Source organism: Malania oleifera, chromosome 5, assembly GCF_029873635.1.
Source record: "Malania oleifera isolate guangnan ecotype guangnan chromosome 5, ASM2987363v1, whole genome shotgun sequence".
NCBI classification, from domain to species: Eukaryota; Viridiplantae; Streptophyta; class Magnoliopsida; order Santalales; family Ximeniaceae; genus Malania; species Malania oleifera.
In genome coordinates this window covers 36,090,718-36,153,376 of record NC_080421.1, presented here as the reverse complement: position 1 = coordinate 36,153,376, position 62,659 = coordinate 36,090,718, and the positions used below count along the sequence as shown (strand labels likewise).

The window sequence follows — 62,659 nt, the reverse complement described above, 5'->3', positions numbered from 1 at the left end:
GAATTGTATCATGCTTATTGATAGGGAGAGCCATGAATATTAAAATCTTATTATTTTTGCTCTCGATTTGTCATCATAAAAAAGGGCGAGATTGTTGGCCTAATAAGACTTACAATTCTTATTTTGATGTTAACAAATCAATGATATGTTTTAATATGTTTCAAGTAAAATTTTTTCAGGAAAATGATAAAGCCCAAGTGCATAAAGAAGCCTATGGATTACAAAGAATTCTTGAAGAACACAAGTATAGTTTATGGATTACAAATAATCCTTGAAGAACAAAAAGAAAAGCTTATGGATTACCAAGAGCATGAGGAATAAAATTTGTTGACTTAACTGGAGTTTTCAATCCTATTTTGAAGATAACAAAATGAAGGATGCTTTAACATATGATGTTAAGTGATGTGTTTTAGGTAAAAGAACTCTCAAGGTTGATAAGTTGAAGCTCAATGTTAATCTAGTGAAAGCACATCAGAATATTGAAGGCAATGAATAACAAATGAAGAAGCTTAAGGGCAAACAAACCCAAAGTCAAAAGTAAACCTCAAAAGGTTGAAGGAGGCTGAAGGATTTAAGAAGACCATAATTAGAAGAACTGTTGTAAGTACTTCAAAACCAAATGTCATTTAGATATGTGAAGCTCTTATAAAATCAAAAGAAACTAAGAAACACTTTGTTTTAAAGAGCTTAAAACATGTTTTTGAAATTAAAGTAACAAAAGCCTTAACGGAAGGAAAATGTTCAAAATAAAAAGTGAGTTTCTGATAAGCAGTGCACCTGACAGATGACTGTCTATCTATGGACAGATGACTGGCAAGTTAAAGGGTTTAATAAAAGTATTCTGGGTTTAAATTTTAACTATGATAGATGACTGCCATGTCATGGCAGACGACTGCCACGTGGAGCAAATTTTAAATCTCAAAGGGAAGCTTCTTTTAAATTTTTGAATTTCAAAATTTAATCAACAATTTAATGTTTTTTCAAAGTTTACCTAATTTGATATGGACAACATCTTTCAAAGTTTTGAATTTCAAAATTTAATCAACAATTTAATGTTTTTTCAAAGTTTACCTAATTTGATATGGACAACATCTTTCAAAATTTTGAATTTCAAAATTTAGTCAACAATTTTAATGTGTTTTCAAAGTTGACCTAATTTGATGTGAATATTGATCTTTCAAATTTTTGAAATTCAAAATTAAATGTTTTTTTCAAAGTTTACCTAATTTGATATGGAAGTTGATCTTTTAAATTACCAATAAATACCTCTTTGGGTAATGAAAAAACACAATACTTGAAAACACAAGAAAAGAGAGAAATCAGACAAAATTTGAAATTCATCTTGTGCTGAAATTCTTCTGAAGTTCTTCTTTGCTCACATATTTTGCTGGAGAGGAATTCTACAATTCTGGTAGTTTGAAAATATCAAAGTTCGGTTCCGGGTTGCAATTCCATTTCTCTTTTAAACGAACCATTGGTGACTTCTAAAAACTTTAGAGCTTCATATATTCTATTTTGCTTTGGTTTTTTGAAGTACAATTTACATTTCAATTTGTACAACCTGCTCTAAATTTTGAGAGTATTTTTTGTACGCAAAATTTATATTATATTCTTGTAGATTGTGACGATTCCAGGTTTGCTGGATCGTTGGCTAGGCGAGGGATTATCGCTTAGAGAGGTGTTGCTCTGGCCTTCTGAAGGAGTGTATAAAGGTATTGTTCCATCCGGTAAAGGAACAGGTTTAGTGAATCCTTTGGTGGTTTTGCCAAAGGCGAGGACGTAGGCTGTGTTGAAGCCGAACCTCGTAAAATCCTGTGTCTCACTCTCTCTTTCCCTTACTCTTTATTTTCAGCATATTTATATTGCGTGGATGATTTAAATTTGAAATCGTATACACTACGTTTATTTGGAAATCAAACAAACTTAAAGTTCAATTTTGATTTGGGTTGCGGAAACCAAAAGGGAGTACGTTGGTTAAACCATACTTTGCGGAAACCATACGGGAGTACGTTACTTGGTTAAAACACCTAAAGAAAATTAACTAAGAGTTTATTTGAATTCTGAATTTTGGGAAGAGTATGGATGTGTGATTGTAAATCATATAAAAGAAGCAAATTTATTTTAACAAGCATATCATTCAACTACAAGGCTTGATTCATATTTATAAGGCATACATAAACAAACAACCATCCTAATTTCTTACTACTGTATATCTTAATTTTGGTTTGGTTGTTTGCCTTCAAATTGTGTTTGGTTAGTTTGAATAGTGTGGTTAATTGAAAGGTTGATTGATGATTTAGTTGTTTAAGTGCTTGTGTTGTTGATTGTATAAAAAAAACCAAGTTATTGTGTGTTTGACAAATTAAACAAACAAGTAAAAGAATTAGATAAACAATAAAAGAAGTTAAGTATTCTTAAAAGGAATTAAAAAGAAAGTTTTTAAATTCCCAATTCACCCCCCTCTTGGGAAGCTATCCTAATTTCAATTGGTATCAGAGCCTAATTATAGCAAAACCTAACAAGTAGCTATATAAAGATCTAAATGGCACAAATAGGAGTAGCTCCCTTTGGTGAGGGTCAATCCTCAACTAGGCCACCAATTTTTTGTGGAATAAATTACACCTTCTAGAAGCAACGAATGAGAATCTATCTTCAAACAATGGACTGGAAGGCATGGAACGTTGTAACAAATGGAAATATAATCCCCACTAAACTACTTGATGGAAAAGAGGTACCTAAAGAAGATAAAGAACTAAACGATTCAGATTATAAAATGTTGCAAATTAACTCAAGTGCAATAAACGCTTTATACTGCGCACTTGATGCAAATGAGTTCAATAGAGTAATGACATGTAAAACAGCCAAAGAGATTTGGGATAAATTAGAAGTAACCTATGAAGGCACAGTAGATGTTAGGGAAAGTAGAATCGATATGTTAACCAGTGAATATGAAGCCTTTAGGATGAACTCCGATGAAAGTATAACAAGCATGTACACTAGGTTCACCCATATCATAAACTCATTAAGTGCCTTAGGAAAAACTTATTCCACCCATGAGATGATTCGTAAAATTCTAAGAGCACTTCCACCTATTTGGGAACCAAAAGCCACAGCCATTACGGAAGGAAGAAATCTTAAAACAACTTCCTTAGATGAACTCATAGGATCTCTTCTAACCTATGAAATGATGTTGAAAGAAAGAAGCACTGAAAATAAAAATAAGAAGTCTATAGCTCTAAAAGCTTTGAAAGAATATTCAAGTGAGGAAGATAATGAATCTAGTGAATTAGAAGATGAGGACTTAGCACTCATAACTAAAAGACTTGGAAAATTCTTAAGGAGAAACAAAAAATTTACTAGAAAATTTAACGGATCAAAAGCTGAAAAAGGAGAAAGTAATAAAAAAGAATACAAAAACAAAAATGATCCTCCCACTTGCTATCATTGTAAAAAGGTAGGGCACATCAAACCGGAATGCCCACAACTCAAGAAGGACAAGAAGAAAAAGAAGCCTGCAATGAAGGCAACTTGGGATGACACTAGTTCGAGTGAATCGGAAAGTGAACCAAGTGATCGAGAAATAGCAAACATGTGCTTCGTGGCGCATAACGAAGAGGTAAACTCTTATGATTCCCTCTCTGAAGATTCGTGTAATGAATCTTGTAGTAATTCGTGTGAAAGTATGTCCTCTTACAAAGAACTTCAAAATGAATTACTTTTTTTACATAACAAGTTTATTAAAGTCTCAAAAAAGAACATTAGCTTGAAACAACAAAACGAGGCACTTAAAAATCAACTTGAATCTACAAAACTTACTGAAGAAGAAAAAGATTTAAAGATTGAAGAACTTGAGAAGAAAGTAGATAACTTATCTAAAAAATTAGCTGAGTCTCAAGTGAATGAAGATAGCAAGATTATGCAAGAAATAAATAATCTCAAAAATCAAATTCAAGAGAAAGAAAAGGTCATCTATAACTTTACCAAAGGTAAGGATGACTTTGAAAAGATGGTAGGACAACAAAGGATGACAAACAACAAAGAAGAAATTGGTTATAATGGAGCCTCAAACAAAAGAAAGAAAAACTTGTATATGGGATATTTGGTAAATCAATCTAAATATTATGCAAGTACTTCATCAACAAATATTCATGAGCACACCACATGCTACATGTGCAAAAAGAAAGGACACATAATGTTTAATTGTCCACTTAAGAAAAAGTATACAAAAGTAAAAGATGAGTGGAAGATAAATGCTAAAAATAGACAAAATTTAAAGAAAATTAAGAAGGTTTGGGTTCCAAAAGTAACAACTTGAATCATTTCTTGTAGGTTTGCTTTAGGACCACTCCATCTAAGGATAAATGGTACTTGGACAGCGGATGTTCAAGGCATATGACGGGCGATAATTCTAAGTTTACCTCTTTCACTCCAAAGGATGGAGGATTTGTAACCTTCGGTGACAATGCAAAAGGCAAGATCATCGGAATAGGTAAAATAGGTAAAGACTCTTCATTTTCTATAGATGATGTTTTGTTAGTAGATGGTCTAAAGCATAATTTACTAAGTATTAGTCAACTTAGCGACAAAGGATGTGAAATAATGTTTAAGAGAGAAAAATGCATAATATGAGATTCTAAGAATCAAAAAACGTTATTCACTACACTTAGAATGAACAATGTTTATTGCATAAATTTTGATAGTTTAATCTCTCAAGACATAACTTGCCTAGCAGCCATGAGTGAAAATAGTTGGCTTTGGCATAGGAGGTTAGGACATGCTAGCATGGATCTTATATCCAAACTCTCCAAAAAGAATTTAGTTAAAGGCTTACCTAAAACAAAATTTGTCAAAGATAAAGTGTGTAATGCTTGTCAATTAGGAAAACAAACCAAGAAAAGTTTCAAAAAGAAGAAACATATATCAACTAGTAGACCCCTAGAACTCATACACTTAGACTTGTTTGGTCCTACTAGAACCCAAAGTTTAGGAGGAAAACAATACGCCTTTGTAATTGTTGATGATTACTCAAGATACACATGGGTGTTATTCCTAGCTAACAAAGAAGAAGCTTGCAACTCATTAATCACTTTATGTAAGAAGCTTCAAAATGAGAAAGGGTATTATGTCTCAAATATTAGAAGTGACCAAGGAAGAGAATTTAAGAATCAAAATGTTGAAAATATTTGTAATGAATATGGCATAAATCACAACTTTTCGGCACCTAGAACCCCACAACAAAATGGAGTTGTGGAAAGAAAAAATAGAACCCTCCAAGAAATGGCAAGGACCATGCTTAATGAAAATGACCTACCAAAATATTTTTGGGCCGAAGCTGTAAATACAGCTAGCTATATAATTAATAGGGTTTCCATTAGATCAAACCTAAACAAAACACCCTATGAATTGTGGAAAGGAAGAAGGCCTAACATAAAGTACTTTCAAGCTTTTGGATGTAAGTGTTTCGTCCTAAATAACAAAGACAACTTAGGAAAATTTGATGCTAAATCGGATGAAGGCATTTTCCTAGGATACTCCACAAATAGTAAATCCTATAGAGTTTACAACAAAAGAACTCTAACCATAGTTGAATCAATTCACGTAGACTTTGATGAATCTAGCCCCCTTTTAAGAGTGGTTAAAAATGAAGAAAAAGATTATGTATTCAAAAAGGAGGATGAGATAGAAATCAAGGAGGAAAATGAAATAATCAAAGAAAAGTCAAAAGATGAACTCATAGAAAATATAGAATTTCCAAAAGAATGGAAATATAAGAAAGATCACCCTCAAGAACAAATTATAGGTGAACCATCTAGAGGTGTGACTACTAGATCTTCACTAAAGAACCTTTGCAATCATTATGCATTCCTATCCCAAAATGAACCTAAAAATATTGAAGAAGCCCTTAAGGATGAATCTTGGATAGTTGCAATGCAAGAAGAATTAAACCAATTTGAAAGAAGTCAAGTATGGAAATTAGTACCCAAACCGGAAAATCATTCGATCATAGGAACTAAATGGGTATTTAGAAATAAAAAGGATGAAAATGGTATAATCACTAGAAACAAAGCTAGACTTGTAGCAAAGGGGTACAATCAAGAAAAAAGAATAGACTATGTTGAAACCTTTGCCCTTGTAGCCAAAATGGAAGCTATTAGAATGTTGTTAGCCTATGCTTCCTACAAAGAGTTTAAGTTATACCAAATGGATGTCAAAAGTGCATTCTTGAATGGATATATCAATGAAGAGGTATATGTTGAACAACCCCCTGGTTTTGAGAATATTGAAAATCCTAACCATGTATTTAAACTAACTAAGGCTTTGTATGGACTTAAACAGGCCCCTAGGGCTTGGTATGAAAGACTTAGTGGATTTCTAATTGAGAAGGGATTTTTAAGAGGAAAAATTGATAGCACCTTGTTCATTAAAAATAAGGAAAATAATATACTTTTAGTTCAAATCTACGTAGATGATATAATATTTGGTGCTACAAATGAACATCTATGTAAAGAATTTGCAAAATGTATGCAAGAAGAATTTGAAATGAGCTTGATGGGGGAATTAAACTATTTTCTTGGACTGCAAATTAAACAAACAAAAAATGGGACTTTTATACGTCAAACAAAATATATAAAAGATATGATACAAAAATGTGGTATGGAAAATAGTAAACCCATAGGCACGCCTATGAGTACCTCCATCAGCCTATACAAAGATGAAAAGGGAAAATCCATAGACACAAAGCACTATAGAGGCATGATTGGAAGTCTATTATATCTAACAGCTAGTAGACCCGATATAATGTTTAGTGTGTGTATGTGTGCACGTTTTCAATCAGCACCTAATGAATCACACCAAATTGCTGTTAAAAGAATCCTAAGATACTTAATAGGCACAATAGACTTCGGACTATGGTATCCTAAAGACACTAGCTTCGAAATGATCAGTTATTCAGATGCGGACTATGCCGGTTGTAAGATAGATAGAAAAAGTACAAGTGGCACATGCCACTTCTTAGGAAGATCTTTAGTTTCTTGGTTTTCTAAGAAACAAAATTCCGTGGCTTTGTCAACTGCTGAGGCCGAATATGTAGCAGCTGGTAGTTGTTGTGCACAAACTCTTTACATGAAACAACAATTAAGAGATTTCAATTTAAACTACACAACTGTACCAATCAAGTGTGATAACACGAGTGCGATTAACATATCTAAAAATCCTATTTCACACTCAAGAACAAAGCACATTGACATAAGACACCACTTCCTAAGAGATCATGTTCAAAAAGAAGACATAAATCTAGAATTCATCAATACAAATGACCAATGGGCTGATATCTTTACTAAACCACTCTCAGAAGATAGATTTATAACTATAAGAAGAGAACTTGGTCTACTACATAGTAGAGAAGTAAACTAAAAGGAACTAGACTTAAAGAAATATCTACAATCTCTAAGATCACTTAGGGTTTGTCTCTTTTAAGTGATCAAAATTTGTTTTGGCATGTACTTCGATGTGTTGTATAATTCAACACTGAGTTTGAATTGCTTTCCTTGTCTTTTAGGCTCATGATATGTGATATGCAGCATGCTACATGTGGATGTTTAAAAAAAAAAAATTTGGTATCTTTAAATTTATATTTTGGAAAATCTAAGCATCAAAATTACTAAGTTGAGCACCATATGCATGATTGAAAATTCAAAAATGTGACAACACATATGAAATAAGAATGCCCAATTTGAAATATGATGTTGAATCTTGGCATGATTAAGGAGTATGTGGTCATATGTACATTTTAATGTTTACCCTTTTTGATTGATGTCAAAAGGGGGAGTAGTATTTGAGCAAAATCTTGGCATGATTCTAAGCTTGATGGGCATGATAAAGATTAAATTGATTAAAAGCATGATATTGATAGTCTGATATTGAAACTTGAGCATGTTGAGTATGATTAGAATGAAAAATAAAAGCGATAAGAAAATTGAGCAATGAGCATGATTGGACTTGAATTTACAAATTGTTAAAGAAATGCTTATCGTAAGGGGGAGTAGAATAAAGCAAGTTGTAAGGGGGAGATTTTTTATGCTTATTCATATTTTTTTTGCTCCTCATTTGTCATCATCAAAAAGGGGGAGATTGTTGACTTAACTGGAGTTTTCAATCCTATTTTGATGATAACAAAATGAAGGATGCTTTAACATATGATGTTAAGTGATGTGTTTTAGGTAAAAGAACTCTCAAGGTTGATAAGTTGAAGCTTAATGTTAATCTAGTGAAAGCACCTCAGAATATTGAAGGCAATGAATAACAAATGAAGAAGCTTAAGGGCAAGCAAACCCAAAGTCAAAAGTAAACCTCAAAAGGTTGAAGGAGGCTGAAGGATTTAAGAAGACCATAATTAGAAGAACTGTTGTAAGTACTTCAAAACCAAATGTCATTTAGATATGTGAAGCTCTTATAAAATCAAAAGAAACTAAGAAACACTTTGTTTTAAAGAGCTTAAAACATGTTTTTGAAATTAAAGTAACAAAAGCCTTAACGGAAGGAAAATGTTCAAAATAAAAAGTGAGTTTCTGATAAGCAGTGCACCTGACAGATGACTGTCTATCTATGGACAGATGACTGGCAAGTTAAAGGGTTTAATAAAAGTATTCTGGGTTTAAATTTTAACTATGACAGATGACTGCCATGTCATGGCAGACGACTGCCACGTGGAGCAAATTTTAAATCTCAAAGGGAAGCTTCTTTTAAATTTTTGAATTTCAAAATTTAATCAACAATTTAATGTTTTTTCAAAGTTTACCTAATTTGATATGGACAACATCTTTCAAAGTTTTGAATTTCAAAATTTAATCAACAATTTAATGTTTTTTCAAAGTTTACCTAATTTGATATGGACAACATCTTTCAAAATTTTGAATTTCAAAATTTAGTCAACAATTTTAATGTTTTTTCAAAGTTTACCTAATTTGATGTGAATGTTGATCTTTCAAATTTTTGAAATTTAAAATTAAATATTTTTTTTCAAAGTTTACCTAATTTGATATGGAAGTTGATCTTTTAAATTACCTATAAATACCTCTTTGGGTAATAAAAAAACACAATACTTGAAAACACAAGAAAAGAGAGAAATCAGACAAAATTTGAAATTCATCTTGTGCTGAAATTCTTCTGAAGTTCTTCTTTGCTCACATATTTTGCTGGAGAGGAATTCTACAATTCTGGTAGTTTGAAAATATCAAAGTTCGGTTCCGGGTTGCAATTCCATTTCTCTTTTAAACGAACCATTGGTGACTTCTAAAAACTTTAGAGCTTCATATATTCTATTTTGCTTTGGTTTTTTGAAGTACAATTTACATTTCAATTTGTACAACCTGCTCTAAATTTTGAGAGTATTTTTTGTACGCAGAATTTATATTATATTCTTGTAGATTGTGACGATTCCAGGTTTGCTGGATCGTTGGCTAGGCGAGGGATTATCGCTTAGAGAGGTGTTGCTCTGGCCTTCTGAAGGAGTGTATAAAGGTATTGTTCCACCCGGTAAAGGAACAGGTTTAGTGAATCCTTTGGTGGTTTTGCCAAAGGCGAGGACGTAGGCTGTGTTGAAGCCGAACCTCGTAAAATCCTGTGTCTCACTCTCTCTTTCCCTTACTCTTTATTTTCAGCATATTTATATTGCTTGGATGATTTAAATTTGAAATCATATACACTACGTTTATTTGGAAATCAAACAAACTTAAAGTTCAATTTTGATTTGGGTTGCGGAAACCGAAAGGGAGTACGTTGGTTAAACCATACTTTGCGGAAACCATACGGGAGTACGTTACTTGGTTAAAACACCTAAAGAAAATTAACTAAGAGTTTATTTGAATTCTGAATTTTGGGAAGAGTATGGATGTGTGGTTGTAAATCATATAAAAGAAGCAAATTTATTTTAACAAGCATATTATTCAACTACAAGGCTTGATTCATATTTATAAGGCATACATAAACAAACAACCATCCTAATTTCTTACTACTGTATATCTTAATTTTGATTTGGTTGTTTGCCTTCAAATTGTGTTTGGTTAGTTTGAATAGTGTGGTTAATTGAAAGGTTGATTGATGATTTAGTTGTTTAAGTGCTTGTGTTGTTGATTGTATAAAAGAAACCAAGTTATTGTGTGTTTGACAAATTAAACAAACAAGTAAAAGAATTAGATAAACAATAAAAGAAGTTAAGTATTCTTAAAAGGAATTAAAAAGAAAGTTTTTAAATTTCCAATTCACCCCCCTCTTGGGAAGCTATCCTAATTTCAAAATTATACTGGTGAAAAGCTCAAATAAAAAATTGAAACAACAAAGATGATGGAAGAACAAGATTGAAGATTAAAGAATTATATTTTAGGATGTTCTTAATGTAAGTACTTCAAAGGTTAGACTCAAATATAGAGTGGTTTCAAGCTCATAGAAAATCAAAAATATATTTTTTAACATATATACTCTAAAAAGTTTTTTTTTTTTTTTAATAAATAAAAAGGGCTTAAGAAGAGAAGATTTTTTAAACCATGTTTTTAAACATATTTATTTCAAAATATTTGGAAAATCAAAAATATATTTTTTAAACATATATACTCTAAAAAGTTTTTTTTTTAATAAATAAAAAGGGCTTAAGAAGAGAAGATTTTTTAAACCATATTTTTAAACATATTTATTTCAAAATATTTGAAAATGAATTTTAGGAATCTTTGGGAGAAATAGATGGCTTCTAAAAGCATCTATAAATAGTCAAAAGCTTCAAAGGTTTAAAATAATGATCATAGAGGCAATATTGAAAGATTTTTGAAATTAAGCAATTCTCAAAAGTTTCAGATCCAGAAATCTTCAAAGTTTCAGATTCGGCAATCTTCAAGGTTTTTAGATCAAGCTACTTTTCAAAGGTTTTTAGATCAAGTGATTTTCAAATATTCAAATTTCTCAAAAGATCTAAAATTTTCTTGTGCTTAAACTTTTTGATCTGATATTGATTTATATTTTTGAAGCAAAGCTTTAAAAAATTAGAATCTTTCATTTTCTTTGAAAAATCATTTGATAATTCATACTAAGCGTTGAGCTTCAAATTTCTTATATTTGAATTATTTTGGAGTATAAGTGAGCTGATTATTGTATTAATCTACTCTATTGTGAGAGTTTTCTTTTGTACACAAATTTCTTTATCATCATTCTTAAACGATTCAGAGTTGTTGAATCGTTGGACCTCTAGCCTGACAGAAGGAGTGGTTGTAAATTGGTATTGTTCCACCAGATAACGGAACTGATATAGTGGAATCATTTGGTATTTTGCCAAAGGCGAGGAGGTAGGCTGTGTTGAAGCCAAACCTCGTAAAAATTCTTGTCTCTTTCTCTCTGATTTACTTTGCATTCTCTACTTGCTATTGTTATATGATTTATAAGTGCAGGTTGCAGGTTCTAAATTGAGAAAGAAGCAAAAGTACTTGATATTTAGAAAGTACGTTTTGATTAATCGTTGGCGGAAACCCAAGAATGGAGTACGTTGATTAATCTGCGGAAATCTTGATCAAGTAAGTGTATACTAAGAGTTTATAGGGAAATCAACAAAAGTTTTTACATTTTGATTGAGTGATTGAATTATCATGATTTCATTGATTGACTTGTAAATTTAAATTTCAGTATTCTTTAGTGTGGTTATCATTCATATATATCTTGCTTTTTTGGTTGTTAAAATCCAAAAGACTAAAAATCATTAAAATATTAAAAAGAATCCAATTCACCTCCCCTTTTGGGAAGCTATTCTTCATTTCAATGTTGGTCCACCAGAAAGATTCCCTTAAATCCCGGTACATTTCATATTACTAGGATGTACAGTATAAAGTGAACGATGTGCCTCCTCTAGAATGACCCATTTAATCATGGCATCATTCGGTACACAAACCCTGCCGCGAAATCTCAATACCTCATCACCAGCGATACTGAAATCTGGCTTTAACCCCTTCTAAACTCCTTCCATAACCTTAACCAACTCGGGATCCTCCTTCTGCGCTACATAGATCCTCTCTTGCAAAGTTAGTTGTACCACCAAGCTAGCAAGAACAGCCTAATGTTTTCCTTCCACTACTCCAAACTCAACCTCTCAAGGTCCATATAGATCTAATGCTAAACCTGCACTGTTGAGACTGTCGCATCAACTAATTTTTGACTCAGAACATCAGCTACCACATTAGCCTTTCCTAGGTGATAGCTAATAACACAGTCGTAGTCTTTTATCAACTCAAGCCACCTTCGTTGTCTCATGTTCAGCTCTTTTTGGGTGAAAAAGTACTTAAGATTTTTATGATCAGTAAAAATCTCGCACCTCTCACCATACAAATAATGCCTCCATATTTTCAATGCAAACACTATCGCTGCTAATTCCATATCATGCGTTGGGTAGTTCTTCTCATATTCTTTAAGTTGACAAGAAGGGTAAGCAATTATTCTGCTCTACTACATTAGAACACAGCCAAGACCCTTCTTAGAGGCATCACTGTATATAACGAATCTGTCATCCCCAAAAGGAATGGTCAGGACTAGAGTAGTAACCAGTCGCCTTTTCAGCTTCTGGAAACTCCACTCGCAATCTTTAGTCCAATCGTACTTCACGTTCTTTCTTGCGAGTCGTGTCAAAGGACTTGCTAAACTGGAGAACCCTTCTACAAAATGACGGTAGTAGCGTGCAAGACCTAGGAAACCTCTGACTTCTTGAACATTTTTTGGCCTCGCCCAGTCCACTACTGCCTCTATCTTACTCGGGTCCACCGATACACCTTCCTTGGACACTACGTGACCAAGAAATGCAATATGCTCTAACTAGAACTCACACTTCTTCAGTTTGGCATATAATCTCTTATCCCTAAGCATTTGCAAAACCAACCTCAAATGAAATTCATGCTCTGCAGCACTCCTAGAATACACTAGGATGTTGTCAATAAATACCACGATGAACCAGTCTAAATATTCGTGAAAGACCCTGTTCATCAGATCCATAAATGCTGAAGGTGCATTAGTCAAACCAAAAGGCATAACCATAAATTCAAAATGGTCATACCGGGTTCGAAATGCAGTTTTCAAGACGTCCTCGGCTTTCACTTTCAACTGGTGATACCCAGATCGTAGGTTAATCTTGGAGAAAACCTGCGTGCCCTGAAGTTGGTCAAACAAATCATCGATCTTGGGTAGCGGATATTTATTCTTTATTGTTACTTTATTCAGTTCTTGGTAGTCGATGCACATCCTCATCGACCCATCCTTCTTCTTCACAAATAACACCGGTGCTCCCTAAGGAGAAACACTAGGTCTAATGTACCCCTTGTCAAGTAGCTTTTGAAGCTGTTCCTTTAGCTCTCTTAGCTCAGCTGGAACCATACGATATAGAGCTTTCAATATTAGCGCCATACCTGGAGCTAATTCTATGGCAAATTCCACCTCACGGTCCGGAGGTAATCCTAATAAGTCCTCTAGAAACACGTCAAGGAATTCACGTACCACAGTAATCATCTCCAATTCCCGTTCTTCTGTTGGCGTGTCTTTCACAAATGTCAGATATCCTTGGCACCCCCTAAGAAGTAGCCTCCTAGCTTGCATAGCAGAAAGGATACGTTGTGTAGAACGCACACACAATCCAAGGAACTGAAATTCCTACTTTCCTGGTGGTCTGAACAACACCTCCCTCATGTGGCAATCAATATTGGCATAACTAGAAAACAACTAGTCCATCCCTAGGATAATATCAAAGCCATACATGTCGTATACCACAAGATTAACTGGTAGTATCCTCCCTTGTATTTCAATTGGGAAGTCCCAAACTACCTTGCTACACCCAACTATAGATCCAGACGGTGTAGCCACCACCAGTTCATAATCTAACAATTGCACTTCTAATCCACAAAATTTAACAAAACCTTGGGAAATAAAATAATGTGTTGCCCCGGAATCAAATAATACTACAGCTTTATGAGAAAGCATGTAAATGATACCTGTGACTACATCACCAGCATTCTCTGCGTCGCCAGGTGTCAGGGAATACACCCTAGCCTTTGCGGTACTCCCTTGTTGACCACCACGCTGCGCCTGAGTATTTCCCTTATATGGCTGTTGCGGGGCTCCACTGTTTCCCTGCATACTACAGTCTCTCGCCTGGTGTCCTTGTTTACCACACTACATACAAGCCCCCATAGCCAACCAACATTGCCCCGAGTGTCTCCTACCGCACAACGAGCAACGTTGGAAACGTACGGTGTTCTGAGACATACCACCACTTTTTTTCTTCCAGTTACCCTGCCTCGTCCCAGACAAAGAACTGGGAGGTGCTGACCTCTTCTTCAAGACCTGAACCTCCGCGTCCTCCAGTAGACTCTCCTTTGCCACAGTGGCTTTATCAACTAGTGTAGCAAAGTCTTGCAACTGCAAAATTGTTGTTTGCTTATGGATCTCGCTCCTCAGACCCCTCTAAAACTTCGAGGCCTTCTTTGCTTCATCAGGAATCATGAATGAAGCTAATCGAGACAGCTCCTAGAATTTAGCAGTGTACTGCTGCACTATCAGCGATCCCTGCGTCAGATTTATGAATTCCTCCATCTTCGTGTTTCTAATTGTGGCCGAAAAATAACGTTCAAAGAAGAGCTCTTTGAATCGGGCCCACATCAACGCTATTGGTATCGGTCAGTGCTCTTCCATCTGCTTTATAAACACCCACCATATTTCAACCTCCCCTGCCAACTTGAATGTGGTGAAGGTGACTTTCTGCCTTTTAGTGCAGTTCAATACATCTAGGATCTTCTCGATCTTTTGGATCCAATTCTTAGCATGAACTGGATCTGTACTGCCTATAAAAGCTGAGGGCTTCAATTTAGTGAACTGCTCAATGGAGCAACCCATCTCAGTCGTAAGACGATCCTGCCCCCTATTTGTCCGCACTACCTTAGCCATAAGCTGCTGTGCAAAGTCACGCAACACACTAGTAGAGACATTACCAGCCTCAGGGCCATGATATCCCTGGATTCCATCTTGAAAATAATTACGAGAACCCATTATAAAGGTAGTAACCTACCCATCAACGACTACTATCACAATATAAGGTCAATTCTCCAAGTTCACATTCTTAACATTGACATGCTCCATAAATTTGACATCCTTATTCTAACTCGAATTTCACCCTTCTACTAGGAAACAAAATCGTCAATGGATTGTTGTGATTTTCTGAACCTTTCGACTGATCCAGAAAAACACAGAAGTCTATCAATGAATTTTCATCTCCAGATATACAAAGCAAAATCCAAAGTCTTATCCTTGTCCTATACTCTGGTATATTCTAGACTATCACAACTAGCAACTTCTTAGTTTAGCACATATCCCTAACTAGGCAGCATGAATCAAATCATACTTCCGACTTGCTACGGGCGCTCTGATACCAACTGTAACGACCCGGTCCTTTACACGGACCTAGGTGGCTACCGAACATACGGAATACCTATATCTGATAAACATGCATGAACAAACCGCCCTCAACAAGGACAAACGAGTGTGACACATACATAATTGGGATATAAATGTTGTGAAAAAACATAAACATCCATTGCGATTTCTATCAGTTTTATACCAGAGTTTACTAATACATCCATAATTACACAAAACCAGACATAGAATAAATCTTGTTATTACAACCCTCCAAAAATAATCTCCCAATGCCCTTTTTCTACTAGGACCAACGTACTGCTGGACCTGAAAATAAAGGTTGTATAATAGGGTGAGACACCTCTCAGTAAGGAAGAAAGAGTTACAACAGTGTGTGACTGCATATATGCACATTTTCATACGAACTCATACATTTGAAACATTTGTTTATAATATTGTATCGTATAACATTTATCTGCACATCAAGTATTTAAATCATGCATATGAATATTAGAATAACTACTAGCTTGTCATAAATGTTTTGCCTATTTACCCCGTGGCACGGGTTGTGCATTGATATCTCCAACAATGCCCTGTTCGTGTAGGCATATGTCAAGTATCTATATATAGTCCGACTGCTGATTTTAAACATGAGTGGTTGCACTGTACCCTTCTAGCTGAGGAATATTCTCTACCATTAGGGGTTATCTGTCAACCCCATAACTAAAGCTTTTTCAACTTCTAACTGGAGTATCTTTCAACTCCTATTATTGGAGTATCTTTCAACTCCTTTAGTAGCAAGCTGTGGTTCCATTTATCATATATATAATTTAGAACAAAATATAGTAACCTGTGCAATTCCAGTATTTTCACAAATTCAAATAATCACATCGAGTTCAAATCGACGCCTATCCACTCAGTTTACCCCTTTTAACAAATACAGCTCAGTGTATCATTGGCCTCTGTTTTCCACATACTCAGTATAACAAATTGGAACTTCATTCCCATAATCTATATCAATAGTATAGAAAATTCATACATTTCCATTTCAATATATACCACACGAGTTTAGTCCAAAAATCCGCTAAATTATATAAATCCAATAAACATCATTTGAAAGGAAAAGTAAAGGATTCAAGCATCTCCTATTACAATATAAATGCAAATAAGTGTTTTTCATAAGATTTGAAGATCATACACCAAAATCCTCGTTTTTACCAAAAATCGTAAAATCGTAAAACTGACATTTCTACTCGGTAAAATTTAGCAACTAAGCAGTTAAATCATACATATAAGTATAAACTAGCTTTTTAGCGGTTTAGTTTTCCAAAAATGACTGTTGTAATCAAATTCCCCTTACCTTAAACTCGAAACGAAACTACGTTCGGAAACGATCCAAATTGACAACCCAGAATCCCGAAAACCTAAAACCACAAAACATAATCTTACTATATTTTCTACTACTATCCAAATATCCAATCAAAACTAAGATCAGATCCCTACCTCAATTTTTGGGAAAGACATGAAATTCTTCGAAACGACGATCCGATCCACTAAAATTGTAGAGTTTCCTTTTCTGATCCACGCAGTACCCTCCGTTTTTGGAAACGGACGACGAATGGAGAAGGATCTTAGAGAGAGAGAGAGAGAGAGAGAGAGAGAGAGAGAGAGAGAGAGAGAGAGAGAGAGAGAATGAGAGAATTTATAGAATAAAACTTAACTTAGCCTTTAAGTAATCTAAATAAATATATCCTCCAAGATATTTATATACAAATATCTCAAAATATCTCCTTTCAAAATATCTTCTCCAAAATATCTCTTTATTTATTTATTTATTTATTTATTATTCATTATTTATTATTTATTATTCATTATTTATTATTTATTATTTATTATTTATTATTATTATTATTATTTTTTTGGGTCGGGTTACTACAAAATGTGTACATCTTTTGGATTGCGCACCGGGTATCCACATGTCCGTTTTATGGTCCACGTGACTAATCCTGCGCCCTTTGAAGTTGACCCTACAACTCCAAAGGGAGGGTAAATTCAGGAGTCCAGGGGTGGAAACGAGCCCGGGAGGGTTTGAACACCTGACCTCATGAGAGGCACTCCCGCAGTCCGCACTACCACCTGAACCACACCCTGGGGGTCAAAATGTGTACATATTTGCTTGTATTTTTAGAAGCATATTATATGTACTAAAATGATTTTTATTGTATCGATTGGGTTCAGCGTGGAATTAAAATAGAGAGTCCCAGCCCCGTAAGTGAGATCGGTTGGATTCAACCCAGAATTGAATTGGGGAGTCTCAACCCTGTAAGTGAGACCGGTTCAGTTCAGCCCAGAAATTAAACTAGGGTTTTTCCTCGCCCTATAAGGAGAGGATATAAATGACTTCTACTCCACCCGTTTAAGTGAGCAGGTTTAGTGGAATCCTTGGGGTATATGCCCAAGGCGGGGATGTAGGCTGGTTTTGTCGAACCTTGATAACAAATCTGTCTGTCACTCACTCTCTATCTTATTTAAATTTCTGCACTTTAATTTCAGCATGTGTATGAATGTTTATTTGATGTCATAATTATTTGCATACACACATTTGATTTAAATAAGATATACTGCACACGTGTATGTCTTCATTTATCGTTTATTATTTTACATACACGCGTGTATATTGGATGGGGTATGATTTTTTGTGAATTGGTGAAATGCTTAATTTAGCCAAAATATTTTAAAACCCTATTCACCCCCCCCCCTCTTGGGATCACATCAATTCCAATAGAAATTAAGTTTACTTTTTTTTGCAATCAAGCCACTCTTTTTCTCTACCTAGGGTATTAATTTTGGAGGAATGAACAAGGTTTTAATTGAAGATAGCATGCAACAATAAAGTAGGAATTGAAGTGGGTTGGGCCTAACTTAAACATGCATGAATAAAGCAAAAGCATGCAGCTAGAGGCATGAGCCCGTGCATAAGTGAAGCAACCCTATGTAGATTGAATGGGCCATGCGGAAACTTTTAGGGAGGCGGCAGCCTTGTAAGGAAAATTAGAAGACTAGGGCTGCAAGGTTGCCTAACCTTGTGACCTCAGGCACCTGAACTTGCCACTTCAGGAGCCTGACCCTATCTTTAGGTGCCTGACCCTGCATTCTAAGTTAAATTTTCAAAGGATTACGGAACTTCGGTCGCCTGGGCCTTTGACCTCAGGCGCCTGAACTTGTGAGAAACTTAAAATTGTGATTTTTATTAAATGAACTCGAGAGCTATTTCTTTGATCCAACGGTTGAGATCAATTCTAAGGGTAAGACATTATATATACTGAATATCTAAACCCTAGAATAAAGCTAAGACACACAACAAGAGAAGAACATATCTCATTGCAAGAATATAGAGAAACTTGTGTTGATTGTTATACAATTGCCTACACTTCATTCTTTATTCATCTTCTTTGGGCAAATCTACTTTAGAAATCAAAGGGCATTCATTCACTCAATTGATTTTCATTTTAGTACCGAGGTTTGATCATTCAAGTTATTATTTTTCAATAACTTCTCATCTCATTCCTTGTTCTTGATTATCATTAGAAAAGTTTTGATCTTGAGTGTGCACATATGTATAAAAATTGGTTTTTGAAAAGATCATTACTTGAGAAAGCTTGTTAGCATTTGGTTGATTGGTTTTTTATTCAAGTATATATATATATATATATATATATATATATATATATATATATATATTGTTCATAGAGCTTATTATTGAAAAATCTATTTTGATTAAAAGGTTGATCTTGAAAGTGCACATACATATACATATTTATTTTAAACAAGATCATTACTTGATTAAAGATTGTGTTGTGATTGAATACTTGAACGAAAACTTTGTATTGTTGATTGACTTAATATTCAAGACAAATTTTTTATTAATAGGTTCAAATCAAATATATTTGGGCATCTTTACAAAGTGAACTAGAACCCTAATATACTCCAAAGTATTTTAAATATATCATTCCGTGGGAGTTTTGGTTAAAAAAAGGTTTTGTGTGTTGAAGCATATCATACATAAAACGATTGTATCATTTTCATACATTCATGAGCTTCAAGTTTAATCATATGTTAATGAATTAGGAATTTGATTTGTACTCACACGCTTTTGTTAGAAGCATTTTTGAGTGTTATTTTTTAGATTCTATTGTATACACAGTTCAGTGTGTGAACCGATGTGAGAGGAGAGAGCTATATCTCTTGTAAGCAATGGAGTAGGAGGGAGCTGTGCCTCTTGTAAGCAGCGGATTGTAAGGGAAGTTCCGTCCTAATTTAAGGAGTAGGAATTTAGTGAAATCCTTGAGTGGTTGCTCAAGGCGAGGACGTATGCCAAGTCGGTTGAATCTCGTGAAAACCGTGTTTGTCTTCTCTCTTCCCTTTACTCTTTATTTTCAGCACGACATTTAAATTGTGTATATTGCATGTATAGGTTGGATAGCCTTACACATAAGTAATTGAGTAACAAGAATTCATTGGTAAATATATAAGAAGGATTTAAGCGGTAAATAAGTGTCAAAGAATTTTTTAAATACCCAATTCACCCCCTCTCTTGGGATTACACCTGATTCAACATACCACACAAGTATATGATCTCAAATGACGTGCCTTACAAACACACCAGGCTGGCGACTCCATTGAAACCTACTACACCAACCTCCAGGGACTGTGACGCTAAATTGATTTTTTTCGGCCGTATCCGATGACATTGCCATAGATATACGAAAATTTGGTTCCCTTCTCCAGGAGGACCGGGTCTATACTTTTCTAGATGGGTTAGATGACCGATTGGACAAGGCTCGAAGTGACGTCCTACGGATGCAGCTGTTTCCCATGGTGGAATAGGCGTATGCATCTGTACGCCGAGAAGACATTCGTTAAGCTGTCACACTTGCAAGAACAAAGACCATGACCAGCATTGTCATGGCCTCCAATAGCACTAAAATGGGGCCACAATAGCCTCCATCTATTCAATTGTCCCTGTTAGACCAAATAGTTAAAGGTCTTTCATTCCTGCTGTGTTTTGATGCTAACAACCCATTAGCTGCTCTTAAGCTCACTAATGTTTCACTAAGACATGTTTTCATGTATACAGAATAGCATTTGAACCAACAAACAGTCAAAGCATCTTATGCCAGAAGCACAAGTGTCTCAATGCATTCTTGGATGATACACAAATAAACAAAGTCATCTGAAGAATGAGTGTGTGAATGAGAGAGATAGCATCTTGTAAACATCTTGTACATAGAGTAAAGCTCAATACTAAGAGCAAGAAAGAGGCGTATCACACACACACAACAAATACTAGTAAAGTCATTTAAAAGAGTATAAAGAAACCCCCAAACAAACAAAAGACCTTCTTAGAACTTAAAGGACAAAATATTAAGAAGAAGGATCTCATCGACGAACACAGGGCTTCGTCGACGAGCGTAGCACAAATTTCGTCGACGAACACAGGGTTCTTGTCGACGAAAAGATACCGAGGGGCATCTAAATTCAGAGCCATAACTCGTCGACGAACACAGGGCGTCGTCGACGAATGGCCCAAGAATTTGTTGACGAACATAGGTTCTCGTCGATGAAAATATACCAAAAGGTACCAGAATTCATAACCAACAACTCATCGACGAACACAGGGCTTCGTCGATGAATTGACTGAAGAGTTCATTGACGAACACAGGGCTTTGTCGACGAACGTCGGGCGGCAGCGAACATTAAATGCTGCAGAACGACTATTTTGAATCTTGTTTTACATTCATAAATGCCCAATGGCTCTCCAACGTTGCACTCACCATTTAGTGTATAAATAGGAGTAAATAGCATTTACTTACTACCAAGAAAATTTATATTGCAAAGAGATCATTCATTGGTATTGTCAACTTTCTAGGGTTTTCTCATACACTCACTTGCCCTCTTCTTGCCACTCTTAGTCTTGCCACTACTCTATTGACAAGAGGACATTGAGTAAGGAATTTATTGTTGTAATCAGCTCAAAGGGAGTTTTCAAGCTTACATTGATTTCTCATCTACTTCTTGTAAAGAAAGGCTCTTTGTGAACTATTGTTGGGTGTCTCTAAGTGAGCACCTTGTTGAAAGTTCTTGGTGAGCTGCTGTGTATTGGCTTCTCTGCCCGAAGGAGGATTATAGTGGATTTTGGGAATCCTTGAGTTGGTCTCAAGGCGTGAACGTAGGCGGGGTGCCGAACCACGTAAATATCTTTGTGTTCAACTTCTCTTCTTTCATATCTCATTTATTATTATTGTGATTTCCTGCATCTTTACACTGCAACTTTATACACTTGTTCTTGGTAAGATTTTTTGTAGTTGTAGAAAGTTAGCACATCCTTGAAGAAAGTCTATTCACCCCCCCTCCAGACATTCAATCGGGCCAACAAGTGGTATCAGAGCACCAATCGCTGAAATTCGGAGTAACATCCAGGCGAAAATATCAACATGGAAGACATGTTTGCCCAAGGCCAATCCGTGGACCGTCCTCCTAAGTTTTGTGGAGCTAACTATCCAGCATGGAAGGATCGAATGTCTATCTTTATCCAGGCTTATGACTATCGTATGTGGAATGTCATCACCGAAGGAGACTACACCTTCAAAAATGAAGACGGCGATGACATACCCATTGGAAAAATTCTCAAGGCAGATGCAAAATTGGTACAGATCAACTTTAAAACGAAGAATTTCCTATATTGTGTCGTAAGTGATGAAGAGTACAACCGGATATGCGGCTGCAACACGGCCAAGGAAATGTGGGAAAAACTTCAGGTAACGTATGATGGCACCACCAAGGTAAAGGGATCTAAAATTTATATGCTTGTAAAAGAATATGAAATGTTCAAAATGGGAGAAGGTGAAATGATTACAGCTATGTTCACACGGTTCACACACATCACTAATGGACTAAAAGCTCTCGGTAGAGAGTACTCTATGGAAGATAATGTGCAGAAAGTTCTTCAATCTCTACTGTCATCTTGGCACGCAAAGTCCACAGCAATTGAAGAAGAAAAAGACCTTTCAAAAGTCACACTTGACGAACTAATTGGATCTCTTATGACCTACGAGATCAAGAAGAAAAATGCTGCTGCTGAAACTGAAGTTCCCAATAAGGCTACCAGAATTGCTCTAAAAGCCGGGAAGCAAAAAGAAATTATAGAAGAATAAGAGAATAATGATGACGATGAAGTTGCCCTACTAACTAGAAGATTCAGAAACTTTCTAATGAACAAAAGAAATGGCAAACAAAAAGAAAAAGGAGAATCGAGCATCAGATGCTATAATTGTAAAAAGATCGGGCACCGCATGGCTGATTGCCCTCTCTTCAAAAACAAAAGCAACGATCAACAAGGAGACAAGAAGAGGTTCAAAGCACTGAATGCAACAGAATGGGATGAACTAAATGGAACATCAACTGATGAAGAAGTCGAAGAAGAAATCACTCATTTCTGCCTTATGGCGGACGAACAAAGTGAGGTAAGTTCTGATGACGAATATCTCCCTTCATATGAAGAGTTAGAGGAAAATTGTAGAAAACTCTATGTTGAGCTAAGAGCATCTAAAAGGAAACTTAAACTTTTAGAAGAAAATTACTCAAAATGCAAACAAAAACAGACTCGCTCGTGTGACACCTTGAAAGCTGAAAATGCATCTTCTCATCTTGAAAAGGAAAAGCTTTCCAAAGAATACTTAAACTACAAAGAGTCCTCTCAAAAATAAATTGAAAGCTTAAAAAATCAAGTAATTGAATTTCTTCAAGAAAACTCTTCATTGAAAAATAAAGTGGAGGATCAAAGCAATACTACATATAAATTTACAAATGGTAAGGAAAATTTCGATAAATTACTTGGAGCTCAAAGATTTGGAATTTTCAAAGAAGGTTTGGGATATGGTCTATCATCTTCAAAATCGATACGATTTGCAAACCTCTATGCCAAAAAAGTTATGCATCAAAGAAAAGTCATGCACCTAAACTAAACCCCTCACACACAAATAAAGTTTGTCTATATTGAGAAAAAAAGGGGTCATGTGCGATTAGTTGCCCCTTTAGGGGACATAGAGGAAAAAATATGAACTACAGATGGGTAATTAAGAACACTAACCCTGTAGAACCCAAGAAAGTATGGATACCAAAACAAATCACTGGATGTTGTGTGCAGGTATGCTTGAAGAGCGACTCCATGAAGAATAAATGGTTTCTTGACAGTGGATGCACAAGGCACATGACGGGAGACGCAAGCAATTTCCTCTCTCTCACCTACAAAAAGGAAGGGCTTGTCACGTTTGGAGATAACGCCAAGGGAAGAATCATCGGTAAAGGTAAAATAGGTAATTCATCATTGGCTATTGATAATGTTGCTCTAGTTGATACTCTCAAACATAATTTGTTAAGCGTTAGTCAACTATGTGATAAAGGGTTGAACATCATTTTCCAATCCTCAAAATGCTTGATAAATGATTTTAATGGAAATACCATTCTCATAGGAAAACGTGAATCCAACATATATACAATTGAGTTTGATGACATCACAAATTGTAACATTAAATGTTTAGCTGTCACCAATGAAAATTGTTGGCTATGGCATAGGAGACTAGGTCATACAAGCATGGACCTTCTTCATAATCTTTCATCCAAGGAACTAGTAAACGGCCTACCTAAAGATAATTACGTGAAAGATAAAATATGTGATGCATGTCAATATGGAAAACAAGTTAAGACCTCTTTCAAAACTAAGAAAGTAATCTCTACATCAAGACCCTTAGAATTAATCCATCTTGATCTTTTTGGACCTAATGACATAGCGAGCATTAGTGGAAAACTGTATGCATTTGTGATTGTTGATGACTTTTCTAGATTTTCCTGGGTAATTTTTCTTGCTAATAAAAGTGACACATGTAATGCATTTATTCATTTTTGTGGAAAAATCCAAAATGAGAAGGGAATGTCAATTATACATATTAGAAGCGATAGAGGAAGAGAATTTAGATATAAAGAACTTGAGGATTTTTGCAATGAAAATGGATATTCACACAACGTCTCTGCACCAAAAACTCCACAACAAAATGGAGTAGTTGAAAGAAAAAATCGAACACTCCAAGAAATGGCTAGAACAATGCTCAATGAACATGATTTGCCAAAATACTTCTGGGCAAAAGTCGTTAGCACAGCATGCTATGTTAGCAACCGAGTCATCATTAGATCCAAGATAGGAAAAACCCCATATGAAATATGGAAGGGTAGAAAACCTAACATCTCGCATTTTAAGGTTTTTGGATGTAAGTGCTTTATACTAAATGATAGGGATCATTTAGCCAAATTTGACTCAAAGTCCGATGAGGGGATCTTCATAGGATATGCCATGAATAGTAAAGCATATAGAGTATTCAGCAAAAGAATTCTGACTGTTCAAGAATCAACCCATGTCGTATTTGATGAAACAAATCCTCACGCATCCAAAACTCTTGTTAAGATAGATGAAGAAAACCAAGTCACAACCTTTAGAATTGAAAGAGAAATAGAACAACTCAAGTTAAATAATGATCAAGACACAAACTATCAAGATACAAATGTAGATCATCTAGGATCTTCTCCTCAAGAATCAAACCAACCAAAAGAGAAAGAAGATCATGGATTATCCAAAGCTTGGAAGTTTGTAAAAAATCATCCAACTGATCTCATCATAGGACGTCCCTCTCAAGCAGTCAGCACCCGATCTCACCTTAGAAGTGGATGTAATCACATTGCTTTCGTATCTCATCTAGAACCAAAAAACTTTGAAGAAGCTGAAAATGATGAAAATTGGATAAATGCTATGCAAGAAAAATTAGATCAATTCGAAAGAAACAAAGTATGGCACTTAGTTCCTAAACTCAAAAATACCACAATAATTGGCACTAAATGGGTATTTAGGAACAAGAAAGATGAAGATGGAAACATTGTTAGAAATAAAGTTAGACTTGTAGCCCAAGGATACAACCAACAAGAGGGTATTGACTACGATGAAACCTATGCTCCTGTAGCTAGACTAGAAGCCATTAGAATGCTCCTTGCTTTTGCTTGTTACAAAAACTTCAAATTATTTCAAATGGATGTTAAAAGTGCCTTCTTAAATGGATACATAAATGAAGAAGTTTTTGTCAAACAACCTCCTGGTTTTGAGAGCCACACTTATCCCGATCATGTATATAAACTCTCAAAAGCCCTTTACGGACTTAAGCAAGCACCAAGAGCTTGGTATGAACGCTTAAGCAAATTTCTTCTTGAAAATGGGTTCACAAGAGGAAAATTCGATACCACTCTTTTCTTAAAACATAAAGAAAATGATATACTAGTTATACAAATCTATGTGGATGATATTATCTTTGGGGCCACAAATGAGACCTTATGTCAAGACTTTGCTCAAACTATGCAGGAAACATTTGAGATGAGCATGATGGGTGAGTTAACCTTCTTCCTAGGATTACAAATCAAGAAAATGAAACATGGAATCTTCATAAATCAGGCCAAATACATTAGGGACATGTTAAAGAAATTCAACCTTGAAATGGGAAAATCTAAGGCAACTCCCATGAGCATCACAACAAAGCTTGATGCCGATGAAAAAGGGAAAAACATTGACCAAAAACTCTACCGAGGCATGATAGGTAGCTTTTTGTATCTCCCCTCTATCATCGTTCAAAACATGGAAGAAGACCTCAAGCGGCAACGCGGCTGTCTCCCATACGGTCGTCTCCTCACAACCTTCTTCGACCACTTCGACCTCATTCGCACCGGCCTGCCTTGTATTTGTCCTGCGCCTGAAGATATTTACACTGAGGCAACTCTTCAACGCATGCACATCGAAAAGGACGAAGCCACTAACATGTGGGTCAAAGCCCACGAGCAGGGCCCTATTCCCGTCGATGAGGTTGAGGCTGCCTTGGAAGCCGAAGCCGATGAAGGTGAGCATGAGGACACCATCTATGGCCACATACTGGAGCACCTGGATGAGCTTCACCACACTATGACGCAGACAGAACTTCGGCAATGCCATCATTTCAGTTCTATCCAGGCGTCTCTAGCTCGGCAAGAAAGCAACAATTGCGCTCGTTTTGACTCTCTCGATGCATCTTTTGCTGCACTATTTGAGTGATTGGGTTGCCCCCACGAGTAGCTCGCTTTCTCCGCCGTCCCCCAATTTTGATTATGGCAAAGGGGGAGAAGTAGATTTAGGTCTCTTCTTTCAGTTATATTCGGATGTAATCTCTAGTTGATAATACTAGCCTTAAATCACTGTTTGTAAGAACGACACATATTCAGTAATGAAACATTAGCAAGCATTGCATTTCTCTTTTATAAATACTCTATCTATGCACTTGAATGATTGATATACTGTACTGTCATGGTTTATGTAGGAGTAAATGGAAAATATCCTACTTGTAAACAACATGTTGCCAAAATTTAAATAAACTACTCTTTCATAAAATGCAAACATTAAGGGGGAGAATTTTATTTAAACTCTAAACCATTCCATTTAGAAAGGGGGAGCATTTATTTTTTTTAAGAGACACTAATGGATTGCCATCATAAAAAAGGGGGAGAATGTTAGACCAAATAGTTAAAGGTCTTTCATTCCTACTGTGTTTTGACGCTAACAACCCATTAGCTGCTCTTAAGGTCACTAACGTTTCACTAAGACATGTTTTCAGGTATGCAGAATAGCATCTGAACCAACAAACAGTCAAAGCATCTTATGCCAGAAGCACAAGTGTCTCAATGCATTCTTGGACGATACACAAATAAATAAAGTCATCTGAAGAATGAGTGTGTGAATGAGAGAGATATCATCTTGTAAACATCTTGTACATAGAGTAAAGATCAATACTAAGAGTAAGAAAGAGGTGTATCACACACACACAAAAAATACTAGTAAAGTCATTTAAAAGAGTATAAAGAAACCCCCAAACAAACAAAAGACCTTCTTAGAACTTAAAGGAAAAAATATTAAGAAGAAGGATCTCGTCGACGAACACAGGGTTTCGTCAACGAGCATAGCACAAATTTTGTCGATGAACACAGGGTTCTCGTCGATGAAAAGATACCGAGGGGCATCTGAATTCAGAGCCATAATTCGTCGACGAACACAGGGCGTCGTCGATGAATGGCCCAAGAATTCGTCAATGAACACAGGTTCTCATCGAAGAAAATATACCGAGAGGTACCAGAATTCAAAACCATCAACTCGTCGACGAACACAGGGCTTTGTTGACGAATTGACTGAAGAGCTCGTCGATGAACACAGGGCTTTGTCGACGAACGTCGGATGGCAGCGAACATTAAATGCTGCAGAACGACTATTTTGAATCTTGTTTTACATTCATAAGTGCCCAACGGCTCTCCAACATTGCACTCGCCATTTAGTGTTTAAATAGGAGTAAATAGAATTTACTTACTACCTAGAAAATTTATATTGCAAAGAGATCATTCATTGGTATTGTCAACTTTCTAAGGTTTTCTCATACACTCACTTGCCCTCTTCTTGCCACTCTTAGTCTTGCCACTACTCTATTGACAAAAGGACATTGAGTAAGGAATTTATTGTTGTAATCAGCTCAAAGGGAGTTTTCAAGCTTACATTGATTTCTCATCTACTTCTTGTAAAGAAAGGCTCTTTGTGAACTATTGTTGGGTGTCTCTAAGTGAGCACCTTGTTGAAAGTTCTTGGTGAGCTGCTGTGTATTGGCTTCTCCGCCCGAAGGAGGATTATAGTGGATTTTGGGAATCCTTGAGTTGGTCTCAAGGCGTGAACGTAGGCGGGGTGCCGAACCACGTAAATATCTTTGTGTTCAGCTTCTCTTCTTTCATATCTCATTTATTATTATTGTGATTTCCTGCATCTTTACACTGCAACTTTATACACTTGTTCTTGGTAAGATTTTTTGTAGTTGTAGAAAGTTAGCACATCCTTGAAGAAATTCTATTCACCCCCTCTAGACATTCAACTAGGCCAACAGTCCCAAAAGATGCCAATGGGCAGTGACAAAGTCTCTCATCTCAACCGGGGAAAGTCCCAGACATAAGGAGGGGGATGTAGCCATTGTGGGAATCTCAAGCACACCTAAGAAACCTATTTCAAACTTCATGGGTATCGAGAGTGGTGGCATGACCTTAAGGTGCAAAAGGCCCATGAGATCGGGGGTGGTTCGGGTCTGGCAACACAGGTTGAGGCAACACCACAACTATCCCTCATCCCGCAAACTATGCCTACTACAACATCTCTACTTATCATGGTAATGAGGGACAAGCATGTTTAATCTTGGCTCATGGTAAATATGATGGTTGGATAGTTGATTCCGGAGCCACTGACCATATGACATTCGACGACTCAGACTTTATTCAAATCACCAAACCTCAATGGACTAGCATAATTAATGCCAATGGTGTTCCTTATCTTGTTACAGGGGCTAGCACAGTGACCCTAGTTATCACCCACCCTCTCCTTATCCAATACTTTGCTTGTCCTATCTCTCTCGAATAAATTAATGTCAGTTATTCAAGCTACTACTAAATTGTATTGTGTTTCGCTAATATATCCTACATTTTGTCTTTTTTAGGATATTCTCACCAAGGAGATCATTGGGCATGGTACTAAGAGGGAGAGGTTGTACAAAGATTTGGTTATGGCATCGTTGGTTAGGCCATTCATCATTTAGTTACATGAAGTACTTGTTTCCAGACTTATTTTCAAATTATTTTCCTTCAGAATTTAAGTGTGATACTTGTGTTTTAGCAAAAAGTCATCAGGTATCATTTCCGATGAGTATGAATAAAAGTTCCAAGCCATTTTCTTTAATTCATTCAGATGTGTGGGGGCCATCTCCTATAACTAGCTACAACAGAACTCGATGGTTTGTTACATTCATTGATGACTACACCCGAATGACCTGGTTGTACCTCTTAAAAAATAAAGATGAAGTGTTTGATATTTTTTGTGTATTTCACTCTGTGATCCAGACTCAATTTTTTGAAAAAATCGATATACTCCGGCCTGACAACAAGAGGGAATACGTCAATCAAAAATTCCAAGCATATTTCCAAACTCATGGATTAATACATGAGACTTCTTGCTTGCAAACCCCTCAACAAAATGGGATTACTAAAAGGAAAAATCGGCATATTTTGGAAACAGCTCATGCACTCCTAATTGGAACATACGTCCCTCGACAATACTGGGATGATGCAACTGCCATTGTGGTGCATCTCTTAAATCGTATGCCATCAAAGATACTCAACTATAAAACGCCGTTGTAAGCCTTATCCAGTTATGTCTCACTACCTTCTATTTTAGTGATTCCTCCAAGGGTGTTTAGGTGCGTGGCCTTCATTCATCTTCATAAAAATCAAATGACTAAATTGGACCCATGTGCCCTACAGTGTATCTTTGTGGGGTATGCTACCCACACAAAGGACTAGAGGTGTTATCATCCACCTACCAAACGGACATACGTCACATTAGATGTCACGTTTTCTGAATCTAAAACCTTTTTCTCTCCCAAGTTAGATTTGCCTATTTAGGGGGAGCGTTCGGATGAAAAGCCAAATTAGTCAGAGCCAAATTGGTCATAGTGGCCTAGTTTTGCAATTAATGGACCTGATGGACCCGCACAGATGGGTGAATCTGATTCATGGAAAACATTACTAATAATAATAAAGTTGAAGACGGAACCAAGGATTGTGTGGATATGGCACAAAAATCGCAGGAAATTGACTATGGGATTGATATGGAAGGGGGTAAGGTAAAAAGGAACGATCATAGGGATGATAAATCAGAGACATCTGAAGCCGAGCCCCTCACCTCCAGAGTACCTCCTGACCCAAATCCTAAGAATATCCAAGAGGTAAGTCCCCTACTGCTTCTTTACTTACTAATGATTTACATGCTTCTAATGGCTATACTTTACCTTTCAAGCATAATCGCGGAAAGCCACCCAATTAGTATTCACCTAACTGTGACAGGAAGAAATCTGAGTACCCCATCACTAATTATGTTTCAACTTAAAATATGTCCGAACCCCTCAAGTCCTTTGTGCACTCAGTATCGTCACATTATGTCCTAGAAAACATTCATGAAGCCTTGGCAAATCCAAGGTGGACAGGCAATAAAGGAAGAAATAGAGGCTCTATAGAAAAATAATACTTGGTCTCTAGTCTGTTTGCCAGAAGGAAAGAAAATTGTTGGATGCAAGTGGATTTTTTCTATTAAATACAAGACAAATGGATCTGTTGAGTAGTACAAGGCAAGGCTCGTAGCAAAGGGTTACACTCAAACTTATGGTATAGATCATTTTGATACCTTCTCACCTGTGGAAAAACTGAACACTATTAGAGTTTTATTATCTCTAGCTGCTAACTTGGACTGGCCATTACATCAATTTGACGTAAAGAACGCATTCCTCCATGGTAGTATTGAGGAAGAAGTGTACATGGAGCTTCCCCTAGGATACACGGTTACTTCAAAGAGTGAGCTTGTATGCAAACTTCAACGAGCTCTGTATGGTCTAAAACAGTCACCACGTGCATGGTTTGGAAGGTTTAGCATTGCTATGAGAAAGTATGGATTCCAACAAAGTAATGCTGATCACACATTATTTGTAAAGCACCGACTTGGTAAAGTATCCGTCTTGATCATTTATGTTGATGACATGATTATAATAGGAGATGATACATAATAGATTGCTAGACTCTAAGAGCCGTTAGGAACAAAGTTTGAGATGAAAAACCTCGTTGGTATAAAATATTTTTTAGGCATTGAGGTTTCCAGGTCTAGACAGGGTATTTTCCTTTCCTAAAGAAAGTACATTCTAGACCTATTGGCTGAGGTGAGCTTGTTGGGATGCAAACCTGCAGACACTCCGATAATTCAAAATCATAAACTTGGCGAATCCCAGAATCAACGGCTAGCTAATAAGGAAATATATCAGCAGTTAGTAGGGAAGCTCATTTACCTATCCCACACACGCTCGAACATCACCTATGCAGTAAGTAAGGTAAGTCAGTTTATGAGCTCTCCAAGCATGGATCATATGGAAGTTGTTACCTGGATCCTTAGATATTTGAAATCTGCACCTAGAAAAGGAGATATGTTCTCCAAGAATGATCATCTAAATGTTGATGGATATACTGATGCAGACTGGGTAGGAGATGTATCTAACAGAAAATCCACATCGGGCTACTTCATCTTTGTAGAGGGAAATTTGGTTACACGGAGAAGTAAGAAACAGAAAGTGGTCTCTTTTTCTAGTGCTGAAGCTGAATTTAGAGGAATGGCAAAGGGACTTGGTGAACTTTTGTGGCTCAAAAACTACTAGCAGAAATTGGGTTTGATCTCAGATCTGAGATGAACTTGTTCTGTGACAATAAATACGCGACTATCATTGCCCATAATCTAGTTCAGCATGATCGGACCGAACATGTTGAGGTGAATGAACACTTTAGTAAGCACAACATCGAGACCAAGATAATTAAGTATCTGTTCATGGCATCTGAGAATCAACTAACTGATATTCTCACAAAGGCTGTGTCAAGTAAGGTGTTTTATAGCTCACTTGACAAGTTGGGAATGAGAGACATGTATGCACCAACTTGAGGGAGAGTGTTGGCATGAGCCGTCTCGTTTCATTTATGGCTGATTGGCCATGATTGGAGTTAGAATATTTGATGTATATTCTTCCTTTTATCTTTGACACATGAATATTTTATTTTTAGGAAAAGATTGTGCATTTGCTAAAATTAACTATCCTTGATTCTGTATAAATTGATGGTTGATAATCATTGAATAATAAGAAAAAAGGAGTGACCTTTCCTGTGGACGTAGGCTGAAGTCAGTCGAACCACGTCATTACGTGTGCACTTTTTTCTTGTTTTAACACATATAAAAGGGCAGGGACACATACACAAAACTAATTCAAACAGACAACAAAAATCACATTTTTCTTTCTCCTAAATTTCTTTCTTTTTTTAAAAAACATACTATGACCAACTAAAACATTAGATAAATTAATACCTGACATAAAACATTGCCATAAATCCTACAAGTTTAATTATATATAAACACAAAAACACATAAAAAGGCAGCTTCAAGGAAGCCCCATAGTTTGTTCTGTAGATGACTACATATACTTGTTATAGACCCCGTAGCACTGCAGCCACCCAAATGGGGCCGTGGCAAATTCAACGGGCGTTCATGGTTTTGTCAAATTTTGCTAGCTCCTACATTCTGCCACGTGGATAAATCCAGTCCAACAAAATCCTCTGGGTCAAGCGGCGTACCACCAACCAATGACATACTAATTCTTTTCAATGATTTTCCTCCTCCAATTTTTTTTTTTATTATTATTATTCCTACAAAATCTTTCTTTTAGCCAATTTTGACTTCCCCTTTTCTCACATACAGGTACTACTTGAGGTTTTTTTTTTTTTTTAAGGAGAGATGGCTTTTTCTTAGATAAGAACAAAAAATAAAAGTAAAAAAACTATGTCTCCTGCCTCCTTAATATTTAAACTAATTAAATTTATGCATTGCTGTTTTCCTTTCTCGTATAAAAAATTATTTTTAACTAATTGGTAAACGCACGAGGAGCCCTTCATTTTGTAGAATAATAATATGAGATGTTGTCACTGTCTAGCTTTTTGGGGCGTACCAATGTCCCTTCCCCAAGTCCCAACTTCATTTTTTTTAATAGATAAATACAATTATTATTAGTACAAAAGTCAAGTTTTTAATTTTACATCTCAGATTGTTGATTTTTTGGAACACTTATATAATTTTTTCATTAATTTATTATTAAGTGACAAAGCAGTAAAATATAGTGATCTTCCTTCAAATTATAAGGAAAAAAAAGTGAGAACTCTTTAATCCCTTAAAAATTTTCATAAATTATCACGATCATTTAATTTTATGGGCACTTGTAGCGCTCATCACCAATATACATATAACTCACCAAAGGGTATGTTGGGTATTGCTCATATTTTTTGTTTTTTGTTTCTATTTCTCCCCGTGAAGAAATATATATAAAAGCATGTTTGTTCATATTTTTAGTTTTTTGTTTCTGCTGTCGGTTTCCGACTATTTTTCAAAAAATCGAAAAAATCATATTTTATGGTTTTTAACTCTTTTGATAACCTATAGTTGGAGATTTTAATATTCACAACTTATTTTTTTTTATTATATATAAATTAATATGTCATGATGTGGTATCATGCTTATTAGTGTGTCATTTTTAATGCTAATTTGAATTTAATTGAATGATTTAAATCTTAAAATGAAAAAAAGAAAGAGTTTTATGGAATAATTTTAAATTTATCAATGAATATTAAATTATAAATAAAAATATTTAACACTGAGTTTCTCCTTATAAAATGAGTGTCTCTTTGAAGGATTCATATTATCCTCTAGGTCAAGAAAATATACTATAAATGCACACGATTTTGTCTGCTTGCTTAATTCTCCCAAAGAAATTTTTGTAATATTCATGAAATAAGTGATCTAAAAAAATACAATAAACAAATCAACCATAATTTGAAAAGCTAATTAAAGGTGTCGTGTTGTATAGAGTGAACATTAGGGTAACTCTTCTAATAACAAAGGATCCTTTTTAAGCTGTGGGAGATTAGGTGCTAATTGTGTTTACCCCCCTAACAAAAATCCTTCTCACATTTTTTTTTTGTGAAAAATTTATTTTTTTTATATTATTGCTTTTTAATAAAAAAAAAGTAAGAAATAAAATTACTATTTAATTTTATTAAAAAAATAAAAATTAAAGTGTTAAAAATGTACTTTTTGAATGAGAAAGAGTTAGAAAAAACAATACATACATATATGTTTAAGAATTGAAAATTCATCAATTATAAGATGCTGTATTAACATATAAGTAAGAATTATGGGAAGAAATTATCATATTAGATTGTCTAAACATGTAACATTTTACATAATAAATTAGATTATTTTATTTTTAAATAATTTTTAATTAAAAATTATGATTTTGATTCAATCTTTCCTAAAATCACCAAAATCATTCAAATATAAAGAATACAATTTGAAAAGTACATCACTTGGTGGATCCAACTATTAATATAATGTTTTGCACTTGCCCTCGAAGAGACATTTGATTTAGAGTTGCATTGAATTTGAATAAAATATAGTATAAAATTGTTTTAAAATTTATCAAATTATAAATTTAAGATCCAAAATTCATACTCTCAAATATTATCTTGATGAAAGGAGTATTCCTTATAATTATTTTTTTGTACAAGCATAGTAAAAAATGAGCATACATATATGACATGCATCATTTGATTATTTTATGAAAGATAGCTAACTAGGAAGTTTGAAACAAATGTTGTTAAGTTGGACACTCAATCTAAAATCTGATTAGTCCGTAATTTTGAAATAAATCAAGTTAATTTAATTGAAAAATTATTAATGTCCGTCCAATCCCCCATCGTTTCTGTGAGACATTTCAAAACCAGTATAAAATCCTCTTAAATAGCTCTCTCTCCTTAACACTTAGGTTGTGGGAATGAGTTCTCTACTATAGTATCAGAGCGGAATCTTGGGCTACTTAACTCTTTCGTGGGCTGAATTTCTCCTTATCTCATTTTCTCCATAAACTTAAGTGAGAATATTAATGTCCGTCCAGTCCCACATTAGTATAAAATTCTTTTAACTCTTCTTCCTAAACATTTAGATAGTTAGGTTTTGAAAATTTGTTATTTAACAAAAAGAAAGGAAAACAAAAGTCCAACCTCATCCACACCCGGTCCACTTCAGGTGCCCAATTCAGCATACCATTGAACCGTACAATTCCCTTCACAAGGCAGCATTAACTAACCAAGCAGAATAAACCAAGGCCCCGCTGGCGGCCCCCACGTGGACATACTTCAACCGGTCCATTCCCGGCCTAAACTGGTGGGCTGCGACCGCCGAACGATGTCCTCCGCCCGCCGGACGACCCAATTCAATGCGACTCTCATGACCCACGAGACCCAATTTAATTAACAATCCGAAATTAATTAGGATCGCCTGTATATGGATGCACCTTTATGCTCTTCTTCCCCCCGGTCAAAGCCCAACATATTAAAACGAGGTTTTCAATATAAATATGATTCCCTGCCTCATTGCATGCCAATGAAACCTCTCTCTCTCTCTCTCTCTCTCTCTCTCTCTCACGCACGCACAAGAGCATCACCGTATATATGTACATGCAAGGTTCAAACCTACGTCCTCATTATCGCCACCAAGTTTGAAAATCAAGCACACAGTATATAGCTAGACATTAGTTGCAGTTAAATTGGGTTAATTTCACCATCAGTGGAAATTACGTTGACATGGAAGGAGGGGGTTCGAGGGGTAGGGGCAGGGGTGGAGAGGAGGAGGAGGAGAGGGGGCGGAGGGAGTTTCGATACCGGGGAATCCGCCGCAGGCCGTGGGGCAAGTTCGCAGCGGAGATCCGGGACCCTTCGCGCAACGGGGCACGCCTTTGGCTGGGGACTTACGAGACGGCGGAGGAGGCAGCGCGTGCGTACGACAGGGCTGCGTTCGCCCTGCGAGGGCATTTGGCCATCCTCAACTTCCCCAATGAGTACCAGTACCACAGTTCAAGCTCTGTGCCTTCCTCTGCCACCATTTCGTCGACAGCATCGGCCTCTGCTTCCTCTTCTTTTGCTTCTTCTTCTTCATCCGGAGGGCGAGAAGCGCAAGTGATAGAGTTTGAGTACTTGGATGATAGGCTCTTGGAAGAGATGCTTGGAGAAGAGGAAGAGCAGAGGAGGAGGAAATAAAAGTAATCTGGGAAATCGAGTGTAGGGATATTGGATTTTTTAGTTCATTGAATTGCAAGGACGACGGCGAAATTTCCACCACTTTCATTTCATGAAGAAATGAAGAATCAAAAATTTTCCCTGCCTGCTTGCTCGAAACAGAGCAGAGCAGATAGCAGTCTGTAATGGACACAGCTGAAAGGCAGGGGAAAGGGGAGGGTAGATCATTAAGGCAAGCAGGCATTGTAGATGGTATTTGCTGCCGCATTGTTGTGGTTATTGAGTTCATTGTTTCTTTCTTTTTTCCCGTCTATTCCTTTTATTTTCCTAGATGTCGATTGTTTCTTGTATCAAGTATGTTTCCTAAGATTATATTGCAAATAAATGCTTCTCTTTTCTGTGGAAAATTCCTCATAAATTCATCTACAGTCGTAGACTAGTTGCTGCATTAATCAATTATAATTTTATATTTCGCTTTTTTCGGGATGTTTTCATTTTGAAGTGCCCGTTGAATTCAGAAAATCGGCATTATAAGTTGCTCTGCATTCACAGCTCAAATGCCATTGACAATGGAAGAGGAAAGAAGGATGGGAAAGAAGAAAAGAAAAAAGGAAAAAAGAAAAGTGACTGAAAAAAAAAAAGGAATTAATGATGAAGGAAAATAAAATTTTCTAGTGCGCCTTGGCTTGCTTATTTAGACAGTCAGGTTTTATTTTTTTTTGGCTTTTTGGCTCCTTTCTTTCTCCCTTCCTGTTAGTCAAAAGTGATGATCTAAATCTTTTTCCTTCTTAGTTTCTGTTGTGACTTTCTTTTCTTAGACCATCTAATGACAAATCTTTAAAGTAGAAGGGAGACTTGAAAGGTCGTAGATACAGATCAAGATATAGTTCCAATGCATAAGTTACAAAACTTGAATTGAATGTAGAAGGGAGGCACTGATAATGGGCAAAGTAGTGAAAAACATGTGCCCTACTTTCGTTCCTCTGTTTCTTTCCTGATATAGACTCTTTTTTAGAGGTTAAATGTACCATGTAAAAAGAGGATTACTTTCCTATTATGAGAGAGCCACAGAGGCTATGCCTCTTTAAAGTCCCTCTTACGTCCCCATAATTCTTTAGACATTGAAATGTCTTCTTTCTTATGCAGCCAAAGGGTATCCTAAAAGGCATGAGCTAAAAAGATACATTCTTATTGTGGCTTTCAGTGCCCTCTTAATATTGTCACATAGGTAATTTTGAAAATTTATATTGAGGTTTTTTATGAAAATATTTAAATTAAAATAAAATAAACACAATTATAGGGTAGTTGGTCATATAATTACGTAAATGAACCCAACCGACTTTCGAAAAGTAGGTTTCCATATAAAAATAAAAATAAAAATAAAAAATTAAAGTCCCATGATTCCCCCTACTCCCGTCATTGCTCTGTTTTGTCCAAGTCCGAACTGATATTCCACAAGTTGGTTCTTATATAAACAAATAAAATAAAAAAAATCAAACAGTTAGATTTGGATTCTCTCCCCCTTCCCTCACCTGCGCCGCTTAATGCCACGTGTTAGCCCCCCTCCCCTACTCCCCTGCATGCCCCTTGCATGTTGTCACTTCAAAGCCAGAACCAACTTTTAAAAAATCGATTTTATGCGAACTTATTGCCTGAACCCTTTTATTCTCCCTCCTTCTTTCACATTCCTCCCTCCTTCCTTATTCCTTCTTCCTTCCTCCTCCGATCTCTCTCTACCAAAGTTGCATCGCGCCTCCCCCTTTTGCGGCTCCTCTAATAGCTCTCTTTCAATAGTCATTGAATGTTAGGGATCTAGGAACAATAATCACACACAAAAAAAAAATAAATATGCAAAATAAGAACACCTGATTTACGTGGTTCGGTCTAATCTGACCTACGTCCACGGGGCACACCAAATTTACTATAACCTGAGAGAAAACAAGAAGAGGAGACACTACTCAACTCAACTCTCTTCACACCTTTCTCTCTCTCACCTTCAGCACAATACTCTCACACTCTCTTGCTCATGCTGATTCACACATTCACGCACAATTGCTCTTATTATTTAAATATATGGAATGGATAGTAAAGGAAGAGATTTATTAGGTTTAATGGGATGAAATAGCATGCAACATTCTCATTCCAGTACATGAAAGCTGACTCCTTCGTGACTTATTCTCATTTGTAGCTCATCCTTATCAAGGCCATTAAGTCTCATCATTTAGTTCTTCATTTTCATATTTTTTTAACAATCTCCCACTTGGAGACAGAGACACCATCTCAACTAGTATATAGATAAATGTTGTGCTCAAATCTGTTTTCAAGTATGAAGACCAACTGAAGTTAAGCACAACTTCAGTTTTTCTGTAGTCACCACCTTTGTCAACATATCTGTTGGATTTCTGCTACCTTAGATTTTTTCAAACACTTCATCCTCTAACAGAGATATGATGGAGTGATAATGTAATCCAATGTGTTTGATTCTAAAATAAAATGAGAGTTCTTTGCCATATGTATTGCACTCTGATTGTCGCTATGCAAAACATTCCTCTCCTGATTTATTTCGAACTCTATCAACAAACCTTGAAACCAAATAATTTCTTTACTGGCTTCTGTCACTACTACATACTCAGCTTTTATAATGGATAGGACAACAATCTTCTATTTCTGTGACATTCAACTAACAGCTGTTGTGCCAATAGTGAACACATATCCGATGGTGCTTATGCGGTGATCAATTTCACTAGCAAAATCGGCATCAAAATACCCTTGAATTTTGAAGTATCCTTTCCCAAAACATAGGCACTTATCTGTTGACCTCATAGGCCATACCCGATTTTGATAATGACAAATACTCAAGTATTTGATGACTATCAAGTTTGTGCGTAGGTTTATATTAATAGATACATTGGTGGCACTTGAAGTAAAGCCTGAAAACTCTAAAGATTACTTTATGTTGTAATTTATATTATTATTCAATTTGGGTCTTTAATAGTAAATATAGGAAAAGGTCTGTAATAATCTCTACATATCATGCATATAGGTTTATTGTAAGCTCATAAACCTTAGAAAAGACCTTAGGTCCTTACAAAAATGCACAAAATAGTCCCCATAATCACTTATAATATCAAGGGAATAAATTGAAGTGTAAATGGACTTAATAGGAAAAAAATGTGAGAGGTTGGGTGACTGACCCGTTGTGTTCAAAACACATCGGGCGCCCAAACTATGGACCGGTCAACAAAATTGACCTGAGTTCAGCAAATTGAACTAAAATGAACACACCATCCATGGGCGACCGAACTATCAACCAACCGAACTTTACGTTCAAAATGGCCCCGGGCTACCGAATACTTGAGTTCGATTAATCGAATGATAGACCAAATGACCGAAACGTGGATAGAATGAAAATACAGAAGGTTCAACGAATCGAACCCTGATTTAGGCACCCCGAATGTTCAAAAGTTGCTTTTTTAACTAAGTTTATTCAGGCAACTGAACCATGGTTCAGCCACCCAAAAACTCTCGGGTTGTTTATTTTTTACTAAGGTTAAAATTAGTTAAACAGGGTTATTTTTTCTAAATGGTTTTTAAACAAATCTAATAATAACCTATGAGTCCTTAACAGTAATAATTTGGGCAACTTCTATATATAGGGCCTCATTTGTGCAAATTAGAAAGAGATTAGTGAAATCGATTAGCAAAAATCCTCTCAAACCCAAAAGGCTCATTTTGCTCAATCTTCTTCATTACCTCTCATACACTCATTCCTTTGATAAATCCTAGTATTGTGAGAGTGCTTATTGTGATATTGTTTTTTCATAGATTACTTAAAACTCTCAATACTTTGATTATTGATTGTTATTGATTTTGGAGAGTTAAGCAAAGAGTTTACCCATAGATTTAGTTTGATAAATCTAGTGTTTGGGAAAAACTCACTAGCTTGTGGATCTTTGCGTTGTTATTGCAAGATTCCTATAGCTATAATTTTTGTTGTGCAAAATATTTTGCAAGCTATATTTTTTTCAAACAAATCTTGTGCTTATTTCATTGAGAAAAATATTTTGAGATTGTTTGAATATTGTTTGCAACATCTTTGAAACCCTAAACTTTTATTGAGATTTGTTATATTTTGTTTCAAAGAAATAGCTTGTTAGAATAATCTTGAGCACATTTGTGAATATACCTTACTGAGTGTTTGCTTGTACAAAATCATATCACTGAGCTTACAATTTCCTATACTATTGATGTATGGTTGATTGGTTACATTTGGTACATATCTGCTTGATTGAGAAGCATAATCACTGTACCTAGTTTATTATTAAGAAATATTGTTGTATTCTAGGCGGGGCGGTAATCCAGCCCGGTAAGGATTGTATGTAAAGGTTAAGATCAGCCCTGTGCTAATTGATATGATTGTTTATGTGTCGTTCCACCCGTTAAGTGAGCTTATAGTGTAATCCTTGTACTTGTTAGCCAAGGCGGGGACGTAGGTAGTTTGCTGAACCTTGATAACATTTTTGGTGTCGTCTCCATTTAATACTTTATTGTGCATGCTTAGTTAAATCAATTGTGCAATTTAATTTGCGCTGATTATTTATATTGATTTATTTTATATGCACTAGATTGACCTTAGACTTGTGTAATACTACTATTAGTGGATTGACCTAAGGAATAAATTTTTAAAATACCAATTCACCCCCCTTTTGGGATTATAGTAAAACTAACATTATCAATAGTGCCACGTAGATACCTCAAGATCCACTTCACTACTTCCTAATGAGTCTTCACTGAATTTGACATGAACCTGCTAACAACTCCCATTTCTTGACCAATGTCTGGTCTGCTACCAACCATGACATACATAAGACTTCCAGTGGCTGAGGTGTAATGTACCTTAGCCATGAAGTCCTTCCCTTCATTTGTATGAGGAGCCTGATCCTTGGAGAGGTAGAAGTGATCGGCCAATGGTGTATTTATTGCTTTGGCACTGCTAATGTAGAATCTCTGTAAAACACGGATAATATACTCCGACTAAGATAACCGCAACATTCCCTGTTGCTTATCTCTAGAGATCTGCATCCCAAGTATATGCTTTGCTAAACTCAAGTCCTTTATGTCAAACTCTTCTAACATTTGCTGCTTCAATTTCCTGATCTCTTCTATATCTAGTCGTGTGTATAGCAATAGAATGATATAATTAGACTGATACCTCTTCAAGTTGCAACAGTAATGGTCGGTATTGCACTTCTAAAAATCTTTCCTACGTATAAAGTTGTCAAATTTTTTGTACCATTGTCTAGGACTTTGTTTGAGACCATACAAACTATTCTTCAATCTGTACACAAGATCCTTTTTACCTTTTATTGAGAATCCTTCTGGCTATTGCATGTAAATCTCCTCATCAATATCATCATGAAGAAATGTCGTCTTCACATCTAACTGCTCGAGATGTAGGCCCTTTGAGGCAACAAATTTAAAGACTGATATAATGCTTGTTAACTTCATAACTAGTGCAAAGATGCCAGTGTAGTCAATTCCTTCCTTCTGCTTGAAGCCTTTGACTACCAATCAGGCTTTGTACCTCCTGGATATGTCATGTTCCTTTTTGATCCTATACACCTACTTGTTGTGAAGAACCTTCTTACCTTTTAGCAACTTAGCTAGTTTCACGTTTTGTTGGAGTTAAAGGACTTCATCTCCTTCTTCATTGCAAGGTCCCATTTTCTTGAATCTCCTGTTTGACATGTTTTATCATAACATTTAGGTTCTCTTGCATCTATAAGAAGTAAATAATCCATATACCTTTTATTTGGTACATGCAGTTGAGAAGATCTCCTAAGCTCCGAAGTTTGAGTAGAAGGCGGTGGTGCGACAATCTGCTCCATAGGTTCCTCTTCCTAAGGATTCTCGGCGATTTGCTATTGTGTATGCTCTACCTAAGGAATCTTGGTGTTTCTCTATTGTGTCCCGATACCTTATAGGACATCATCCAAGTCTACATAGGTTGTTTTATTCTAAACTGGTTCTGTGAATTCTATGGGTTATGTTATGCGTCTGTCTTTGTACATCACCTTTTCATTAAAGATCACATATCTTCTTCAAATCACATTTTTGTTTTAATCATCCCAAATACAATACCCATACTCATCTTCACCATAACCAACGAAGGTGCATTTTCGGGACTTTGGATAATCAATGATATGTACATCTGCAGCACAATCAACAGTTTCAAATGTGAAAGTGTCACCTCTTTTTCGCTCCATACCTCTTTTGGTATATTGTGATCCAATGGTACTGATGGACTCCTATTAATCAAGTATGTTTTTGTGTAGACTGCTTCTGCCCATAACTGCTTTGGTAGCCTAACTACATACGTATGCTTCTGGCTCTTTCAGTCAATGACTGGTTCATCTGCTCGGCTATGTCGTTGTGCGGAGGCATACCTGGCACAATTCTTTTCATCTTGATACCATGCTCATAGCATAATTTCTTGAACTTGGTGTCTTCATACTCACCACCGTTGTTAGTTCTCAGCTTCTTGATTTTTAAACCAGTTTCATTTTCAACCATTGCTTTCCAAATATTGAAAGCATCAAAGAAATTAGATATATATTTCAGAAAGTAAACCCACACCTTCCGAGAATAATCATCAATAAATGCCACAAAGTAATTCCTTCCATCTGTGGATGAGACGATCGTCGGTCCCCAAACATCTAAATGGACTAGTTCAAGTATCTCCTTATTTGAGGTACTGGTGTATATTCGGAAACTAACCCTCTTTCGTTTCCTGAATACGCAATCCTCGAACATATCAATCTCTATTGACCATAGATCACTCAACTTTCCCTTTGAGTGCATCACCCTGAGTCCCTTCTCACTCATATGACCGAGTTGTTGATGCCAAATGTTGTTATCATCATTTCCTATAACAATTGAAATAGACATGCAAGCATTAGAAGTTATATAAAGTGTTCCACTTTTCTTACCTAGTGCAATTGACAATGCACCCTTTGAAATCTTGCATTCATCGCCAAATAATGTTGTTGTGTATCACTCATCTATCAATTGTCCAACTAAGATTAAGTTTTTTCTTGGGTTTGGAATATATCTGACATCCTTCATCTTCCATACGGATCCATTCGTCTTGATCTTCACAATTCTCTTTCCAGTTATGTCGCAAGGCTGATCATTGCCAAGGTATACCTTACCTATAGAGACCCAAAAAATATAATAATGAAAGAAATTGAAAAAAAAAAATATTTTTGGCTAGGGAAGGAGAAAACTGGTAATGATTTTTTGGAGAGGAAGAAAACCAGCGATGGTTGGGGTTTTACCGTGGGTCAGTAACAGGTAAACGATAAATTTTGGGTCGGTTAAATGGAAAATCGGTGACGATTTTTTGAGAGTCAGGGAAAATCGGTAACGGTTTTCTTTGGTAGTGCTGAAAGTATAAAAATCTTGCAAGCTCAGTGGGGTTATAAAATTTACTTCTCTCACTCTCTCACTCTCTCTCTCTCTCTCTCTCTCTCTCTCTAAACCCACGAAAGCCCTATCACTTCTCTTTAAAATTCTACTTCAATTAAAGCCCAAATTGACGATTAGAAACCACCAAGACGATCAGGGTTCGATTCTCTACAAAGTTACCGGAGTAGAATTTTGATTTGAGGAGTTCAGACACCATCCCAAAATTGAGGTAAGGTTGTTATTTAGGTGTTTATGGTTGGTTTATTTAATTTAATTAAAGGTATAGGTTTAGGATTGTGGATGTGAATATAATTTGGGGTTGAACTGAGAAATTAGGATTTTGTGAAATACAGGGTTTGACGCGAGCACCGTAGGCATGGGCTAAGGATCCTAGTGGGTGTTTCCTTAGGAACTCAGATAAAGATGAAGATGGTATATAGTTTAGGAAATTATGAATATATATATATATATATATATATATATATATATATTCATGTTTGGGAAAGATGTGAGTATGATAATTATTCTGAATATTTAGTTGATTGACAGGGAAATATATATGTATAATTTTAGGGTTTTGGAATTATGAACACCGTAGGCATGAGTTCGAAATCAGTAAACCAGTTCAATTAGTCAGGTAAGGAAAATATGCTATACCAGTTAAATTAGAAATTTTACTAATAAATTATAGTATTTGATTATAAGTTTCATAGTGTGGTTTTTGAACAAATCAGAGCATAAAGATTATGCAGTTTTACAGATTTTAGTTTAGGGGTTTTATTTATTTAATTGTATGGCATGAGTGAGTATCAGTTCAGTACATAATTTCCACAACTTTCAAAATATCATGATATACAGTATATGTATACAAAAAGATGTTTCATAGAATTTACAGAATCATGATTTACAGAATACGCATAAAAAATGTTTTACAGCATTTTCAGAATACCATGATATATAAATTTCATAACCATAACATTCAGATTTTATAGTTTATTCAGATAAGCTTTTATAGAGTTATAATTATTACAGTTGAAACAGAATTATGGTAAAATAGTAAGATATAATAAATAGTACTATAAATTATCAGACCCTGATGAGACAGATCAGATTATAGAGCACGGTACTGTAGCTATTTCAGTTCATAGTGCAACCACATATCTCTGATAGTGTGTAGATTTTATGACTAGTCGATCGTGCCTTGGTAGAGCTTGCAGACTCCCTACTAGTCCGAGTTGAGGCAGCCGATTTGACGATAGAGGTTTCAGTTGACTTATCCTGGTAGGCCAACCAGTGTTAAGTCCTACCTATGGGCCGCACAACCCTATCATGAGGGGTTAAATCATGACATACAGCTATCTAGGGAAATTTTCACAATTATGTATATATATAGATTTATAGAAAACAATAGTTATATATATATATATATATATATATATATATATATATATATATATAGATACTAAAAGTATGATTAAATAGAAAATTCAAAAACAATTGTATTTTAAGCTACATAGGTGTGAGTTAAGATGTATTTTATTTTACCTATTATCTCAATTTTTGTTGATTAAAATATATTGTTCCTGTAAACTCAGTTGTGACAAACTGGTAATAGCATATTTTTTCTTACTGAAAGTTGTCTCATCCTAGTAATTTAAACATTTTAGGTTTACCAGTTAGACGAGTAGATCAAGCTCAAAGGTAGATGGGATCTTGTACTGCCCTGTTTATAAGGTAAGTGTACATTGGGAGACATATTTTTTGTAGTTCCTAGATGTTCTAGTGGAGAATATTGGAGAGATATGTATATATTTGTTTTGGGAAAATACTGAATTCTGGTATTGTAATTATGGTTATATGATTTTATGTTTTCCACGCATAGGTGTGTTGTTTTACAAATAGGAATTTCTCGGTGCCAACCTTCGGATTGAACATTAAAAAAATGGCATGAATTTTTGGGTCGTTACAATTTTGTATAAGAGCCCAGGTTACTAGGTTCTATAGACTTTAGTGTACAACGGAAAACAATACTAGAATTAAGAAGGATAGAAATTGGGATAGAATAGAATTTCAGTGAATTAATGTTGGTAAATTAAGATGAGAATTTAGGGTTATGTTCTGCAGTTTGGAAGAAGGAACTTCGGGGTGGTTTCTATGATTTTCCTGGGATGACAATTTCAGGAAAACCATAGTAAACTATCGTTGTTTCTATTTCTATATGGTAGGACTAGACCTTAAATTAGTGATAGGTGGTATGAGGATATCTTAGTTAGATTAATGTAAAAGTAGCATTATGATGTGCGGATTCTTAAAATAATTTTCTATTATTGCAGGATGGACGTTGGAGGTAGTAGTGCTCACGCTAGCGGCGATGATGGTGTAGTGCCTTCTAGCATAGGTGGTGGAGATTCAAATGCTATTTTGCATAGTGTAGCTCAGCAGGTTATGGATGAGATTGAATAGAACTCTAGGAAGCAGGGAGGCTCATCTGCAGCCCAGAGGGGTACGATAGAGAAGTTTACCAAGATGAACCCTCTAGCGTTTTCGGGAGGAGCTAATCCTGTAGTTGCTGAGAACTATTGTAGGAGATCGAGAAAGTGCTAACGGTGCTCCACTGCACTGATGAGCAGAGAGTCATTTATGCTACGTACAAGTTGACAGGCGAGACTGAGAGATGATGGATAGCTACGAAATTATTGGAGGAGCAGAGACCTATACCAGTGGCTATGACCTGAAGCCGATTCAGGGAGGTATTTTTTGACAGATATTTTCCTGCCACCGTCAAAGAGGCTAAGGTAGTAAAATTTTTGAATTTGACTCAGGAAAATCGTACAGTTCTGCAATTTGCGGTGAAATTCATAGAGCTGTCATGATTTGCTCTTTACATAGTACCAGACGAGGCTAAAAGGGAAAGAATGTTTGAAAATGGCTTGAGACAAGACATCTATAAATAGGTAGCAGTTCTAAAGGTGTACGACTTCTCTAAACTAGTAGATAAGGCCGCAGTAGCAAAATAGAGCAATCAGAGGGATATGGGAACATCGAGTTAGAGAAAGAGGCCCACGCCTCTAGGTTTTAAGGCATGTTCCAGCTGGGGTTTATGGAGGGGAGACCAATATAGTGGAGGCCATAGGTAGATAACGAGATACCGTGGTTTCCAGGTTGAGCATACTTATCCCACATGCTTTAGGTTTGGCCGAAGACATGTGGGGGAATGTCGACTAAGATAGAACGTTTGCTATCGGTGTAGGAGACTTGTCCATATAGATCGAGCTTGTTAGGGACTGCCAACCCATACATAAGTTCTCATACCATTTTAGGGAGGTTATTAGGTGCCCCAAGGAGGCCAGTAGAGGAACACAGCTTCGGCGAGGGTTTATGCATTAACGTCGAGAGACGCTGAGGTTGCCGAAGACGTTGTGGTAGGTATGCTTACTGCTTTACCATATAAAGTTGTTGTTTTTTTATTTAGGTGCCACCCATTCTTTTGTGTTGTCGAGATATGTTAAATTATCTGAGGTTGAGGCACTGCTATTAGATGTTGAGTTGTCAGTAGCCACACCGACTGGATCACTAGTGAGGTGTAGGAAGGTACTTAAAAACTATCCAGTGGGCATTCAGGAGAAAGTATTACCAGTCGATCTCATGGTATTAGACATGCAGGGGTTCAATGTGATATTGGGTATGGACTGGCTGACAGCTAATTACGCTAGCATCGAATGCCATAAAAACGAAGTGATATTTAAACCCCCAGATTAGCAGGAATTCAGATTCGTGGGATCACATGTCTGTGCCTCGCCACAACTAGTGTCAACGATTTAGGTGAGGAGGCTGCTTCAGGGTGGTTGTCAAGGGTATGTTGCTTATATTAAGAAGATGTCAAAGGAAGAATTGAAATAAGTTGATATTTTAGTAGTTAGAGAATTTCCATATGTTTTTCTAGAGGAATTACCTGGTTTACCACCAAATCAAGAGATCGAATTTGCCGTGGATTTCTTAAGAGGGTCAACACCGATATCTAAAGTGCCCTATAGAATGACTCCAGTTGAACTGAAAGAATTGAAAGACCAGTTGCAAGAGTTGTTGGATAAATGATTTATTAGGCCTAGCATGTTGCATTGGGGAGCACCAGTCATGTTTGTGGAGAAGAAAGGCAGGATTATGAGGATGTGCATTGATTATAGAGAGATAAATAAAGTGACAGTTAAGAATACATATCCTCTGCTTAGAATTGATGATTTATTTGATTAGTTCTAGGGGACCTAGGTCTACTCCAAGATTAACCTTCGATTTGGATATCACCAGGTGAAAGTTAAAGTAGAGGGTTTCGAAGACAACTTTCCGAACTAGGTATGGGCACTAGGAGTTCTTGGTAATGCCATTTGGATTGACTAATGCATTGGAAGCGTTTATGGACTTAATGAATTAGGTGTTCCATCAGTAGTTGGACTAGTTTGTTTTTGTATTTATTGATGATATACTAGTATACTTGAAGAATTTTGAGGAACACGAGGACCATCTGAGGCTGATAATGCAGACATTAAGGGAAAAGAGGCTTTACGCTAAATTCAAGAAATGTGAATTTTGGCTGAGGCAGGTCACTTTTCTCAGGCATGTGATTTTTGGGGACGACATATTAGTAGATCTGAGTAAAATAGAAGCATTGGTGAATTGGGTGAGACTGGGGAATGTACAAGAGATCAGAAGCTTCCTGGGTCTGGCAGGGTACTATCAGCATTTTATGGATGGCTTTTCCATATTATTGGGTCCATTGACACGACTCACAAGGAAAATATGAGATTTGAATGGATCGACGAATGTGAGCAGAGCTTCCAGGAGTTAAAGCAGCGGCTGGTCACTGGATCAGTATTATCTATTCCATCAGGAGAGGATGAATTTGTTATATACTGTGACGCGTCCCAGAAGGGACTTGGGTGTGTGTTGATGTAGCACGGGAGGGTTATTGCTTACGCTTCTCGGTAGCTTAAAAAGTAGGAAAAGAACTACCCAGTACATGATTTAGAATTAAGTGCCATGGTATACACTCTAAAGATCTGGAGGCATTATCTTTATGGTGGGAAATGTGAGATCTTTAATGACCATAAAATTTTGAAGTATTTCTTTGCCCAGAAAGAGTTGAATATGAGGCGGAGAAGATGGTTGGAGCTCATTAAAGATTATTATTGCACTATCAATTACCACCGAGGTAAAGCAAATGTGGTGGCTGATGCTCTGGGTCGGAAATTAGTGGAAGCAGTATTGTCAGTAGTGGGGATTCAGCACGCGATTCAAATGAGATTGGAGAGACTCGGTGTGGAGCTAGTAGAGGATGGTCACCGGGCATTTATTGCCAACCTAGTATTACAACCTACTTTGCAAGAGAGGATCAAAGCTACTCAGAGAAATGATGCAAAATTGGTAGAACTGATAGATAAAGTGTAGGATGGACAAGAGGAGGAGTTCAGTATTTCAAATGATGGAGCTTTGAGGTTCCATACCAAACTCTGCGTACCTACAGATGCTGAGATTAGGAGGGCTATCCTAGAGGAGGCACACAGACCCCTTTACACAGTGCACCCTAGAGGCACTAAAATTTATCAAGACCTCCAAGAGTCATTCTGGTGGAATGACATGAAGAGGGGGATAGCTAAGTTTTTGGAGCAGTGTTTGATGTGCCAGCAAATAAAGGCTGAGCACCAGAGATCGGCGGAGTAGTTGCAGCCACTCCATATCCTTGAGTGGAAGTGGGATCATATAACCATGGATTTCATTACCGAGTTACCATCGGCGTTGCATGGACAGAATACTATTTGGGTGGTCATTGATCGATTGATGAAGACCACTCATTTTCTACATATTAAAGTCAACTACTCTATGAATAGACTTGCAGAGTTATATTCAAGAAATAGTTCAACCTCATGGTGTGCTAGTATCCATAGTTTTAGACGGAGACCCACGTTTCACATCACAATTTTGGAGGAGTTTGTAGAAAGCTTTGGGTTCTTAGTTATCATTCAACGCAACCTTTCATCCTCAGACTGATGGGCAGATAGAGAGGACTATCCAGATACTTGAGGATATGCTACGAGCATGTGTGCTGGATTTCGGGGGTAGTTGGACCCAGTATATGTCACTGGTTGAATTCACATATAATAATAGCTACTAGGCCAGCATCGGGATGACATCTTACGAGGCATTATATGATAGGAGGTGTTGTTCTTCACTATACTAGGATGAAATGGGTGAAAGGTGAGTTATGGGACTAGAGTTGGTGCAGCAAACATATGATAAAGTCAAACTTATTAAAAACAGAATTAGTGCAGTTTAGAGTCGGCAGAAAAACTACCTAGATACTCGTCGCCAGAAGTTGGGATTTGATGTGAGAGATCTGGTATTTTTTTAGAGTAACAACACTGAGAGGAGCTATGTTTGGGAAAAAGGGTAAGTGGAGCCCTAGGTTTTTTGACCCATTCGTGATACTTGAGAATGTAGGTTCAGTCACCTATAGGCTAGCTTTACCACCAGCTCTATCTAGGATTCATGACGTATTCCATATTTGCATGCTGAGAAAATATGTCCTAGATCCCTCCCACGTGATCAGCTATAAGGAAATAGAGCTTAAAGATACTTTAGCATATGAGGAAACACCAGTGCAGATTCTAGATAGTAAAGAGCAGGAGTAGTGCACCAAGAAAATTCCACTAGTAAAAGTCCTATGGAGGAGTCATGTAGTGGAGGAGGCGTCGTGGGAGCCAAACACCCACATCTATTCAGTGGGGACTAGCATTAGATAGAAAAAGGAACAATTTTAATTTAGGTAAAGTAAATACATTTTAATATAGTTTTGTTTTATATGCAGAGCAAGATAATATATGTATATATAAGTAGCATTTTAGATTATAGAATAGGTAGTACTTTTGGCTTTGGGAGAATTTTCTTTTATGTATCTACTTGTAATCTCCCAGAACTGTAATTGTTACCACAGTATTCCTTTGCCATAAGTGAGGATAATTAATAAAATAAGTAGCAAATTTTCCTCAGAAAATGATGTATAGAACAGATAACAAATTTCGAGAACGAAATTTTTAAAAGGAGGGGAGAATGTAGAGACCCAAAAAATATAATAATGAAAGAAATTGGAAAAAATAGATTTTTGGCTGCAGAAGGAGAAAATCGGGGACGGTTTTCTCAAGAGGTAGAAAATTGGAGATGGTTTGGGGTTTTACCGTGGGTCAGTAATGGGAAACGGTAAATTTTGGGTTGGTTAAAAGGAAAATTAGCGATGATTTTCTAAAAGTCAGAGAAAATGGACAACAGTTTTCTCTAGTAGTGCTGAAAGTATAAAAATCGTACAAGCTCAGTTGGCTTATAAAATTTATTTCTCTTCCTCTCTCTCTATAGACCCACAAAAGCCCTCTCACTTCTCTCTAAAATTCTACTTCAATTTAAGCCTAAATTGATGATTAGAAACCACCAAGACGATCAGGGGTCGATTCTCTACAAAGTTACCGGAGTAGAATTTTGATTTGAGGAGTTCAGAAACCATCCCAAAATTGAGGTAAGGTTGTTATTTGGGTGTTTATGGCTGGTTTATTTAATTTATTGAAGGTATAGGTTTAGGATTGTTGATGTGAATGTAATTTGGGGTTGAATTGAGAAATTAGGATTTTGTGAAATATAGGGTTTGGTGCGAACACTACATGCATGGGCTAAGAATCCAAGTGGGTGTTTCCTCAGGAACTCAAGTAAAGATGATAATGGTATATAGCTTACGAAATTATGAATATATATATATTCGTGTTTGGGGAAGATGTGAGTATGATAATTATTCTAAATATTCAGTTGATTGATAGGGAAATATACATATATATGTATGTATAATTTCATGGTTTTGGAATTATGAACGTCGTAGGCGTGAGTTAGAAATCAATAAATGAGTTTAGTTAGTTAGGTAAGGCAAATATGCTATGCCAGTTAAATTAGAAATTTTACCAGTAAATTATAGTATTTGATTACAAGTTTCATAGTTTGGTTTTTGAACAAATCAGAGCATAAAGATTATACAGTTTTATAGATTTTAGTACAAGGATTTTATTTATTTAATTGTGTGGCATGAGTGAGATATACCATGATATAGATATTTTAGAACCACAACATTTAGATTTTACAATTTATTCTAGATAAGCTTTTAAATGTTATGGTTATTACAGTTGAAAAAGAAACATGGTAAAACAGTAAGATATAATAAATAGTACTATAAATTATCAGACCCCAATGGGACAGATCATATTATAGAGCATGGTACTGTAGCTATTTCAGTCCAGAGTGCAACCACATATCTCAGATAGTGTGTAGATTTTATGAGTAGTTGATCATGCCTTGGGAGAGCTTGCAGACTCCCTGGTAGTCTGGGTTGAGGCGGTTGATCTGACGATAGAGGTTTCAGTTGACTTATGCTGGTAGGCCAACCAGTGTTAAGTCTCGCCTATGGGCCGCACAACCTTATCATGAGGGGTTAAATCATGACATACAACCATTCGGGGAAATTGTCACAGTTATGTTATAACAACCTGATTTTTCATGTTTTTTTTCCTACAATAATAATAATAACAATAAACATAATACTGACTGGTATATATATCTTGTTCTCTGATACCAAAAAACATATTCATACCTAGGCAATAGAAAAACATAAAGTGTACAACCAGAGACACGATACTAGAATTTTTCACCAATTATGTACATCACTCTAGTTTAAAAGTCTAGATCCTCTAAGATCTATTTAAAAATACATCTCTCCCAAAAACTGCTTACCCTATAAACAGGGCAAAACTGATATCTACTTTATCTACGAGCCTAGTCTGCTTGTCTAACTGGATCACCTGAAAATATTAAATTACTGGGATGAGACAACGCTCAGTAAGACGAAATATGCTATTACTGGTGTGTGACATATGAGTTTCTGCAAACTATATACATATACTGTAATTAACTGAATCTAAAATAACTTATAATAATAACTCACACTTGTGTTTCTTAAAATATATCTGTTACTAAACTTTCTATTTGAATATACATTTAAGAGCTATAAGTAATCCTGCTATTTCCTATACATGTATAATAGTTATGAAAACTTCCCTGGATGGATAACCGTATGTCATGATTCAAATTCCCTCATGACAGGGTTATGCGGTCTGAAGGCGGGACTTAATCCTGGTTGGCCCTCCAGGATAAGTCAACTATAACTCCACTAAGGTACAATTGGCCCCTTAACTTGGGTCTGTCCAGGGAGCACTGCAATCACTCCCATCCACTTGGATCAGATTACCAAAGAGTCTGTAATCTCTCTAACTACACAATCGACTATAAAATGCCACACTCTAACTGAGATGTATGGTTGCACTCTCTCCACTATATAGCTACAGTACCATGCTCTGTAATCTAATCTATAATGGTCCATCAGGTTCTGATACTACATATATATAATACTCTGGCGTATACATGTATTTTACTATTTACCATGATTCTTTTTCTACTGTAATAGCCATAACATTGTAATAATTGTTCTATATTAACTGTACTATATGTTTTGAACATATACTATAATAACTGATCTATAAAACTATATAACTGTTTGTTATGACTCTGAGATCTGTATATAATGGTGTTCTAAAAACTGTATAATTGATTTCTGTAAACTGTATATAACATGCTCATTGTAAAATTGTAAACTATACTTTTTATTAAATTGTGTTAAATACATGATTCTGTAACATACTAGATAGTCGTAGCTTTGAAATAAATATTGTATAATTTGCTCTGTAATTAACTGTATATCTTAATTCTATAAAATTGTATAATCATTTATGATTCTGTAACATTTGTATAAATTCAATACTGTACTCATATTACTCATGCCACACAACAATTAATAACTTATTAAATATAATTTGCATAATTGTATAATATCTATTCTAAAAATACCTATAATCTTATACTATCTTTACTGGTAAAAATTTTAATTTATCCGCATAGCATATTTCCCTTTCCTAACTAGCTGAGAGGCTCACCTCCAACTTTATTCTCACGCTCATGGCATACTATCCTCAACATCCTAAAATAATACATATATACATATTTTCAATAAATCAACTATATTTCCCCGAACCAATATACTCGTAATTTTATGAACTATAATTTACCTAGACTCCTAGAAATATTCACTGGGGTCCTCAACCCATGCATGAAATCATAACATCCTAATTTATTCCACAAAATACTGGTATATTTCCATACAAAAAATCTAAACTCAAGTAAGCCTGGTAATACTGAAAATACCGCAATAATCCACTTACCCTGTTTTGGGATGGTGTCCAAGTTGGCCAAACCAACCATCTACCCCAGTAGACTTGTAGAGAATCTCTCTAAGATCAATGTGGTGACTTTTGATCGTCGAAACGGGGAGAAACAGGGTGAGAAATCTAGAGAGAAGGGGAAAGGAAACAAGCAAGAGAGAGAAAAATAGAGAAAAATTGAATTTCTCTCGCTGAATCCCGATTTTTTGCTATTTATAGACCTTTGGCCACTTGGCCTCATCAACGAGCTGTGTCATCTTGTCTATGAAGGAAAGAAGGGAGTTTCTCGACGAACTCGTACGCTCGTCGATGAATTTCAAGCCTTGAAATCACGCCTCTCGATTTCTTTTCGTCAACGAGACATGTGTCCTCGTTGACATGCCCAAGCAGGCAGAACATTCATCGACGAGACCTTGCTGCATCCTTTTGAAATTTTCTTTTTCTCTACTTCCTTTTTATTTAATTTCTATAATTATCTAGGTTACTACATATGTATATATATAGATTTATAGAAAATAGCAATTGTATCTATATATACTAAAAGTATGATTAAATAGAAAATTCAGAAATAATTGTATTTTAGGCCACATAGGTATGAGTTATGATGTATCTTATTTTACCTATTATCTCAGTTTCAGTTGATTAAAGTATATTGTTCATGTAAACTCAATTGCCATACATCGGTAATAACATATTTCTTCTTATTGAGAGTTGTCTCATCCCAGTAATTTAAACATTTCAGGTGAACCAGCTGGATGAGTAGATCAGGCTTGAAGGTAGAGGGGATCTTGTACTGCCCTGTTTGTAGGGTAAGTGTACATTGGGAGACATATTTTTGTGTAGATCCTAGATGTTCTAGTGGAGAATACTGGAGAGATATGTAAATATTTGTTTTGGGAAAATACTGAATTCTAGTATTGTAATTATGATTATATGATTTTATGTTTTCCGCCGCATAGGTGTGTTGCCTTACAAATAGGAATTCCTCGGTGCCCACCTTGGGACCGAGATGTTGTAGTAGATGTTATCAGGGGTATCAGAGTAATATGATTTTATAGCACATAAAAAAAATGGCATGAATTTTTGGGTCGTTACATTACCGAAGTCCCCTGGTGTATACTCCTCTAGGTCATCTCTACTGCAAGTGGCATGAAATAAGGCTCCAGAGTCTAAGACCCATGACTCCTTCTTGCTCTCCGAAGAGCATATCAACATATCACCTTTTTGTTGACTTTGGTGTAATCCCAAGGGGGGGGGGGTGAATTGGTATTTTAAAGAATTTCCCCTCTAAATTGATTATCTAGCACTAGTATTTCACAATCCTAGGGTCGATCTAGAGCAAATAATAAGGTAAACCAATAAATGCAGCTATAATTTAAATTACACAATTAAATCAACCAAGCATGCACAGAAAAGCGAGTAAAGTAAAAATAACACCAGATATGTTATCGAGGTTCGGAAAAAGTGCCTATGTCCCTGCCTCAGCTCGCAAGCTCGAGGATTACCACTATTGCTCACTTAACGAGTGGAGCGGCACCATTTACAACTAGGTAAAATTATACTAGGGCTGACCTCAACCTTTACACACTTTCCTTGTGGGGCAAAGAAGGCCCTACCAAACCTTACGGGCTAGATCAACACCCCTTCAAGTCACGTCTGGAATACAACAATGAATATGAAATTTTGCTACAATTTAAGCGCTTCTACACAAGCATATATGTACCATAATACAGTCCAAATAAATATGCACTCACAGATGATATGGATTTAATGCTCAAGTGAGATTTGCTAGAACACTATATCAACTTTCAATAACAATGCATATATGTGTGTATACGTGAGAGAGATTACCTTTGATTCAAGACAAATAAAATTAGGATATATCAAAGGAACTTTGAATCTCAAAGAGAAAATCTCAACACAATATTTTTCAGTATAAGCACAATCGAGATAATGGGATCAAGCTTGCTCAAAAATAATTTATCGAATAGTGCAAGCAAGCTTTCGAATCTGGCAATGAAGATGCCAAGACTTAGAAGCTAACAAGAGTTCTTCCCAAATAATATTTATCAATCAAATATAATGAGAAAAACCCTAGCTTTACTCTCCAAGAAAACTATTAAACAATGCAAGATAATGAGAATAAAAAGCTTCAAGAGCAATATATCTAACCTCACACAAGTGAGAATGAAACTCACTTTAACTTGCAATTAGTTTGCAAGGAGGAGCTTAAGAAAAAATATAACTCTTTGTTTTGAAAAAGATTTAGCAAGAATAAAATGAGAGAGTATTAAAATTTTGGCTTGGAAATATGAAGTATAAGTAATATAGGCTCAAGAAAAATCAGAGAGAATTTTTGCTAATTATATTTCTAACCAATTGCTAATCTCTCCAAATGAATGGGTATATATAATACCCTCAAAAATATTACCGTTGGGGACATAGGAGGAAATTTGAAAAATGTTTAATGAAGGTTAATTAAAATTAACCTCAGTTTATCGCGGTAAAAATTTTAGCAACCCGAGAGTTTCAGTCGACCGTACTTGAGGTTCGGTCGACCATATCACTAAGTTCATTCAATCGTAGCATTTTTGAATTAAGGTTTTGGTTGACCATATTAAGGCGATTTTGAACCTTCCGAGGTTCGATTGACCAAGGCAGATTTGGTTGACCAAATTGTGAGGTTCGGTCGACTAGGTTAAATTTTAACTTAGTGGTTCGGTCGACCAGGTTGTTGGGAATCACCCACGTGTCAATTTGGTCAACCGATCAGTTCAAGTTCATTTAAAAAATGGTCAACCGAATAGTCAACCTATTGACCCTAGTATGTTTGGTCGATCGAGGTTTCTATGTTGGTTTAGGTTCGGTTGACCGAACACACTTAAAGTGTGTATTTTAAGTCCTGATTTTTATCATATGTCACCTTGTTCATGTCGGTATAAATTTTAAGTTATGGGAGACTTGTTATGAGGTTCTTGGGGACCTAAGGTCATTCTATGGTCTTTGAGCATTAAACCCTATCATGCATGTAGATGCATTATTACAGACTATATAAATTATTACAGACCAAAATGAATGAAATATAAATTACAAGAATAAACAATTTGGTCTTCATTTTTCTATCGAGTCTCCATATGCACCATATGATATTGTCAATTCATGCAAGACTATTCCTGCACACAAACTTGGCAAACATTAAATACCAAAGTATTTGTTATAATCAAAACGGGATATGACCTATAAGGTCAACACATTTTCTGAAGCAACATTTGCTTCTGTATTCACCTCATATTCTTTTCTTGGACATTTGCATTGGTTTCTGTAATGACTGATCTTTCCATAGTTCTAGCACTTAATGTTCGTTGCGCCCTGGGAAACTCGAGGATTTTTGGATTTGGACTGTCTAGTCCTAGATCCGCCATGTTTTTTTGATTATCCATGCCTACTTCCCCTCTATGCATCTCTCCCTCGGCTTTCCACGTTCAAGGTTGAACTTGAAGTGGAAGCACTGTTTGATTGCATCTTGTTCTCTTCCATCAAAATCATGCTGACGACTTCATTAAAATTCAGTTTTGGTTTTCTTGTGGAGCTATTGATCCAGTAACAATACCTTTCCAACTCTCAGGCAACTAACTAAGAATCATTAAGGCACGGATCTCACTGTCAAACTTGATTTTAGCTAAGGCGAGTTGATTTGACAGCTTGTTGAAATTGTTTAAATGTCTACTAAAACTTTCACTGGGTGACATGTTCATGGTAAATAACTTTTTCATTAAGTGTACCTTATTAGCGGCTAATGGCTACTTGTACATGATGGAGAGTGCATCCATAAGAGGCTTGGTGGTTGTCATATGCTTGATATTGAAGGCAATAGACTTTGCCATCGTCATCTTAATAGCTCCGAAAGCTTTTTGGTCAAGCAACTCCCACTTGTCCTCTGTAACAGAATCTGGCTTTCCCTTCAATGGTGAGTGCAACTCCTTACCAACCAAGTAGTCCTCATCTGCATCTTCTAGAAACCGAAGTTGGTGCTGTTAAACATCTCAATCTTTGAGATCTTTTTTTTTTACATCTCGATTCATCAACCTCGAGATGTAATCAGCTCCAACGGACAACATGGTTGGATCCAAAATGGCTGAAAACCTTTGAAATGGTTCAAATCATTTTGAAAAATAGACCTGAAATGACTTCGAAAACCTAGTTAAAATTTCTATTCAAATCGATCAACTTTCCATTAAACTTAACGGAATATACTCCCACTAAAAGGAATATGCCTGACGCCATTACTAGCGATGTTAGTTGATGCCGTTAACTAGATGCTGACGTGGGCGCCGACGTGGTAGGTGAAGTCCAATAATGACATGGCCGCTCACGTGGTAGTGGGGCCAAGTGCTGATGTGGTAGTGGGTACCAGTAGTGACATGGCAGTAGGACCCAGATGCTGACGTGTCTGCTTACATGGTGGTAGGCTAACGTCACGCAGATGTTTGTTTTGTAGGTACGACCGTGGGTTTGCCAGGCGTAAAGAGGTGCGTTTGGTGGCACGTGGAGGCACGTGAGGATGCTACGTACTCCTCTGAGCTTGTGTGGGCGCGTGCGGCTTCCCAAGACCTCCATTCAGGCTCCGATTTGCATTGTTGGTTTAGTCTCGACGAGAGGAACACGATGGTAGCCTTAAATCTCAATTCTAAGATATTGGGCTGGGGCTCCGATCTGGCGACATTACTCTGATAAGGCAATTTTGCTCTAATCTGTCTCTGATACCACTTGTTAGAGACAAACTCACAAGTTGAATTCTTAACAATATATTATTAAGCAAATATAGAAATGAAGAATTAAATGATGAGACTTAATGGCCTTGATGAGGATGAGTTGCAGATGAGAATGACCTGCGGAGGAGCTAGCTTTCATGCATTGGTATAAGAATGTCACGTGCTAATTCATCACATTAAACCTAATAAATCCCTTCCTTTACTATCTGATCCATGTATTTATATAATGACAGCAATTATGCGTGAATGTGTAAGTGAGTGCGAGCGAGAAAGTGTGAGAGTATTGTGCTAAAGGTGAGAGAGAGAAAGGTGTGAAAAGGGTTGAGTTGAGTAGTGTCTCCTCCTCTTGTTTTCTAGGTTACAGTAAATTTGGTGTGCTTCGCTGATGTAGGTTAGATTAGACAGAACCACATAAATCTGGTGTTTTTATTTTGTGTATTTATTTTGCTTGTGTGTGATTGTTGTTCCTAGATCCCTAACAAGTGGTATTAAAACCGACGACTCATAACTTTGGGTGAGCGATATCATAAAAGGTTGAGATGTGAAGCTAATTCTCCTGACGTGCTAACAGTTGGAGAACCAAGTGTGTGGCCAAGGCCAATAAGGATCATCTAAGCTAGGGATGGATTTGAATAGGGTCAAGACAGAGATAGGATTGTTTTGGAGGCACGTGAAATGCAATCTGGCACACGTAAGACACTAGTGGTAAGGCCCACTTGAGCAATTGTTGGGGAATTAGGCTTAATCCCATAAGGGAGACGGTTTTTGTTCAAGGGATAGTAGTTGGAACTCACAACTGAGGGTGAGATTGTTAAGAATCCCACTTATGAGTTTGTCCCACATTGGAAAATTTGAGTGGCTGATGGGTGCTTATATATATGGTTGGGCTCAAAACCCAAAATGCTTAAGCTTTGGGGTCAAGTTGGTGTTTACACATGTGTATCAAGCCCACCCATGGACTCCTCTGGTGCTAACACTGAGCACACTGTCAATGGAAATTATCACTACGAGAAAGAAGGATCATCACTATAAATACCAATCTTCAAGTCAGGTAATCCTAAAAAATATCCTCTCCTCTATATATTTGAAGTTGGAATTTTCTCTGCTTTTGTGCTACTTTTGTTGGAGAACTGAGCATTTGGAGTTTGTACTTTGATTTCTTGCATTGGTTTCCTTGTACTATTAAGGTATTTTTATGATATGATGTATTTATATTAATATATTTTTGTAAGATTAGGGTTTATGTATGTGAAGTGAGATTTTTTTATATATATTATTGTGGTTTAATCATAATATTTGTTATTGTGTTCTAATTTTGCAATATTTTATAGCACATGAAATTATTATTTCAACCTTGATAATATATTATTGTGAAAATAATAGTTTTAATTAACTTGGAAGTATTTATTTATTGAAATTTAGTTAGAAAGAATGTTTATTTGAAGCAAATAAGAATTAATATTTGTTGAGAAACATTTTTTAGATATCTGTTTTGTATAGAAGTTAATATTCGTACAAAATTTTTTAGTAACAGCACCGTTTTTTTAAATAAGTAATTTCTGTTTATTTTTTTAAATAAAAAAATAATTTTAAGAAAAAAGTAATTCTTAAGTTGCAGTTAATGTGACGACCCGAAAATTTAACTACTTTATATATATATATATATATATATATATATATATATATATATATATATATGCATGAAACTCTGATACCATATATATAAATCACTCGACTCCCAAGTGGGTTACCGGTCCCGACTATCCATAAGCTATATTACAATGCAGCGGAAGCATTATATACATACATCCCATATACAATACATACAAGAGTATTAATACCATCATAATACAAAAGTATCTCTCTCCCAAAACCATATATATAACACAAGGTACATAAACATATCTATACACAAATAAAATAACAATGTCTCACCGACACTTACTTCAATCCCCAAAACCACTAATCTTGCCCAGAGCTCTCTAAGCTCGTCTCTCTGGACTTCCTGAAATGTTAAAATATTAAGGAGTGAGACACCTCCCAGTAAGATGGAATAAATTATTGTCAGTATGTGCCAACATCAGTTTAAATAAATCAAAACATGTTCATTCAATAAATAATTTAACTGAGTATTCATGAAATCTATACTCATATCCATAACCATATATATACATTTGCAACCATATATTTTTCTCAAAAATATGTATGTGCTCAATATGTTTTCCTGGGTTTGAAACCCAATATGTCTGTAAATGTAGTTTCATCATGTTTGTTGATGAGTCCATAAAATATATGATTTTAGACCCTCATTTATCTTTGTTTATCCTTATTTTATTATGTATTTGCCCAGAGTTATCGTTATTCAGAGTTATGCAAGGTTTTCTTGTCTTTTCTGAAAAAATAAGTTAAAACCATGGAGTTAGGTATTATGAGAAGCCAATGAGGATTTGGAAGACTCAAAACTTAAATCAGATGTTCAACTAGGCTCCAAAATCTTTTGATCATAAAGGGAAAAGAAAATGATGTTCAACCATGTGATGCGACCAGCAACATATAAGGGCGACTTAGTCTTTCATCGTAGACTCAAGGGTTCAGACTGAGATCAGAATGCTGCAAGGTTCGACTAAGTCCTCGACCAAGTGTCTATACAGAGCGACCATGTCGAAATTCCGAGAAAAAACTGAGAGCAGAAATACTGAGAGTCTTGACGAAGTGTTTAACAAAGATACCTTAAAAGGCGACTACGGTGAGTTCCTGAGATTTCATGAAGATTGAGATCATGCAATCCTTGACCATCAGCTCAACCAGCAAGACCCTGAGGCACGATAGAGTCAAAGATATTTAAGATTCGAATCCCTAACTTCCCGCGAGTCTCGACTAAGGCGTGCACAAGAATGACAGAGGGGTGACCTGGTCGACAGCGAGGATCTTTTATGCGTGATTTGCTACAAACATTTTCTAAATTGTAAAAGAAACCTTGTAAACCCTAGAGCCTATAAGTATTAGCTACGAACACAAGCTTTGGGTTCCTCTTTGGCCTCTCTTAGGTTAGTGACAGACCTCAGATGTCATTGAGAGCTAAGTTAAATTAGGAGTAGTATAGATTTCTGGGCTGTGCAAGAAGTGTTCGATGACCTGTGACAATCAGCGACATTCGTGTGTCTTCCAGTGTATATTGCATGGTCTTCTTTTGTACTTCTTAATGTTTGTGACAAGCATGAAGAATGTAAAGGGATGATCTTTTTACATGCTTTCATTTACAACTTTCCTTTACTACTTTCATTTATGGTTTAGATTGTGATGATATTTAGTGACAAGATTAGCACCTCTATTGCTTTAGTTAGGTACACGTATTAGGCTACGGTCTCCCATAGAGGTTCTCGTGATCATTGATATAGAGTATACTCTGGTTCCCGACCGTGCTCTGGATGGTTGGTGCACCCTTGCTACTCCATGCCCTCGAACGACTCATTGGATTATTTAGCCGAGTTCAGGTTAGTTTAGTATGATAAACTCACTGAACTTGGAGTAAGTAGAACAACATCTTAAACTGTACTCATGTCTAAACACTATTTTGTAGGAGTAGAGTTAATATATATTTACTTGGTTTCATTTTAATTGTTTTCCAGTAGTTGGTTAGAATTCACCCATTGAAAAATATCACCTTTTACTTATTTTTCATAACAAGGCTATAATAAACTATTTTGGAAGTAGTTTGATAACTGTGCTTTAAGTCTTCATGGATTGATACCCGACTTACCCACTTTCTACTAAACATGGGATAGTTAGGTTTTATAA

General features: G+C 36.1%; 1 protein-coding gene and 1 pseudogene across 1 annotated transcript; both read left to right on the top strand.

The window, feature by feature from the left end:
• The first annotated feature begins 4,368 nt into the window (after nucleotides 1-4,368).
• On the top strand, nucleotides 4,369-7,395 carry LOC131155925 (uncharacterized; annotated as a pseudogene).
• Nucleotides 7,396-35,573: 28,178 nt separating this feature from the next.
• On the top strand, nucleotides 35,574-36,674 carry LOC131156305 (ethylene-responsive transcription factor ERF098-like). Its single transcript, XM_058109878.1, has one exon. The coding sequence runs from the start codon at nucleotides 35,836-35,838 to the stop codon at nucleotides 36,286-36,288; it is 453 nt and encodes a 150-aa protein (XP_057965861.1). The 5' UTR covers nucleotides 35,574-35,835; the 3' UTR covers nucleotides 36,289-36,674.
• The last annotated feature ends 25,985 nt before the right edge of the window (nucleotides 36,675-62,659 follow it).

Bases quoted from the DNA above. Each gene is read 5' to 3' on its own strand.
- LOC131156305 (XM_058109878.1), top strand. From the start codon at position 35,836: ATGGAAGGAGGGGGTTCGAGGGGTAGGGGCAGGGGTGGAGAGGAGGAG.